Source organism: Aplidium turbinatum, chromosome 14 (assembly GCF_918807975.1).
Source record: "Aplidium turbinatum chromosome 14, kaAplTurb1.1, whole genome shotgun sequence".
Taxonomy (NCBI): Eukaryota; Metazoa; Chordata; class Ascidiacea; order Aplousobranchia; family Polyclinidae; genus Aplidium; species Aplidium turbinatum.
The window spans coordinates 7421741-7493829 of record NC_137485.1 but is presented as its reverse complement, the minus strand read 5'-3'; the positions used below and the strand labels follow the sequence as shown (position 1 = coordinate 7493829).

The 72089-nt window shown below is 38.5% G+C and overlaps 3 protein-coding genes across 3 annotated transcripts; 2 read left to right on the top strand and 1 right to left on the bottom strand.

The window, feature by feature from the left end:
* Positions 1-16852: 16852 nt before the first annotated feature.
* LOC145782855 (uncharacterized) lies at positions 16853-24566 on the top strand. Its single transcript, XM_082594620.1, has 8 exons — positions 16853-17991; positions 18424-18598; positions 19022-19187; positions 19728-19847; positions 20054-20198; positions 20631-21916; positions 22484-22526; positions 23469-24566. Exons 1-8 carry the CDS (start codon positions 16905-16907, stop codon positions 23612-23614), a joined length of 3168 nt encoding a protein of 1055 aa, XP_082450746.1. The 5' UTR covers positions 16853-16904; the 3' UTR covers positions 23615-24566.
* Positions 24567-25539: 973 nt separating this feature from the next.
* On the bottom strand, positions 25540-40727 carry LOC145783088 (proton channel OTOP1-like). The gene is made up of 11 exons (XM_082594862.1): positions 40585-40727; positions 39764-39947; positions 39362-39515; positions 37049-37253; positions 34348-34586; positions 32330-32536; positions 31573-31712; positions 30947-31198; positions 29223-29278; positions 28831-28921; positions 25540-26484 (listed from the first exon to the last, which is right to left on the bottom strand). The coding sequence occupies exons 1-11, from the start codon at positions 40713-40715 to the stop codon at positions 26023-26025; spliced, it is 2121 nt and encodes a 706-aa protein (XP_082450988.1). The 5' UTR covers positions 40716-40727; the 3' UTR covers positions 25540-26022.
* A 26853-nt stretch (positions 40728-67580) lies between these two features.
* Positions 67581-69488, top strand: LOC145783551 (dolichyl pyrophosphate Glc1Man9GlcNAc2 alpha-1,3-glucosyltransferase-like). Its single transcript, XM_082595450.1, has 2 exons — positions 67581-68107; positions 68585-69488. The coding sequence occupies exons 1-2, from the start codon at positions 67581-67583 to the stop codon at positions 69150-69152; spliced, it is 1095 nt and encodes a 364-aa protein (XP_082451576.1). The 3' UTR covers positions 69153-69488.
* Positions 69489-72089: the final 2601 nt, after the last annotated feature.

Here is a 72089-nt window from a genome sequence, read left to right as displayed (position 1 = left end):
GTATAAGACAAGCCCAGTGAATTCCAGCAGTGCAACACTGCAAAATACTTTTAGTCAGACACTTCAAAGTAATTTCCGATGAGGCAACACATTTAATTTGCATCATTCTGATAAAAAGAAAAGCTTCTCTAAATATGAGTGCGCTTTGACATTTGTTGTCAAGAATGCTTTTTATTATCGACTTTACAACCAGACGACATTTTATCACAAACTCTTTGTCACTGCTTTAAGTGTGTAAGAATTTTATTTTAGGTCAGGTCATTAAAGCGGAAGTGGTGCTGCTATCTCCATGCATGTGAAGTTAGAACCTAGCGAACTACAGGGACACATTAGAGCAGTGGTTTTCAACCTTGCTGGTGGAACGGAACCCAATGAAACATTCTAAAAGCTCGAGGAACCCCTGTTCAATAATTTAATTGCCTTATGCAAAAAACATCGTTTGATTAATAAAATTAAATTAAAATACTTATGTTCAGATTTATTTCTATACAATAAAAATACAAACTGTAAAAAATTACATTTATTCTCATAAAAAATTCAATGAGAAACTTGAGCCTGGTGTTTCGTGCACAAGTCTTTAATACTGGGTCGTGTGCTTGACAGACACACACGAAGTTCATCTTCCACAGATAGCAATTGTGCTCGCCTCTTGTGCTTGATGGTTGTTATTAGTAATAATAAAATAGACTCTCGGATTTGAATGTAAACTTGCGGAACCCCTAGACTTACTGGCGGAACCTTAGGGTTTCGTGGAACCCTGGTTGAAAACCACCGCATTAGAGAGAGCAATGATTAGAGTAAAAAGGATATTTTCGATCTGTCAACGTGATTTTGGTGTGTGACAACTTAAAATCGGCAGCAGTTTTGTTCGTTCGCTTAAATCACTCAGACGTTGGAAAAAACAACAGTTAAGCATCGAGTACAGGGAAGCAAACTCCCCTTGGAAAATGAAATATGAACGCTCCACTCCTCCTTCCATTGGGTGTTGTTTTGCCCAGTTTTGCTTATGAAATATAAGCATTTTTATCGAAATGCGTTCAGGAACATTTAGCTACTTTGCTGCATGTTCCTTCATGAAACCGACATCTAGTCTGGTAACTGGATGGGAAATAGTAAAACAATGTAAAAAAATAGCTGGCAAACCCTTGTTGTGGAAAGAAGAAAATTTGCATATTAGATAGTGACATCCTTTTTCTTCAAGTCTTATCAACAAAATTGCTTAAGTGGATAGACCCAACATAAAGCTTATTCGTCTTAGTTTGAAGTGTTGACTAATATTTTCGAGCTTAAATGCTGACTCTACTTTATTGGACGAAAACGATATTTTTAATCTGCTTATCATGCGGATTTACTCTTTGCAAAAATCTTCATTGGTTCAAGAGTATGTCAACACATCTTCAAAATAAGTCACTCGGCATAGGCTACCATGCTCGTTTCGTTGAATTTCAGCGGAAAATTGTTTAAGCGTCATTTTACGTAACTTTGACATCCAGTAGTGTTGTGTCAGTTGAAAAATCTCGCTGCTTTACCATAGACAGTTGTTTGTCTGCTTAGATTTTCCTCGGAACAAAACATCTCAACATCAGAGCCTGCTTACTGTAACCGACTGCAGATGTCAACAATCTTACGCAGAGTTCCCATTGGCCAGTGCACAGAAGCTAGTTTCACAGCGGCCTTGTTTGCAATTATAGCATGCGTGTTCTTGGCCTCATCCTATGTGATGCATATTTGGGCAATTTCGACAAAAGTTGGGCAACTTCGGCAATTTTTGTATTGCTCCCCCTGCCAAAAAAAGTGTTTTGGTCCTTTTCTAATCTTTTGGGTTGTGGATATGAACCTATTGATCTGACGCAAAGGAATAATAATACTGGGCCTACTTATTTTTGCATTTGTTTATAAAAGTGATATTACGAATACCCAGAGTTGGAACCAAACAGATCAAGTTGACACTGATTGTTTTTAACTCACTGTACGACTATACGTGTACGCATATTCGGGGTCAAAAAGGACAATTGTTGTGGCACTGAGTACGCCTGAAAACATCTCAGTTTGTGCACATTTCGACATGTCAGCAATTCTTTTTTAACCTCACCTGCTCAGAGCCCAAGTGCTTGTAGCTTTCGGCTCTAGTGCTGGTAGGTCTGAAATCGATTCCAGGTCGGGTCATACCGAAGACTTTAAAACGGTACCGAATGTGTTTTTTGTTGGATAAAGCAGTGAAGGTAAGTCGGGTAATCATGTGATGACATCCTAAATAGGATACAAAATTAAAAACGAGACCCGTGGCTAATAAACCTTAGTTGTCGTAGAGTAGAGCGACAATAAAAACCATAACATCATTGTTCTTATAATCTGCTGTTCTGTTGCCTGACAAGGCAAAATGTATCATTGAACAGAGTATCTTGTTTGCTGCAAAATGACTACACCTTCTGGTTCCCACCAACGAAATGCTTCTGTCTGCAGTAAAAAGTTCAGTAATTGTTTAAGTTGAACAATAATGCTCACACCGTCATGAAACACTGATTGCTTTATTTGGCATGCTTTTTAATTATTTTCATTGAGGGAGAGAAAATTACGTTTCTTTTTACAAAAGGCCATGGACTTATTATTATCGACATGAATTTCAAAAATCATTAGCTTTAAGCCTAACAGTTGATGGTTTTTAAGCTGAATCAGTAAAAGGTTGCATAATTAGTTTTACAAATAATCTTCGGTTTCACTCAAACAAACGTGAAGAGAAAGTAATTTACTGACTAAAATATGTTGTCGTTGCATTTTTTAGCGTATTAAAATTTACACAGAACATAACGAATGATGCTTCAACTCTACATTTGCCCATAACCTTTGCGAATGTGACTCAGAAATGTTGTGGTTAAGTTCTGCTGTTTCTGTGCAAAACAATTCAGGTCAGCAGAATCCGTCAATGTTACATTGATTCAACGTCTGCAGACGTTGCTGTCTGAGATGGTATTTAAAACTCTATCTTCATTTAAGCAAATTAAGTTAAAGAATGTTGGTTTATTGGATGGCCCAGACGCCCCAGTGAGTATAGGTAACTGATTTTCTATCAAGTCATCCTTAAATTTAAAACTCGGAAGTTAAACCCTAATTTCACCAATGGGCTTGGAACTGGAACATTTTTTGTCGTATCTAGGCTTTCACCTGGTGGTTAAAGATTTAGATTTAGTGAACGAAATGTAAGAAAGCCAATCTTTGTGTCCACCTTCAAGTATTCCTTTCAGTGTCTTGTCAAAGATGCAGTCACATGCTTGTGATCGGTGTCGAAGCGACGGCACTTTGGAGTGCTGTAGCTACCAGTGTGACCCTTATTATGCTAGGACCAAAATCCTGCAAACAAGTTTAAAATTTTTTTTCACCTTGCCACTTTGCAATCTGTTTCAATTTAGAAAGTTAGCATAGTCCGCACTTTTAAAGAGCCTGTTTTGCTAGCTGGGTCTCATCTGAAACGAGCCATAACCACATTCAACAAACACTTTCCAAAGTAACATTTTCAATCAAGCAATTCATTTGTTGTCTTCTTTTTGCTGAGATAATCATATTTTCTCAGAACGAAGACTTAGCTACGTGATAATGCTTGTGAAGCGTTGCTGAAAAAAAATCTGTGGAAAACTCACTTTTAAGGTTTAAATTATTGTATAAACTTTACAAGTCTTTAAACACTTTTTGAAAAAATTCGTAACAAACAGTTTCTTGTCAAACAAGTACCTATATAATTAAGAGATATGTCACGTTGGCCATTTGTGAAAGCTTTAATGTTTAATCAACGTGACAAGAATGTTATACTAGTCTTAAAGCATTTTTTGGGGAATGGGAAAGATAAAATTTTGGAGAGGTGATGGCTTCCCTTCGAGCTCCTCATGGCTACGTTCCTGGATAGTCTTACATCGTTAACCAACTTATCACAACTACTTAAAGCAATAAAGAATGCAATCGGTGTCTTTTTTAAAGTTTTCAGTGTGACCCGACCGAGATTTGAACCCTGGCTATTGGCTATGGTTTAGGCCTACTGTAAAGATACAACGGATTAACATAAAGCTGTAACGGCATCACTTATAAGGTTTTTAATACAAAGTTAACGAGAAGCCAAAGCAAAAAGCTGACCCAGGTTTTGCCAGAGATTCACCTCTACTCTCGTCCTACACCTTTGTAATAGTAAGACATCGCTTCTTTTTACCATTTGACCTCTTCCGTCATAATTAACTATTTTAAAGATATATTTTGCTGACGTCATCCATGACACACATGACCATTTTGCTTGGCAAGCTAACGCTGAACTAGTTGAGCACTCTCTTTTGATACAGCGATCTGGTTATTTTATTATGGATCTAGAGAAGATTAACTTCGGTTATTCTTTGAAAAACATTGCAATACCAAGTAAAGATCGGTACTTGAAGATAATGTCAGGTAAGACTGAAAATTTTATAATGTTTATTGTTTAATATTTTTTCAGGTACAGTATTACCGATTTATTGCTTTTGCATATTTTTCAGGATCTTCTGATGATTTCCCTTTTATGGTGACGTAGGCTGTAGAAGTTTTAGAAAGTAATAATAACTATATTTGATGTCATTTGCTCTGCTTGGCATTGAGCACTGTTTGTAGTGTAGTATGATTGCTTAGTTTGAACATCAATAAATCGCTGCTTAACTTTGTTAAGATCTGACATTTAATGATATACTTTATTTAGAAAGACCTTCAAAGTTGTCGAGTAATACTAAATGAGTAGGCTAAATGTACACTTAATTTCGAAGTCTTATGGTTTCCTTGGCAATTTTGCATGTGGATTGTATATACAGGACTAACTAAAGAGCATTATCATCAATGGATTGTGGTTAGCGATGACATGATCTGCTTTAAACGCGATATAGTTTACAAAGGTGAGCATCTCGTGTCAAATTGTCGCTCCTTTTGATTCATACGAGTGGGACGTCATAGTTATGTAACATTCTTTCGGTTCATGATGCGCTTTTTGACAGATTTTCTAGTTTTCTGTTTGATGTGAATAGAAAGAATTCATAGGTTTTCTTTAATTAGTGTAGCTGTGGTGGTTAGTACAGCTCGGTTATTAATTGCCTTTCTGAAAAACGTGGGTTAGGCTACCACACGACGGTGAAATGTAAAAATAATTTAAACCTACCCATTTATTTATCACATAATAAGTTTAATAACACAGAACGTACCCCAAGACAAAGCCTTCGAATGTGCGGTCAGAATTTAACCAAGATAACCGAAATTTACGCGATTAAATTCTAGCAACGGGTGCTGTTAATATTTTCAATACCTTCTTTGCGACGTAAATGATAGCCAAAGATATTAAGAATGTTGATTGCAATTGTGAACAGCACCAAGAGAGCCATGTTAGCATATCTAGAAAACAAGAACATTACAATGACTTCCCAATGGGATGTAATGTAAACTAACGCCACTGAATCAAGGGCGGTAGGCTTAGAAGGTTAATTGATTAATCAAATGGACCTAAATAACTTTCTTTAAAACTGGAATAAATGTCACAGGTATTGTTCTGAATGACAATGTCAACTGATAGTGATGTGGAAGATTACAATTTGTACCGGTGACCCCACTCGAAGTGAATATAAAACCGGAAAAAGAAGGTAAAGAAGAAGAAGACAGTGACATCAAACGATGCTAATAAAAACAAAATTCAGGAAGCATTTTTTAACGTCGATTGCATCTCTTGAGCTTGCTTTGTTATTGTGTCAAGCTGCATGGGTCACAAACAACTTGCAAACTTGCACAATGTTTGTGGAAACTTTACAAGCAGTGGCACTTGAGCATGTGTCATGGCAGTCGTGTTTGTTTATGGAGAATCAGAAGTTGAGTCATTTCTGTATGGAGTTTTTCCCTCAAAGGCAAAGGTCTTCAGACAAGGGAAACAAGAAAGTACCGGTATTCGATTATTTCCATTAAAGGAGTTACTCATCACATATTCAAATAAGTTATGAGCTGTGATGAAATCATATTAAAAAAATGACGATGTCCTTCAAAATAATACCTTTATGGAGCCCTTTTCATAGAACAAAGTTAAGACAAAATTTAAGCACGAAAGAATGTCGGATGCCATTGCTATTGCCATATTTGAAAAGACATTATTTGCTTAAAGCATTGCCCAATACACATGCGCAGAAACAAAAAGTTAAACTAATAATAACTAGTGAAGTTTCATTGCTTTAACTTAACCTAAAGACTAACCACTGAAACTGAGTTTACGTCTTTGAAGTAAGTTTCATCTATCACGGGATTATGTTAATTACCAAAGAAGAAAGTACAGGCTACACAATAAATGCACAAGATTTGGTGATGGAGGGGTTACGCTTCCAAACAAGAAAAAGAAGGCTGATAAGTTTGGGTATCAAGTAGGCCTAACTACTGTGGTTGGTTGTACAAAAGTTGTTTTTAAGCGATTGCGCATGGTTTGTTTCTTTGTTCAATATGTTAGACCTGTAGCGTACACAAAGCAAATACTGCATTAAATACTAAAGCACCACACAAATACCACAGTTTTCTTAAAAGAACAGGAAGCTTTTCAAAAGAAGGACATTTGAAATTGAAGATGAACAAGAAGATTGGTTTTCTTGCCCTCTTATCAACAGAATCCCAATCTCCACCATCGCCTGTAAGTCGATGCAACAATCAACAACCATGCATTCCCATTTTCGATAGAGATTACTCATGTTTGAAAAAACACATTTTTGCAGCTTCTTATCTTGACCAGGGCCGTTGAGAGGATATTTTGGGCCCGGCACCAATGAAATCCTTGGGTTACAAATTAAGAAACTTATAAAAAAAAAGTAGTTTATTCATGTTTCAGGGCCACTTAAAAAGGTACCGGGCCCTAAAAATATCTCGGGCCCGGGTCCAAAGGTACCCCCTGGACCTCTCAGTCAACGCTATTGATCTTGTTTATCGACAACCCGTCAGTGGCATGCAACGGATTGGCTAAAGGTGACTGACTACCTTTGAGTGTATCATCTTTCAAGTATATTGTGATGCAGAGATATGCTTAGATTTCGTCCCAATTAGATTGAGGGGGCTTACGCAACGCACCACAACGATTCAAGAGTGTGAGGTTTTTGTGGTTACGCCTACACAAATTACATAACAACGATAACAGCGGCTTCTGGTTTGCTTATGAGGTAGTTATAACAGGTCGTTAATATCAACATTGTGAAGTTTGCTTATGAGGTTTGATAAAAATATAAAAAAATATTTGCATGTAGACAGTGGTGGATTTCCAAAAAATTAGCTTCCGGAACGTTAGTTTTTTACTTTCCAAATGCGCTAGGTGCCGTAGAAGAGATTCAGAAATATGCCCTTATAAGACCAGTGATGGCCTTAAGGTTTTGTGAGCCCTGGGCAAGAAGTAATATGAGGGCCCCCTACAGCCTGGTATCGACAAATTAAAGTATGCAAACTCAAATAACTATAAATCACAATAACACAAAAAGGAATTAACATGATACAAAAAACAGCGATGGTAAGCGAGAAAGGTGTATTTCATGCTGTGACATCTTTACATCACTCTGATGCTATGTTGTAGGGGCCTACCACCACACCCAGTGCCCTCCGAGTCCTACACCACCCGTCTGCAGCATTTACACAAAACGCACCTTTCGAGCTTTTATTGCGGCAAACTCTTTAATAAGAAAAGCATTGTCCAATGTTTTGCCCACGTTGTGCATATTTTGGATAAGCACGGGCCCCATAAATTTGCGGGCCCTGGCGGTCGCCCAGTTTGCCCACCCCAAAGGCCACCACTGTATAATATAAGACTTCGAAACAAAACACTTGATGTACGTGTTTGAAACGTTGCTAAAGTAATTATAGTCTATGAAATAGATGATATAACGTTGTTCAATGCAAATATTCGTATTTTTGTGAAACTAAGTTATAACTAGGGCAACCAAATGTCAATAAAGTCAAAATTTTTCCGTCTTGTTCAAAGTTTATAAAACGTCCATAAACTAAATTTCAGCCTGACACGAAGAGAGGTTTCAGAGTTATTAAGTAAAAAAAAGTCAAATTTCATCGTTAGATCAAAATTTTCTTTTAAAATGTACGCCGTTGTACGGTAGTTTTTCTTCTCTCTATTGATATTTTATTAAAGCTACACAGATACTGATTTTTGTTATATACAGATTTTAGATACTGATACTTATTTTTTGTCTTCCGGAACGCCGTTCCGGACAAGTCAACTTTTTGATCGAGCTTCCGGAACGGCGTTCTGGACCGTTCCGGCTGAAATCCAGCCCTGCAAGTAGATTTTGTAACAAACAATTAATTGTTAAAATGTGCGGACAAAGTCCATTTGGCTACAACGTTTCAAAGCCCAGCACTCATTTGTTTCGCTTCGCACACACATTCAATTTTTTGTGCCATTGGCCATAAAATCTCGACGAAGATCGCCAGAAGTTTTTGGCTGAAACTTCTTGCTCTCTCCAGTATAGGTTAACTTGGCAGTGCAGTAGTAGGCTATGGAAACCAAAGGCACGCCAAATTAATCATGTAGACCAGGGTTTTTCAACCAATTTTGCACTACGGCCCCCTCAGAGCAATCAATGTTGCCTCGCGACCCCCAATAAAACTGTTTGTTTAATAAAAGCATATTTAATGCACAATTTAACCAAATTTGATTCATGCGGACGTTCAGTCTATGTCTTGTTTCGCAGTTTTAATGTAAACTTTTTAAACCAAAAACGTCTTTTCGTGATGTTGTTACTGCTTTTATTACATTTCCTCCAATTTATTATTTCCATTTCCTATCAAGCTTGGCTAGATTAGGAGTAAAATATTGAATAAGTGCTGTATTTTCAGAGGTTGAATTTATAGCAATCTTTAATTGATTTAATGGAATTACTTTCTGCAAGATGGTTAGTGCTGCATCTTTCAAACATGTCAATGCGTGGAACTATTGTTGAAAGAACTTTCATACGAAATACACGCTGAGGTTTTTCAATGTCATTGGAAACGATACTGATAAATCTGTAGTTGGCAAATGATTCCAAATAACTTCGTTTGTTTGCCATAGCATGATTTCTGGTTAACTGTATTCTACACAAACCAACATACAAGTAGGCTACTTTAAAAGAAAAAATGTCGAATGCTTTCCAATTGTTTAGCCTTGGAAAGTCTGAAAGCTTAAACAGTAGGATAACTCCAGGCCGAGGGATGGTCAGTTGCGAAAAAAAATACGGTTTTTATACATTTTTCAAAAAAAAAAAAGAATTGAAAGAGATAAGTAACTAACTGGATTTTCAGGAGTCTCGCAACTCTCCGAAAAAACGACTCACTACCCTTTCGGAGGTTGCAACCCCCAGGTTAAAAACCACTGATGTAGACACTGCAGGATTTAATAGAAAAACTAATTTATCTCAATGATCAGAGTTGTTAATTTGTTTACTGCCTGATTTGAAGTGCAAGAAATTACGACAAATCTTCATTTTGTGCTTAGTCACAGCATATGGCAAATTCGAAAAACTTCAGGTTCGTGTAGTTTTCTCAAAATTGTTTATCATTGTTGATGTTTTGCAACACAATGATATCTCCTTGTAAGCTCTCTTAATCACCGACGTAGTCACCATGATATTATTTTCTAATTAACTACCGTACTTTTGCAGAAAGAGCATTTGACAAAACAGTATTTGTTGTCACAACTGTCATAGATGGATAAAGTGATAATGATTAATGCCATGATCAGATATTGCTTATGAGACATGACAGGTTTAGAACTTGGGAGTCAACAAATTCTAATTCAGGTAACTTGGTCTATTTAAAAATGTCCATGTTGTAGGGCCTACCAATTCTATTTCAGCCGTAAGCTATTCCTACTCGATTTTATGGGATGGAAATAATAGGCAAGATCAACTTTCCAAAAAACTAAATTCGTTTTTAGTCAAATCATGACAAGATTGTCAGCTGCCTTACCACGTTGCAACAGCTCACCAGCCCATTACTGTATGCAGTGACGTAGCGAGAAAGGTAATTTCAGAGGAGCAAAAGCAACTGTTGGGGGGAGGAGAGGCAAGGGGCGAAATTTTTAATATTAAAATAAAGTTTTTGTTTGAAAAGTAGCCTATTGCTATTGAATGCAGCCAACCATTTATCAAACGTCATTCGACATGTAAAACAAAGCCATTAAAACTTTGTTATAGTATTAGAAATACAATTTTTTGGGGTCGCAAGATAGGCTACAATTTCTAGGGCCATCCTGCCAACTCTACCACGTGAGATCTCGATTAGTCTGTCACTACAACTGTCAGAACAATTAACTCTGACGTCTGACCTAAGCAAACATTCTTTTTAGGGGAGAGTGGGGCTAGTCGGAAAGATTTTTTTTTAAGTGAAATTTAAAACAATTGGTGTATAACCTGACAACGTGAAGTGGCTTAAATTATCATCTATGGTGTCCTCTATCTACAACCAAAAATAAGTATTGAGTCAATTCAGCTTTTAATGAAAATTTAAAATAAACAAACATACAATTGATTTTTCAACTAACCCCATGCCTGGGGTTAGTTGAAAAACGTCAGTTTAATACCCACTAATGAACTGGATAGCCTACTCTTTTTTTAACCAACAAATATTTACATGGGGTTGTAAGCAAATATGTTTACCTGCTTTAAAATCAAAATGCAATGAATTCTACACCTAATCATCGTAAAACTATTTTTTAATAAACGCATTGTTAAAACTTGTGATGCCGTATATATAACACTTTCCAAGTTATTCAAATTAAAATTTTACAATGTATGTCTGCTTAAAACAAATGCATTGAAGCTTATACTACTTATTATCATACCACGACGATATACTCGTATGGTAGGCTACTACATAGTCATACCGTTATCAAACCATTTTCCAACTAACCCCACCCACTATTTTCCAACTAGCCCCATTAGCATATGACAGCATATGATAGCATATGACATTGGGGAGGAAGACAAGTACCTTCACGTGGTCCCCCCCGTCAGTAACATACGAAATTATACAAAATACGTATGCGAAACGAAACTTGTCAAACAAGAGCTAATGAGACTGTTCAGTGCAGGGTGGGTAGGGAAATGCCCTTTTCAGGGCACGGCAGTGCTCGAACTGTCGAAAAGTACCGACGACCCACCGTACTGCAGCTGAACACCGAGGGCATCACGGCCAGCAAGCTCAACATCATCGAGCACCTGGCCACCAAGCATCAAGCCCTCATCATCCTCCTCCAGGAGACTCACTGTACATCTGTGGATAAGTTGGTAATAACCAACTTCACACTCGCAGGCGCAACCTGCAGCAGGAAACACGGCCTCGCCACGTTTGTCCATGACAGGCTGAGCTGGTCCTTGGTTGACCAATCCCAAGCTCAATCGGAGATCGAGTGGCTTTGTGTAGATGTAGCAGGCTACAACATCGTCAATGTCTACAAGCCTCCACCTTCGCGGATAACATCAACAGCCATCCCAGTGTTCCCCCACCCCAGCCTCTACGCTGGCGATTTTAACTGCCACCACACTGACTGGGGCTACAACTCCATCAACAACGACGGAGAAAGTCTGGCCGCTTGGGCAACCAACAACAACCTCGCCCTCTTATACGATCCTAAGGGCGTACCGAGCTTCCACTCCGGTCGTTGGAACACTGGCACGAACCCAGACCTGGCTTTCGCAAGTGATGACCCCGATGATCGCCAGCCGGACAGACGTGTGCTAGAGAAGTTCCCAAGGTCTCAACACCGACCCTCGCTAATCACGGCCCCCTTGCTTGCCACACCTATTCCGAGCAAGCCTGTCAAGCGATGGAACTTCAGAAAGGCCGATTGGGAATACTACAGCTTACTCACAAACGAAGCTACGCAGTACCTCCCATCCCCACACACCATCAAAGTGGATGAAGCCTACCAGGACTTCTGTGATGCAATCATATCTGCGGCAAAAGACTCCATCCCGCGAGGTCGACGGAAAAACTACATACCTTGCTGGGATGTGGAGTGCGACAGGCTCTACCGCGACTTCCTCCGTTCCCCCCAGGGCACCGCCACCACCAACTCAGCAACAGCCCTGCTGGCAAGATTGGATTCAAAGAGGAAGAAGCGCTGGACAGAAGCCATAGACTCAATCGACTTCACGCACTCCAGCCGCACAGCATGGAGTACACTCAACAACCTCACTGGCAGATCACGTGCCTCTCGTCGCCAATGCCCCATTTCAGCAAATGCCATCGCCTCACAACTTGTGAAAAATGGAGTGCACAGAACGAGAGACCGTGAATCAGACAAGTCCGTTCTCAAGGAAATGACGGACCTCTGGAAGGTCCCAACACCTGTCGAGGGCAACATCTCTGGTGAGTTTACCCCAGAAGAATTTGCCTCCGCCCTCCAGCACCTAAAGCCAGGCAAATCCCCGGGCCTTGACCACCTATGCCCGGAACTAATACTCCAAGCTGCCCCCTCTATGAGGTCCTGGTTAAAAGACTTCCTTTCCTGCTGCTTGCGTCACCTGCGCATCCCAAGAATCTGGAGAAGAGCCCTAGTGGTTGCAGTCCCAAAGCCGAAGAAGCCCCCAGGGGATCCGAAGAGCTACCGTCCCATCTCTCTGCTCTGTATCCCCTTCAAGATACTCGAAAGACTTATCTACGCCCGTGTCGAACCGATTATAGATCCTCAGCTCCCTCGGGAACAAGCCGGCTTTCGCCACGGTAGATCAACTGTAGACCAGGTCACTCTGATGACCCAAGACATCGAGGACAGCTTCTCGGCAAAAAAGAAGGCTGGCGCCGTGTTTGTCGATCTCACGGCTGCCTACGACACTGTATGGCACAGCGGCCTTACCTGCAAACTACTTCGTCTCCTTCCTGACAGGCACATGGTCCATATGATTATGGAACTTGTGCAAAACCGCAGCTTTACTCTTTCCACCGGTAGCGGCCGACGAAGTAGACTACGTCGACTCAGGAACGGCGTCCCACAGGGCTCTGTCCTGGCCCCCCTCCTCTATCTATGACCTGCCTGACACCATCTCCAGGAAGTATGCTTACGCAGACGATCTGGCTCTCCTGCATCCAGCCGGAGACTGGCAGTCAATGGAGAGGAACCTAAGCCAGGACATGTCAACTATATCAACATATCTCCAGAAATGGAAGCTACAGCTCAGCAAGGCAAAGACAGTGTCGGCGGCCTTCCATCTAAACAACAAGGAAGCAAAACGTGAGATCAACATTACCACCGATGACGAACACCTCCCCTACTGCGCCGAACCCACCTACCTCGGCGTAACCCTGGACAGGTCACTCACGTACCGACGACACCTGGAGTCACTGCGCAAAAAACTATCGGCGCGCGTTGCACTTTTGAGGCGGCTGGCGGGTTCCGGCTGGGGAGCTGATGCGAAAACCCTTCGCACAGCTACCTTGGCCCTCGTCCATTCTACCGCTGAGTACTGCGCACCAGTGTGGTGCCGCAGCTCTCACACCCGCCACATTGACACCGCCATCAATGACGCACTACGCACTGTGACTGGATGCCTGCGTCCCACTCCAACGGACTGCCTTCCCATCCTTGCAGGCATCCAACCTGCTGAGCTTCGCCGTAAAGGAGCCATGATTTCCCTTGCTCGTCGCGCACTGGACCCCGACCACCTCCTCCACAGTGCACTCCAGCGCCTACCTGGAGGACAGCAGCGACTGAAATCAAGACGCCCATTTGTGCCCGCCGCACAACAGCTTCTGAACAACGTTGAAGATCTTGGAATAAGTGCGGCACACTGGACGAACTACACATGGAACATAGAGTGGCAAAACAACACCTCCCGACTCCATGATTTCCTACCCGACGTCGATCCCCACCCTCCGGGAATGTCCCTCGCAAGACTTGCGTGGGTCCGGCTTAACCGCCTACGAACCGGCGTCGGTCGCTTTCGTTCAGACATGTGCAGATGGGGCCTGGCTCCCTCACCGGGATGCGAGTGTGGCGCCACAGACCAGACAGTAGATCATGTCGTCCATGACTGCCCAATCCATCAACCACCACATGGAACGCTTGGACTGAAGACCCTGGATGACGAGACTGTAGAGTGGCTGATGACATCATGCCCAAACATATAGTCCCGAAGAACAGCTCATACGACGAAGAAGAAGCATATAACAAACTATTTTCCTAAAATATTCAAGCATGGGACTAAAATTTGTTTATGTCTTAGTGTTGTTGAACACTTACAGCTGACACACACCAAAAAACTTCTGCCTATCTTCGATATCGACGCATAAGATGTTTTTTAATACGCCAAAAATTTTACTTAGAAAGTAAGAAAATTATCAGCCAAACAGGTAGCCTATAGGCTACCTTGACTCAACAAATCAAAACTAACATGGATTATGTGTTTTTATAAACTACTTCACATGTTGGCAGTAAATATTTAAAAAAGTTATCGAGAGTTAAAAAAATGATCATTTTTCAACTAACCCCGCCTTCCAACTAACCCCACTCTCCCCTAAAGCATATTTTGAATTTTAAAATTGTTTTTTTTTCAATTTTCCCACTCAAATTAAAGAATCGATCTTCGATCAAAAACTGATTAAAACGGATGCAGTGCATTTTAAGTTGAAATTGTTGTTACCGTAGGCCTATGCCGTATCTCACAAATAGCAGCAATGCAGCATAGTCAGCTCAATGGCGTAGCTAGGAGGGCGGACTGCTCCGGGCGGCACGTCTGGGGGCGGCACTTTCAGACTACGATTTTTGATTTTGATTATAATCTGATAAAAAAACGCATTTCATTTTCACATGCTTTTTCTTAAAGGGGCGGCAAAATCTGAATCCGCCCCGGGTGGCACATTTCGGCACATTCCCTAGCTACGCCACTGAGTCAGCTGCAAGCTTTTCGAAACAAAGCGAAAATTTGAAATAAATTGAGCTAAGGCTGGTATGGTTATGTTGATGTGCAAATGTGATACCAAAACAAACCTTTAGATGGTTCCAATCAAGTGGCGAAACTCATTTTGTTGCTCCACAGAGATAATAGTGATCACTGTGTTTCATAAAACTTATCACTAAGTGGCAGTAAAAGACCATTACATAAATTTCACGTTTCTGGGGTTTAGCCTACGTATCTTAAAAGTCGACTAATTGAAGATTGCTGGGAGCTAAAAATAAAAAGTGGGCTTAGATCCTAGTGGAAATGCGATCAAGAAGCAAACCTGGACCCCTTAAGCTACTCTAAGCTACTCTCCGTCCCGATAGCTCAGTTGGTTAGCGCGTGACTTCTGGAACGAAGAAGCTTCAAGATCAACTTGTGCTGGTTCGACTCTCGGGTTGTGCGCTTGAAAAACGCACGTTGAGGACTGCTCTTCATTCAGCGGCATCTAATGGATGGAATAATTCTCCAGCAACAAGACTTCAACAATCGGAAACTTCACTCTGTCAGTCTCGGTGACCGGGCCTGCGTCAGTGATTCAAAGCCTCTACAAGTAGCCTATGCGAAACTGCCAGGATTAAGCTCTGCAAGAAGCTTTCCCAGTCCGAGGATAAAGATTCAATCAATCAATCAATCATTAATCTTGTGTGGTTGGCTAGGTGATAGCCTACCAATAAATCTATGATACAAACAAGTGCATTTATGACAATTGGTGGTAAATTATTTCAAGCATTTATTACATGTACTGTGAAATAGTTACTTCTTAGCCTTGACGTAGTTTGTGGCTTACACAATTTTAAGCTACGGCCTCTTGTATCGTAGATATTTGTATGCACTTGAAACAATTGAAACCAAGCAACTCCTCATCCATAATATTTACTAGAAAGTTTGTGGAAACTCTTTGTCACTGTGTTAGTTTTTTGAATAGAATTAAAATTTATTTATTTAGATTAGGCTTAACTGCAGTCTGCAGACAGTGCTCGCCGTTTCGGCCTTCAGCCTCATAAGTGCAGCAGGTACACTTCAATCAAAAATTACTGCTGCGTTTGATATTTTGTCTCTGTTATTTGGCATATCGTTTTAACTCGACCTACATGCTCATGAGACAAAAATGTTCTATTACCGTAGGTGTTTTTGTAATGTATGACGGTCCGCAAAACTTACCGTATATTGTTATACAGTAGAATTCGCCTATAGTGACACCTGAAGGGACCGCGGAAAAAGTGTCACTATAAACAAAGTGTCACTATAGACGAATGATGACGTCGTTGATAACGTCACTTGTGCAGTATCTGCGCATGCGCATTCCATGTTGATTTAATTCAAACCCAGTCAGCAAATCAATCCTTTATGGTTCAACCTCTGCATATGTTAAATCAATGTAAAAAGATGGATTTGCTGGCTGGGAACTGGCGAATGCTGATAAGGACAAAATATGATTCCAACTTAAACTGGAAATACACCGTAAAGTGTCCTTATACGGAAATTTTTGAGCCCAAGGGACAGAAATGTGGTGTCACTATAAGCAAAGTGTTCTTATACACGAAGTCACTATAGGCGAAGTCATTTCTATGCAAAACATATGGTTTGCAAACGGGACTTTGCAACAGGTGGCACTATAGGTGAAGTGTCACTATAGCCAAAGTCACTATAGGCGAATTCTACTGTAGTCGTCAGAATTAGGAATTTTTTTGGAATAATAAACAACGAGTTTCATAGAAGATTGAAAAAATCCATGCATATAAAATACAGTAAATGTTTAGTTTGTAGCTAATCTACAAATTACATTTTTATTTACATTGTGCAATGTGCAGGTTATTGGTTACGAGTAGGTTACTACCGGTATCACTTTTCACATATCGTAGGCTAGGAATGAAAGAACTTATTGTATTCAATTTTTACATAGTGATATAAAATGAATTAAATTTATTAATAGTTTTCAACCATACTACAATGTAACTGACTGCAGCAATGTCTCAAAAAGTTAAAAAGTCTGGAAAGCGTATTAAAGCTCAGGTTGGTTTTCTGAAGCCTACAATTGCCTCCCAGCGTCGCTGTATCGGGTATACTGGTCAATCATTACCTCTTCCAAAACTAAAGAAAAAAAGCAGTCCAAAAAAAGGCTTCCAGTCCTCTCTGAGGAGCAGTTTGTCTTCGTCATTTGCAAAGCAGCATGACAACTACACTGACCCACAATCAGCTGTCCAAGTTTATGCATCCAAGCCAGGAAGTAAGAAAGACAGATTGAATGAAAGCAAAGACAATTCAGCTCTTTCTAAAGCTCCAGACAACAACTTTAGTGATCTAGCAGAAACGAAAAAGTTGTGTGAGGAATTAAAAGGACAAATTGATGAGCTGCGTTTGCATCAAGAATCGTATGAACTTCGAATGAAAAGCTTCAATTCTACAATTCCTCAACAATGCAGGCCATCTGAGTTTGGTGATACTTATGAAAGGTTGCCATCCCAAGATAAAAATAAACAACAAAATACATTTGGAACGTTGCCATTTTCTCTTCCACATGGTAATTCTGCCATCAAGGTTAATGTGGATAAGACTCCGATTCAGATACCATTTAAAGATACAAGTAATTTACCCGACCAGCTATCATACAATTGCTTGTATTACAATCAAGAAACTCCAGAATCAGTTATCAAAAAGTTGCATTCAGAACGAGATAGATACAAGCGGAAAGTGCAAAAGTTACAAAATGAGCTTAAAATTGCCAAAAGCAATAAGAAACCATTGTTAAGATCGCCTGAAATATGTGCTCAAGATTTAGTTTTTTATAACGCGGATTTGGTAGGCGAAGGGCGCTTGGCAATTGTGTATGAAGGAACATTATGCGGAAAACCTGTTGCAGTGAAAAAGCTTGTACGATCTGGAGTCATGACTTCTTCAGATCGCAGCTATTTAGCTGCTGAAGCTGGACTCTTGCTTCCTCTGGAGCATCAAAATATCGTAAGAGTTAAGGGAATATGCTCAACTCCTATGGAACCACTCATTATTACTGAGTTTGTCAATGGCAAATCTGTGTTGCAGTTACTCAGAAAGTCAGGTAATTTGTTCAATTATAATTGTTTCATGAATGAAGGCCATACTTTCCGTCTTTTTTCTAGCCAAATAGAACAACCTTCCAGTGACATGTTTTAAGAGTAATTGGTAATAAAGTACTGCACAACAGTTTTCTTTGAACATTTTGTTGCAGTTAATACTAAAACTGAAAGCAAAAGTGTTAATAAAATCTATGTTTTTGTGATAGATTAAAGTGAACACGCCGGTCTTTACCAAAGCTCTATCATTCACGTTTAAACAATTTATCAATAGGTACCATATACTGCTTTTAAATTTTTGCAACAAATATTTTACTCTCTTGTTGCTGTTAAAGCCTTGTAGCAACTTTGCTTGATCTTGGCGTTGGTTTGCAGAGCTGGATTTAAACTGACAAGAAGTTATGATTGCTAATGAGGTAAAATTATTCTTGCTTTAGGTGAAGGACTAGACTCAACTACTTTCTTTTCTGTTGCACGAGACACTTCGATTGGGATGGCTTATTTGCACAGCCAAAAGCCACCAGTTTTGCACCTTAATTTACGTCCATCAAATGTCCTTATTGATTCTTTTCTAAGGGCAAAAGTGGCTGACTTTGGATTTTCCAAAATCAGGTAATGTTTATTTATTTATTTATTTGTTTGGATTTTGTTTCAGACACAAGTAGAATTGGTCCATAGAATACACACACACAAAGAAAACGAAATACAACACCACACAGAGAACGAGTAGCAGCTATCGGTACTACACAAATATTAACCACAAGTTTCAGGCTGGAAAGCACAATCACGATGCTGGAAGAAAACAGATTGATAATAACACTCGGAATTCATCAAATGCTGAATCCACGTATTCGATGTGTTAAAGCAGCGATCAGTAAATTGATATATATACTTTTACGAAGGAGAGCATGAAACGTCGTAATTTTGTTAGTTACCATCACAGAGCTTATACTTATACGTCTCGGAAGATGAAATATAATTCATCAAAAGATTATCAAAATTATTTTCATATTAAAATGTTCCAATAACCCTCAGAATTGATGCTGGTGTTTCAAATGGCAGCAGCTTGGCTTACTTAGCTCCAGAATTGGTCAAGTTTCCGGCACAGATCACTGTCAAAACAGATGTCTTTGCATTCGCGGTGCTGATGTGGCAAATGACAACAGGACGGAACCCGATGGCTGGGAGAACAACATCACAGGTTGTGGGTTATTATTGGAGTTAGTTGTTTATTGGCGGCTTAGTGGTCACAATGTCCACCTGTGAATCAGTAGGTAGGTATGATATGTTGCTGGTCATATCAAAGACTTTTTAAATTGGTGCTGAATCTTATTCTTGCTTGGCATTCAGCAAAGGGATCAATTCAGAGTTAATAGTGTAGCCTACTCAGCCGCCCCTTTATATGGCTGCACTGACACTGTCTGCTCTTTTGAAAGCACTAAGAGCAACGCATATTGTATAATGTTATCTGTAATGGACACAGTGCTATATAGCACACTATTACTTAGTACTGTATTTGTGAATTAAAAATTTACTTACTTTGCATTGCAATTGCATTTTATCAGCTAAACAATTCAAAGACTCTGTTGAAAGTGATTTTTATCAGGTATAATAAGTTATTGGAAGGAGTTCAACCATTCTACTTCACCGGTAGTGCAAATAAAGGAAAATGCACCTCGCATGTCGGTACCAGGCTGAGCACTTGCAAGCACTTTGGTAATATCATGTTGTCGACTTGCAGGTACTGGACATGATGGACAAAAACCAAAGGCTGCATATTCACTCTGACCTTCCTCTTTCTGTCCAAAACCTTATTTCTTCTTGTTGGGATTCTTTGCCAGCACAGAGGCCTTCATTCAAGGTAACTTTCAATGAATTCCTGTTCCACTAGAATCTAGATTTACAAATTGAAAAGAACATTCAGCAACTAAATTTGGTTAGGTAGACAAGTTAACGTTTTGTGTTTTCCACAACCTACGCTTTTTATCTTGGGTTACAGGTCAAATTTTTCTATTTTTTGTCGCATTGCATCATTTTTTAGCTTACATATATTCTGTTTTTGCAAAGGAAATCATTCTTGAATTTGAAACCATGAGTTTGCCTGATGACTGGATTTCTAGGCTAAAAGAAATTGGTATCCCAAGGACTGACACCTCAGACATGGCGTCCACCATCCAAGACGCAAGTTCTGTTTCATCATCTGCGACATCAGGTAATTTTGCAAAACGTTAAATTTACTGAGCACTGTCATGTCTTGGTCTCAGTAACGTTACTTTTTGTCCCAAGCGTCATTGACTCTTTGTACCTTGCAAAATCTGTCATTTCCAAATGTATTCAACGATTTCAGACGTTGATTTAATGTGAAAAAACGTAATTTGCACGCTTCATGAAGCTAATCTTTATGAGTTCAATTGTAATTTGCATTGTTAGTCTGACGGCTACACTTTCAAATAATAACTTTTGTACAAAGTACTGTAGCAATATGCTGCTATTTAGTATCGTCAACAATCTACTCAATTATTTCGCATGCGACGTGTTGTTACTAGTGTCGTTTATTATTGTCCTGTCATGGGTGACGTTTCTACTTTGTCTGTGTGAAATGCATTAAACTGTTTTTTTTAATTCATTTTTGTAATTGTTGCAGCATCTCGCCACAAAGCAATCCATGCAAGCACACCAAACCTCCCAAGAGAGAGTGAGAACTATTTCAAAACGTCTTGTCATTCGCCCCGTACGTCATCGTATCTGTTGCCTGGCAACCGGTATGCGGCATCCAACGTGTATCCAACTGACTCGAAAACCAAATGGAATTTTGCAAACTCTTCCTTTGGTCATGGAGGTTCAAATCTCAACGGAAGCATTTCGTGGAGGAAAAGTTCAAAATTGCCTCATCGTCCTACTCCTTTGGAGGAGGTTTACTATGTTCCTCGAGATGATGAAAATATACCGGAAATTTTTGCCACTGATAAACGTATGCCGGAACCACATTCCGACGAAGACCTGTTGAAACCACATACAGTTGGCCAACATGTTTCTTCATCTTGTGTTGGTAAGCCTTCCCTCCATCCCACAAAGAAAGCCTGGCAGAATGAAGTCACTGGCCAACCGGGCACCAACGGTAACAGCGAAAGCCGATCATTGTTTGACAGCAAATTCCGAGACTTTGTCAGCGACGCTTGCCAAGCGGAGTCGAGTAGCAAAGTCAATGTTTCATCGTGCATCAGATGGCCGCGCTTGCAAGATGATCCCAATAGACCGAAAAACAAATCGTTAGTGTCTTCAGACAACATACGAGTGAGGAGTGTGAGCACTCCGTCCTGTTCCACTTCTGCAACTGCGAGTAAAAATAGCAGTATGGACACAGCTGTGTATGTACCCCATGCTGATAAAGGTCCTCTTGAGCAGACAGGGTCTCATGATCCTTCAACCACCATGGATGCTGATATAAAAGTCTCTCCTCTTCCTGTGGATAAAGAACAGGAAAGGTCTCATGGGAACTCGGTGGATGCTGAATTGCATTCTGATCTTCTGAAAGGGAAAGCGATTCTTAGCAATGCGAAGAGATTGCTCTCTACCAGCCCTTTGCGTCGTGGTTTAAATTCTTTACAATATTATTCTGCGCACCATCCCAGCAGCTATTTACCAAACTCGTTTCAAGAAGTCCAACCTCTTCCAGAGTACAGACCATCTCATACTCTTCCTAATCACAAATACTCCAAATCAGATCCTGTTCATTTACGATCAGAAAGTTCAAGTCAGGATGGGAGCCATGAGAGTTTTCTTCCTCTTCCTCCTCGGCTGCAAACTGCTCATTACGCCTTTCCCCTTCCTACACTGAAGAAACCAACAACACTGGAGCATGAAAAGACGAATGAAAGACCGAGGTTGTGTGACATGGACTCACCCATTGCAGCTAACGACAGTGCAGATGTGAGTTTGCTTTCTTCTTATACGTTCCTTGTGAGTTTAAAATAAGAGATGTGATAAGTTAGCCTATATAATAATTTAAGACGAATATGTTATTTTATGATCATTTAGATCAGGGGTTTCAAACTATTTTGCACTACGACCCCCCTAAGAGCAATCAATGTAGCCTCGCGAGTCGCAACTCCCAATAAAACTGTTCAATAAAATCATATTTAATGCAAAATTTAGGCAAATCTGATTTATGCCTACGTCCAGTCTATGTCTCGTTTCGCTGTTCTAATATAAAATTCTGAAATTAAAAACGTCCTTTCATGATGTTGTTACTGCTTTTATTACGTTTCCTCCAATGTATTTTTTCATTTTCTATCAAGTTTGGCTAGATTAGGAATAGAATATTGATTAAAAGTTGCATTTTCAGAGGTTGAATTTATAGCAATCTTTATTTTAATAGATTTAATGAAATTTTTTGCGGGCCAGGGAATGCCATTGGCACCGGACCCAATCTAGCTTCTCAACGGGCTTGAGCAAACATGTGATAATCTGTATTCTAATTTTTCTTTTCTTTCACAGCTTACCTTGGAATCGAACACCAGCGGCCCACCATCAGAGAGAGGTATGTTTACTGCTATTAAATTCATTGTATTTTTGACCATTGTCAAGTTCAACACAATTTACTTACTGAAGTAAGCACAGTTTGTAAACTAGATAGTCAACATTCATTCATTAGTAATGTAATAAAAAACTATTTTTAAGAAAGGTACGTACATATTCAGGCAGAAAATCAGTCCTATTTTTGCATTGATTCAACGTCTTGAGACGTTGAATTAATGCGAAAAAAAGACTGATTTGCTGACTGAGCAAGTGAGCATATCCCACGACATAGTAGCATCATAATAGCAACAAAGCATTGACTTGTTGATTTTAGTCAACAATGGTCACTACGGGCTTTGTTGTTGCTCGTGAAACGGTTGACTTTCAAAGCTGCGTGATTTGAAACTAAACATTATCGGTTCATTGATGATGTGACGAGCGTGGCTTGTCCACTATGTTGTGTCAATAGAAATCATTTGTTGTTAGAAATTTGACTCGAATGTTTACCCTTGTCATTATAGCAACGTAATTTTACGTCAAGTTTAATCCTGCTTAACTTTCAGTTGTTTAGTAGAGGGATTAATGATAAAGAAAAACTTTTTAATTTTTTTGTCAGTTTGACAGTTTACCACGTTAAATGCAGATAAAGCGCCGAATGGTATTTCCGTGCATTTCAGATGCCAGCTCGAAAAAATTGTCGTTTTTACATTTATTCAACATGTGCAATTTGTGCATACACCGTCTTTGTTCTTCGAAAATATATCATTTCCTAGCAGAAAGAATAGATCCCAAAATGTAGACACTGAACTCATGTTTAATTGTTCAGCTAACGTTTCGAAAACTATATTGTCTTTGTCTTCAGTGCTATAATTGTAAGCAATCCCTGATGCCGCTTAGTTTTAAATTACTTTTCCAAACGTTTGCTGAACATGAGTTGAATATCATTTCTTGTTCTTGCTTTCAGTTGTCAAATCCTACAAAAGCGACAGGATGAATCAAATACTGAACCGGACAGCTGATGATTTGGAGGGTGTCTCCAACTTGCTCCACACCACCTCTCAAAAGCTTAAAGGTAGAAATGCTGGAAGAAAGAGCTGTGGAAGTGTATAGAGTGGTCTTCTCTTCAGGGAGTTGTCTGTGGTTGGAGAAAGTAGGAAAAGATTTGGTTTTGATCCAACAGAATCTTACAAACGAGTCGTTTTCGCGAAAAGTACAAAATGCTTGATCAAATTTTCAAATAATTCATTTGAAAGCATTTACAATTTTTCCAACTGTACAATGTTAGTTGCAAGTAGGCTGCTGGTATGCAATTCCCATTTCTGTTTTTACTCAAAGCTGTACTAGTCACCCATCTCTTAGGTTTTCTTACGCCTGTGCTGCTAATACTTGACAAAGTTGTCGCACGAGACCCTCTGCTGTTTTGCGCACCAAGAGAGCTGAAATACAACGATGTTTGCTATTTGTAGAGGTTTATAAGTCTCATTTTAATGGTAGTTTCTTGTCAATGTCGAATTATAGCCGAGGTATAAAAGAGCCGCCATAAAGCTGTCGCAACTAACATGTTTGACAGCAATGACCTCATAAAAAACATTTCGGGGTGTTTTTACACACGATTTCAAGATGTCGAAGCATTGGTGCATGTTTTATTTCGTTTAAAGATTTATTATCGATTTTAAAAGATGCTATTAAAGAATACGTTTTGTTTAGATGATTTATTTGTACAATTTGCAACTTTCTGCTATGAAGCAGCTGTTTGCCACTGTGACCCCGGTAGCGCCCGCGCCTCCATCTTGTTCAATTAATCGACGTTTTTTCTGTTGACGCCTGCTATTGCTGAAATAATGTACAACGGATTATTCTGAGTTTTTAAGAGCATTTTTTTATTGCTTTCTGCAATACATGTCAACTTTCTGTAGATGTGCAATGTGCATTAACATTAAAATATTAGTGATGTACACAAAATATAGATTTTTGCATTTATAGCGTACATATTGTATCACCTAAACTTCTTAAATTTTTTGAAACATATTGTCTCAAACATTGTGATAATCAGAAACAATGATGAATGTCATAAAAGTGTGTTTTTGTTTGTCATCCTGCATCCAAGGATCAGCTCACAAGTGACAACTGTTGCAGATGTTGCGTACAACCAGGGTTGTTGGTATTCTACCCGACCCAAAAAAACCCGGGTGGGTTTTTTTAATAAAACCCACTTAAAAAAAACCAAAAAAACCCATAAAAAAACCCAGAGCATCATATTTGTCCAGTTTTTATTGGAAATTTAAAAAAATTTACAAAAACACAACAAGGCACTTACAACAAACTTTAAATTAGGACTTAAGGATGTGATTGTGAAGTAATTTCCAAGAATAAACTGAAAACGTAGTGGATATTGCACAGTACACAAAAATCAAGTAATGTCACTTTGTGTATATTACACTAAAACTCATTTATGCAAGAAGGCCTTATAGTTAAATTGGTGAAAGTACTACTCTACTGTAGTCTGTATATATGATGTGAAATGCAATTTAGGAGGCTATTTACCAATTACAGATTCTGGATTCTAACGCATGGCTGTTTCAGAGCATTTGCCTAATTGGCCACGCAATCGCTCAATTGCTCATCCATTACTATATATAATATATATATAAATGATAAAAAATATTTAAACATGATGGCATAAATGCTCCTTGCCTTCAAATCTAAACAAATGATGCAATAATGTGATTTCTACCACGGTAGCATCAACTTGGTATAGAAATCAGTGGATGATGCAACATCCAACTTGATCTTGAAACTAATGGATGATGCAACATTCAAGCAACAACAGCCCTAGTGCATTATTTTATTGAGTTATGCAAGCATGTACTGTGAGTGAAAGGCACTTCACTCGTAAAAAGTAGTTTTGAGGTGAAATAAGCATGAATCTACTTTTTTTGCATCTTTTTTAAAAAAAAACAAAAAACCCCGGTTTTTTTTAAAAAAACCCGGGCGGGTTGGGCTTTTTTAAAAAAACCCGGGTTTTTCTCAACCCTGCGTACAACGGGTGCAGATGGAAAGCCTCTGCCAGTGTGAACGTTTTGGTTTAGAAGTGGCTTTTTTATTGTCTAAATTCCAATTTTGTTAACATGGATGCCTGCGTTTTCCTTCGAAAAACCTGACTGTCATTCACTTGCAGAACGATGTTTGGTGCAGAAGTTTAAGGCCACACATTAACGTGTTAATGTGAAATTACGCCAAACAAATTCTGAATCACCAAAGCAATATTGTAAATTTTTTGTTTATTTTCGCACACCCATCACGTCATACAATATTTTAATGCAGGCCGGAGGATTAATTGAGCGCAAGCTATATACTGCGGAAGCATATCACTGATGTAACATGGAGTTCGGCTCATGTACATATAGCAAGAACAAACAAAGGAAAAACATATTTTTACAGTTTATCTCAGATCCACAACTTTGAAAGAAGGTAGGCTACACCTCAAATCCAATATTTTGCCACTCCTCCACAAAGATTCAAGAGTAAGACCAAATCTCGAAGTAACAAGCTGCAAAGTGAAGCTTCAAGAATATAGTCAGAGGTGCAGTCACCGACACCAAAGTTGTCCAGGCACTGTAACCAAAGTATTCAGACTGAAAGGGGTAAATTTTGAAAATAGTCCCGTTAAGTGACAAAAATATCCACAAGCAAGTGTTTGAAAGCACCAAAAACATGATAGTCTCTCGGAGAATTAGTCGAATGCTATTTGGGGGAAGTAGAGTCTTTCGTCTGTCTTTTGCAGAACAATTGTTGCACACCGTTGTTACCACAGATATTTGAGGCTCTATGCCGACACGTAGCGACTGTTCATTTTGTCCTTGCACTTCCGGTAGGCTTCTCTGAGCGTTAAACACGCTATCGTTGTCCGTGGTGTCAGAAAGTCGTGAATCATGGCGCCGGCCACCTTTTTGAAATTCATTATTTGAATATCGTTTCACCTGAAAAAAATTTAAACGTTATTTATTGACTTTTTCTACTGTAAAAAATATTGTTAAGCTATAGTTGAGAGGAAGTAATTTGGAAATACGAAGAAAATAGAGCTTGAAAGAAAAGATAAAAACAAAATCCCAGTCAACTGACATACCTATAGCGGCGCCATTTAGGCTACCTTAATACAATATTAATAAAGACATCAACAGTATCATAGCCGATGCGGCCTTTGATGAACTAGATGCTCAGTTCGTAAATTTTTCCAGTGTTCCCTTTGTCGCGCAGTGTCCCAAAGTGTTCTTGGTTGGCTGATTGATGTATTGAAATTGGATATAATAAATGTTGTTCTTTGTCTGCCACGAGCACGTTTCCCGAGAAGGCGGCCGCTTAGACAGAGATTTTCGAAATCTTCTTTTCTGATAATGTGACCGAGAAATTTGAGTTGCCTTTGAGTTATGTTGTTCAATAGTTCTTTATCTTGATGTACCTGGTTTAAAACTTCTGCATTTGTGATGTGATCAGTATATAAGTTATATGAAATCCTGAGCATTCTTCTGTAAAACCACATTTCAGCTGCTTCAATGTTACGCCTAGTTTCTGTGTTGAAGGTCCATGTTTCACAACCATACTGGAGAACAGACCACACTAACACTTTGAGAAGCCGCACCTTCAGAAGAATAGAAAGCTTGCGATCCAATAGAATAGGTCGTAGTCTATTAAAAGCGTCTTTAGCCAGGCCTATTCTTCTTCGTATCTCTTTCTTACATCGTGCGTCCGCTGTTAAGAGAGAACCAAGATAGTTGAAAGAAGACACTTGTTCAATTGTGTTGCCTCCCTGGTGAAGTACAAAGTGGGGTTCAGGACTATGTTTGGAGATAGTCATGCATTTTGTTTTTTTGTCATTAATTTCAATTCCATATTTTGCACTGATGTCTGAAGTTTTGTTAATTAGTGTTTGTAAACCTTGCGGGGATGTCGCTATGAGCACAGTGTCATCAGCATAGCGAATCTTCAGAAATCCTTTAAAATAAAGTAGCCTACCACTAGTAAGAGTAGGCTATCACAAAACTAGTAAGTCAATATCATCCACGGTTAAAAATTAAAAGCATGCTTATTTGATTGTGGGAATCTTTATCCTCAGGCCGAGAAAGCCGTGTTGAAAGGTGATTCCTTGCACTTTAGCATAGAGGAAATCAGGAACCAGTAGGAAAAAATAGCTTTTTTTAATAACTCAAATAATTTATGAACAATGTGTACTAAACCACATTTTCATAAAGTTCCACTTTTGACTCTCATCTTCAAAACATTTCAACAAAAAAATTTGATGCTTGTTTTCAAGTTTTAAATGCCGCACTAACGTATTGGTGCCTAACGGGAACAGTGGGGCACTTCAAAAATGCATTTAGTGCAACTAGAAACTAGCCTAGTTGCAAATAAAAAAACAGAGATTTTACATTGCAATCATGCGTGCATTTGTGTATTACAAGGCATTGTTGCGACACTTTACATCAAAGAAACATTGAAATAAATAGTTTTAATGAAATGACTCAACAAAACTCTCAACATTAAAATACACAATGGAGTTGTTTAAATGTCCCATGACTTTTTATGAAAAAGGAATTCGTCAACACCATCATATTGTGTTATGTATGTTGTACAGTAGATGCATACGTTTATAGCCTACTGCCCCACAGGTCCTTCCACAAAAAGTTCCACTGGTGCCTGAAACCCAATTCGAAATATTTTTGCCTCTCAGTCCAAAACTTGAAATAACTTTGCGGTTTTTCTTAATGGAATTACAAGTCATAAGGAATAACTCAACTTAAAAAACTACTTCCTACTAAGTCATTGTTAAATCAAAAACATATAAGAAATTTGACCACTCCTGTTTACTTCAATAATGAAAAAAAAAACTGTTTTTGATGTCATGATTGAACTACAAAAGATTTTGCCATCAAACTACGTTAAACGACATTGACCACTCAATGACCAGTATCTCGGTTCCACTCGCAAAATTCCAGTCGTTTACGTTCACCACGGTTCAAGAAAACGGTGGTGTCCCACTGGTCACCGATCTCTCCTACTTGAAAAGCTGCGATCAACTAACGCAGGCCCGATCACCCGTGTAGACAGTGTGAAGTTTCCTGTCGTTGGAGTGTTGTCTGTGAACTATTTCATCTACCAGGTTTCGCTAAAAAAGTCTTTTTCGTTTTTGCAAAGTCGAACGCTTATGTAACAGCTGCCAAGACGGAAACGGTTTGCCTACTTGAGAATAAGAACTTGTCCATACAATTTTAAACCTTAGTTATCTTGTTTTTGTAAAAGATTAAATTTAAAAAAGCCATTCTACTTACTTCTTGATTGGAAGTGTCAACTTGGTTTTCGAAGCCAACATTCTTTTCAGCAACTGACGCAATTCTCAAAGACAAATTCCTTGCATTAGTTCTGAAAGATGTATAAGCTGATTATGGATATACAACAACATAGCAAGTGCAGCGATAGTATCAATATCTAACTCATTGCAAACGCTTTATCAGCTTAATCTCAGGATGCTGCTGCAAGCTAATCCTTAAAACTAAGAAGGTAGCCTAAGTATACATGCTTAATTTTGCAAAAATGAAAAGTATGAAGATTCATGCATCTATAATATACCACCGGCATAGCTGCACACAAACAGATGCAAATAACTTTAGCTCAATAAACCGCAAAAGTGACTTTGAAGATTCGAAGCTATTTAATCTCTTACGGAGGGTTGTCGTCTGTAACTCTTTCGCGGTGTAATCCGTACACGATTAGTTGGACCTACAACAAACAACAAGTTATAAATTGAGTTGAAGCCGAGACAATTTCGAAACGAAAACGAATTGAAAAAAACCCATTTGCTAATAACAACCAGCTTTCCCTTTTGTTGGTGCTAAATTCGTGAGTTTACTTTGCCGTTTTCTACATGTTCGCGCCAGCAATGAAAAATAAATTGAATTGAAGTCATATGTTCCAAGATTTGCTTACCACGTTCAACTTGCATTGATGAGAATGTTTTAATTTGCAGCAAATTTTGGATAGATTTTGTATTGAAAACAAAAAAATGTGATGTAACACCTTTGACGTCGCATATAATGTTTTACGTAGACGACGTAGCTAGCTTACTCAACCCAATGAACCACGTGTATTGAGGGTAGACTACGTCTAATGGAGTACGCAGGATTTTCTTACTGGAGGAGGAGAGCGATTGATATACAGTAACTTAACTTTTTTTAGCCTAATGTGACTTTATAGTCTGACCAAAGTTTAAGGTAGCCGAGGCTATCTGTTGGTGAAATATAAACTCTTACGGTCTTTGCGTATGTCACTGTAGGGCAGGCCTACTTTTAGATCGAATTATTACATAAGTGAATATGAAAAGCATGATAGTAGGCCTAAACGGGTGAATAAAAACTGTAAGCCTAATAGTTCGATTAACAGCCAATGTATTCAGATTAAAGCATAAATCGAACCTCTTTGTGAAAGTTTAAATATCAAATGCAACTTATTTAGGTACAGGTACTGTACTTTAAACAAAAATTATCGTACTCTGAATATATATAACGATAAGGGAACTGTGTTCCAAAAGCTAATGCAATGGGCTATTACCACAGCGAACTTGCAGCATCATGCTGAAACAAGTCGTTAGTATCTACATTGTGAAGTAAGCAACAACCATGCTGCTAAAAGCGAAACTCAATCTATTGAAAAACAGCGCTACACAATCACAACAACGCTAAAAAAATCAACATTTTTGAAGGGGTGGGGAGAATGGCCCTGCGTACGCCACTGCCCATTCTAGAGTTTCTACATTAATTTTTACAGTTGTGAGCTAAATTAAATTTTAGTAGGCTACTAAGTTAATGGTGGCAATTGCCTTGTGGACCATTGGTGGTTTCATTGTCTTATTGTGGTTTCTTATTGTGTGTGTCTTATTGTGGTTTCATTGTGGTTTCATTGTCTCCCAATCGGAGACGCTGAGACTGATACCATACACAAAACAATTAACTTTTCTTTAGACCTAGTTGTTACATTACATTGGAATGCCACTCTTTCTGCGTCTTTGATAAATCAATTAGGTTAAAATCAATAATTTTGATAACAACAGTAGGCCTAATCTATTCTTTATACTGGCAGAAAAGGTTGATCGAAACGCTAGCATAAAAATAAAAGGAGATATACAGTATTTTAGTATGCTTGAATACGGTGCTTGGAGAACTTCACCAAGCAGTTGAATTTATAACTTAGTCATCTTGAGAATTTAAAAATCTTTGTTATAATCGTTTCATAAAAAAATCAAGATGCCGCAGATTTGCATGCTTAGCCTACATTCACACAACGTTGTCTATAATAGGAAAACTCAAGAAGAACTTGGCTGAAATTAGATGATGTAGTGATTGCTGTGATGTAGATTAAAGTAGACTACGTCACGTTATGGTCACCAATCACCTGCACGAGGCTCACAACAATATCCATGATTGAAACCATAATCGACAAGGGCCAGCTGGAAGCCTTTGCGTCAGTTTCTCCGGCAGAAAGAGACAAGATCGAAGATAGGCCAACCATGAGAGGCCCAACCAGACAAATGAAGAGGAGAACACCGTCCAAGCCGACCGACGAATTGGTTCTTTTTATGTCGGACACCGAATATACGTAGAATGAAAATATGCAGGCGAGCAAGATGGCAATGTTGCAGGACAGCTGAAAAATACAATTGAGAATATGAGAATTAAATCTATTGAAATTTAAATAAAAATAGTAGGCCTGTTCAAACAACAGGAACCATTGCTATGGGAAGAAATAGTTTTATTTGATTTTTTTGTAGACTGTAGAGTTTACACATCATCCGATTTGGAGTGCCGAAACGTTCTTTTTTTCTGCTTTCAAACTACCTTTCGATAAACTGTCCTTCCACCAACTATCGTGGTATCTGGAGCTGCAATATCTACATTAGGTGAGGTTGTGGCACGAAGCAGCTAAATCCGTTTTCGGGATTTCGTTTCAGTTCGGTACCACAATATCAAGTGGTCTTTCGAGTACGCTACAACTAGTCATGTACGTTATCCAGTACTTACTAGAAAGCCTTCATATACTTGAAGATACCGAATTTCTGTGTAGTATGACTTGTCCACTGAAGACGTTCCCGAATCCAACGTTCCCAATAAAGTTATGACAATAATTGTCGCTACTAACACCAGCCCACCAAGCATTACTCCTGCAAATTTATAGATAAAATTACTTTTTGTTGTCTAACTCTATGAAATGTGTAGTTTCTTTAACGCTAACCATTTTAAGTAATTGCAATGTTATTGATAATACGTTGACGCTCAAGATTGCCCTCTTCATCAACTCATCTTACCAACACCAAATAGGCTCATCAAGGCTTAACCGCCTGGTCACTGGTGTAGGGCGCTTTGGACGTTTGGTGTAGACATGGTGCGTGGAGACTTGAAAGAGAGCGTTACCTGAGAGTATGATGAGATGCAGGCAGCAACCCATATAATCAAAGACTGCCTACTGCAGGCTACAGATCTCCCCATGGTGTGGGGACCTAGTTTCCATTGACGATGACACAAGACGGCGGCTAACCGAAGTTTGCCCTGATATTTTGAGACAAGAAGAGAGAAGAATTATTAGACTACCACACCGGCGGAAAGTGGTGGGTTTTATGAAAATACCGAACACAAACATTGCTGCGGTCGTTTTCATTTGCTGGTTCTTCAGAAAAGAATCTCTATGAAATCGAAAAGTATGAAGTATGCAAATAATATGTTACGCTATGATAGTCGGCAATAAGCATGAAACTGAACTGAAATTGTATGAATATTAAACCTTTATATGACTTGTAGAACTTGTGGCTCGGCTTGGCAACGTCTTTGTGGTGAAGTGTTTCCTTTCCAACGTGATTCCATATGCAATAAAGCAAGCAACTTGACACCAAGCAGAACTCAATGAGCAGAGGAGACAGGAATCTATCAGCACGAGCAATGACGTTGCATACGGGGGTGTAGCATGCGCAAGAGCCGCTAAATAAACCACCTGTAATTAGCACAAAGATCTTGTTAAAATGGTTCGAACACGTTGCTAAACCTTTTCAAAAAATGTAAAACCTATTTGGTGGCTACAGGTTATTATTGCGTAATACCATTTAGGCCAGTGGCGTACGCAGGATTTTCTCAAGGGGGTAGCATTCAATCTTTTTTTTTTAATCGAAACGAAAACAAATAGAAAAAACGCCCGTTTGCTAATAATAACCAGTAAGTCATATTGTGTAGGATTTGGATTAGCTTACCATATTCACTACTCAGCTTGCATTGACGATTACTTTTTTGTTTGAAGCAACTGGTTTGCTCATTTAGATAGATTTTGTATTGAAAACAAAAGATGTGATATAACACTCTTGACTTAAACAAATCATTACATATGAGATCAGCAATACAAAACAGATGGATGCATCCTAAACTACGAAATTTGAGTTTTCGTAGCAGTATTGTCACATTTTTATCGACGAATAACGCTGTACTAACTAAATTTAAATATAGGTGGGCCCCTAAACAGAGATGTTGGCCCACTTACCGGGGTTTTGAAAGCGGTTAATAGGGCCTTACGTAATTTAAGCTATCGAGCTTCTGTAGCAATATTTAGCTTACATTGTTTTTTATTTCAAATAGCCTAAAAAACATTAAACTAACTGAAATGAGTGGGCCTCTAAACAGTGTGACCCCTCTTCACCGAAGGTACCAGGGACGGTTATTACGGCCTTGCTACCCAAGACCACTCTTGAACAATAACATGTTTGCACTAACTTACACTATCACAACAACGCTAAAAAATCAACATTTTTGAAGAAGGGGAAGGGGCCTTGGCCCAATGTGCCCTCCTGCGTACGCCAATGATTTAGCCTATTGACTGTGAGGTGCAGTTTCAAAACGATTTCACTGTAGGCTACGTTTGTTACATGCTCTCTCATCATGCTGTGTCAAACTTGAAGACAAGTTGTTTTAAAAAATGTTACAAAATTCATTTCCAAGCCTTGCAGATGCATAAGCAAGCCACAAAAGCAAAACACAATTCACTACATCTTCATCCACATTATGTACAGGGACATACCCACGAGGGAAAGGGGTTTGGGGGACGCTTTGCCTACTTAACCAAAAATATGTTTTAATACTACGTATTATAACGTTTTAATGCCATTGTAGTTCACGTTGAATGACGTTTACGTTACTTTTTCCCCTTAAAATTTTCTTTGTAGCTACGTCAGTGGTTAAATCGCTTGACGTGCTTGGCTTCAGGCAACACACGTTTGGTCAGTGATTCGAGTATGACGTTCTTACGATGGGTTTGATATTTTCATGTGAATCTACTTTATACTATTGACGTCGTAAGGGTGAAGGTATAGTTAAGATGACAGCTTTACAAGCACAGCATTTGAAGCTTGGTGGTTTAATAACGTGCCACAAAAAAGCGATAGAACCACATTTTCTTTGAGTAGAATGTGGTCAAACTTACTTGATTTATAATCTTTTGTCAAATATTCTAGAAAAAGAGAAATGTTGGTAAATCACAAATGGAAATCTACCATTCTTCATAAACGCAGCATTGTATCCGTACTATGGTCTGCTAATAATTTAGCCTACAGTATAATGCAGCACAAGCCTTTGAAAAAAAGAAGAAAATTTTTTACAAAAATATAAATCTTTGGGATGAGATGAATTTTTTCTCGTTTACAACCAATTCATGAGCAATATGCGTTTGCAGAGCCATTAAGAAGATAACGTGTATAAATGTATTGTAATTCTGCTCTTTAAAATATGTGAATTTTACATCTTGTAAGAAACATCTCTCACGGGATTGCGAAGTCAATGAAGCGGTACTTGTCCCCTCCAAATTCAAGAAACTGTTCAACTGTGACGAGTTGTCGCAGTACATTTTGATTGTGTCCACAATCTTGCTAACGTTGTATCCTTGTAATGTTGCAATTGCATCATGATTGGTTGCATCTGTCTTGATGGCGTAGCTTGTCTCGTCCGCAATGACTCCAATCCACACAGCCAAGTTAGTGGCCATAGCATGCATGACTCCAAACCTAAAACAACGGAAAATTTTATTTTGCTCAAGGCTATAAATGTGGCTGATGAGTTTGGCCTTGAAACTTTGTTGGCATTTTAAACCAGGTGTTTTTGCACAAACATCGATCAATTAAAACGATATACTCAAATTTGTATATCGTTTATATACTCGATGGCTCAATAGGTTAAGCCCCCGATTTTTCAAACAAAAAACGGCAAGGTTAAGTGGTTCTGGTTCGACTCTCGGGGTGTGCGCTTGAGCAATCTAATTCAAGAACCCGTTTCTATTCAGCGGCACCTAGTGGTAATAATTTGCGACAATTAATATATAAATTTGCGATTGAATAATTTATAGTATTTTGCCATCACATTTCAACAAGCGGAAACTTCACTCTGTCAAGCTCCGTAACCAAGTCAAGGCCTCTACAAGTATGCGATACCGCCAGGATCACTCCGAGGGTGAAGAATTCCTCCATCAGTCCACACAAATCCAGTAGGCTACAAAGATTTCTAGTTTTGTTGGATCGTAGTGGAAAATGTAACATTTTCTTTCGCGCCAACACAAGCCATGCATCGGAAGTATCGTAATACAACCAAATGTATTTTAATCAAAAATTACGAATTTTGTTTATGCCTGACTCTGACTGTGCACGTTCAAACCAAGGTCGCCATAGTTCAAACTAAACAGACAAAAAAGAGCATGACATTAAATGTATTGTCAATACACATCCGCATTTTCCAAATTTTGAAACGATATTTTTTAACGGCTGCATCAGTTGCTGCCAAGTGCCAATATCCAGTAAAGTCACTAAAGCTACACCGGTTGAAGACGAATACAAAGATATGCATTGCTTGTTTAGTTTATCTACAGCTTTCATTTTTACCCCCAGGCATAAACCTGTAATGGCTTGAAAACCTTGCAATATTTAAGCAGCAATGTGTTATTTTAATCAAATTTCAGTAAGTGTTGGTATGGTGTTTCTCGGCAGTCGATTGTACAGTAGCAAAATTGACACCGATAGACATGTGTTTTGCCCATGAGGTAAGGCTCATCTGTATCCCATCACTAATTCATGCCGCAGACTCTCGACTGCCGACAGGCTATGCGAATAGCAATTGCTCGCTGTTCTACTGAGTCGGCTACTCAGCCTTATACTGACTGCCAGGAAGAACGCTCCTGTCTGTATAATGTTAACATGATTGTTAGGCTACTTGTTATGCTTACCAATGGCATACGGTAACCATTGTTTTTAGGTGTTCACTTTTGTTTGGAAAGTTTCAAACTCACGCTTGATTTGCATAGTCACTCTTTATACCACATCAGTTTATTTTGATACCAGCGAAACCAAAACTGTGGCGGCAGCTTTCCACCTACACAATCGGGAAGCTGATCGTGAGTTACATGTCAACAACAACGGAAAACCTCTGTCCTTCTGCCCCGAGCCAACGTATCTTAGGGTGACACAAGACAGATCGCTCACATACCGCCACCATTTGGTGTTACTGCGCAAGAAACTGACATCCCGCGCTGCACTACTGAAGCGCCTAGCAGGCTCTAGCTGGGGGGCGAGGGCTGACACTTTGCAAATAGCAGCCTTAGCCCTTGTTTACTCTTCTGCAGAGTACTGTGCACCTGTCTGGTGCCGCAGTGCTTACTGCCACAACATCGACACTGCCATAAACAGCGCCCTGCGCACAGTGACCGGATGCCTGCGTCCCACACCATTGGACAATCTCTCCATTCTCGCTGGCATCCAACCTGCTGAGCTTCGTCGCGAAGAAGCCACTCCGTCCCTCAGTCGACGGGCACTGGAGCCTAGCCATCTTCTCCACCACAAGATCTCTGCCTTCCCAAACGGACACCCCCGCCGACTGAAATCAAGACACCCATTCGTGCCAGCCGCTCGGCTTCTGATCAACGAAGCTGATGAACAAGACATCTGTGCGGCTACTTGGGCGGACCATAAATGGAATTCTGAATGGAGGTCAAGCACCTCCAGACTCCATTCATTCATCTCCGACGCCGACACACGCCCCATCGGCCTGACACTACAGAGACAGGCATGGGTGCGCCTTAACCGTCTCCGTACGGGCGTCGGGCTTTTCCGCTCAACCATGCACCAATGGGGAATGGCTTCTTCCTCCTCCTGTGAATGTGGTGCCGAGGAACAGACCGCATCATCAATGACTGTACCACCTTCAAGCCACCTAACGGAGTGGAAGGTCTGCGAGTCATGGATGATGAAACTAAAGACTGGCTGCTCTCTAGCAACCTTCCAGTGTAGTCCGGGAACATCGTGAATCTGGGGTGGTAAAAGGATAGACCCTCGGCCCCAGAAGCTCAGACGACTACGACGACTTTATTTTGATGCGATCTGGACAGTCATTGAGCAAACTGCAATCTAGTATGTTTGAAGCCTTCTGAGAAAAGTGAACACCCAAAAAACGGTCACTGTACGCCATTGGTTGCTACTCTTACCTGGAGCAGATTTTAAACTCATGAATGTGGATTTTTGCGTAAAAGAATAGGAAGATGACTTGACCAAGAACAAACACAGCGTGCAGGATGAATTTGAACAGATAGAGAAGCTTGTCCTTGCACATGGGATCGTCTATCTCCAAAACACCAATAACTTCCAAGCAGTCTTTTATCACAATTGCGAATCCGAAAAGAGCTATCACTCCTAAAGTAATAAGATTATTGGTTAAGAATAATCAAATGATGAAGGCACAAAAGAATGAAAAGTGATGATAGAATTATGATGGTACAATTTTACACCATACTCTTTCGTGTCATTTTTCATTTATTTCGCGTTTGGTTGTTAGTCTTTTCTTTTCCATCAATTCTCGTAGCGAGAGTAAAACGTATTTCATTCTTTCGCACCTTCATCATTTGATTTTTTGTGCTGTTTGCTTTCAATTAACTGAAGATGATCTAGGTGCTTGCTGATCGAAATCGATTTTTAGCTGTTTGTAATTGAACTGAATTGTGTAAAAATAAATTCGTTTGTATTAAAATAATGTATTGCAGATTCTCCTAAAAAGCAAGTCGACATTCTTGTGGCTGTCCTGTTCGTAGTATCGGTTTTTAAAGAAAAACATGGTTCACAATAAATTTGATAGACGCTTGGATGTACAACAAAATAAATTAATTTCAAAATTTAAAAATATTTGAACAGTATTGTAAATGGCATTTTAAGTAGTAATTGTCCAGTAATGTTTCGAAGTCACGTTTCCAACAATAGATGCAGTTTTCATCTGATAAGGGAAGAAATAAATGCAGAAAATGCTGCTGTGATAGCTTCCCGACGTTCCATGCACAATGAGAATTGCTATCCTCAGAGACTGTCATTGAAAACGACGTAGAAAATAAACAGCCGGAAGCCTGAGCTTAGTAGATTAAAAAAACAAAAAAGGCTACTTAACACAAATTTATTAAATTTTTGATGATGATGTTGTTTCAAATCAAAGACTTTTTGTGTCGAGCTTAGGGATTGTGCAGTGCAAATAAAATGCATAGCTACGTGATTAACGCACGTGAGAAAGTTTTAACTTCGCAAAATTAGACACTGTTTGTCACAAACAGCCTGATGCATCATTTGTTTATATTGCTTTGTTTGACATGTTTATATAAACATCTGTGCGGTTTTCCTGTTCTACAATTTGCATGGTTTGTCGTTCTAAACGTGACATCACATTTTTCTTCTTACGACCAATTAAAACTACTTGCACAATTATTGACAAATGGAATTGGGGCTTCCACGTTTGTCCACTTCTGCGCAAGCAAACTACATTCGCTACCCAGACAGCAAACAATCATTTTTTATATTGATTCAACGTCTGCAAATGTTGAATCAATATAAAAAACGATTGGTTTGTCGTCTGGGTAGGAGGTTTACAAAAGTGAAACAAACGACTTAGGTTGCAAAAATTTGAAGCTGATTTTCTGGTTTCACAAAGCCATAAACAATGTACTTCATAGTTGTTTTTTTGTGACTATTTTGCTTACATAAGTATAATCATACTGTGAAATTAATTTGTCTGGACGTTTACACGTCTATAGCTAGACGACGTTGTCAAGAAACTTTTAAAAATTAGCTTAGTGGTTCAAGATCACGCGGCGCTGGTTCGACTCTCGGGGTTTGTGCTTGAGCAACGCATATTCAGGAGTGCTCTCCATTCAGCAGCACCTAATGTATGGAACAATTTCCCGGCAACAACAGTTCAACAATCGAAAAGCTTCACTCTGCCAATCTCGGTAACTGGCTCCGCGTCAAGAGCCTCTACAAGTATGCAAAACTACCAGGAATAACCAATCCAGGTTTTGTCAGTCAATTAATCATCAATCATTTTATTTTTCGTCATTAACGCGTCCGGGACGAAAAAGATACTAACTACAAAAATCGATATAAACCTACCAGCACGTTAACGAACGAGAAAAGGTGGCAAAACCTTAACAGGTTTAAAACGTGCCGGAATGAAAAATTATGTAGTAGGCTATACATCAGTAGTTAGCACGGCCACAAAACCCAAAAAACAAATAGCAAAAAATAAAACAAAAACAGAGAGATGCACACATGTAGTAATGAATGACAGCTTAATGAAAAGTGTTGTCCGAGGATAAAGCTTCGAAACCAACCAACCAGTATTTATTGAAAATAAAACCAAAAATGTTCGTTCGACTTATATGGTTTACGTCATCTGCATCACGTCAATGATAAATAAATTCACCATAAACAATGGTTACAAAGAATCAAATTCTTTAAAGCGAAGTTTCATGAACGTCCAATACCTTTCAGCCATCTATTCGAGGCATGAGGGCTTCTTGAGAATTCTGATCTGCCAAGAACTCGTTGATGCCAAAAGGTGTACATCTTGAAACCAATCAGCCACACAATTGCAACAGAGAATAGCACACACTGATATTGTTTGGATGCTAATTGTTTCTGAAAATGCATGAAAAAGTAAGAGGTTACATTCATTTCTTGAAATCATTATGGAGAAAGAGGCGATCCTCCTAATCTGTTCAAAATCGTCCCGACTGCTCTCCTGGATCCGTCACTGATTAAGTTGCTGAAGAACAGATACATTTAGTGCATCATTTTTGTCGTCGTGTCCAGGTGAAAATTTAGATTAAAGAAACGAAAAGGCAAGAAAGTCATGAATTTGAAGGAGGATACTATTTAGCACTAACCTGCTCTGTGATGCTTTCCGTGACTTTGAAAACGATCGCCAGTATGACTACTGTGATGCCATAAAGGATTGATAGCGCCATGGTGACTTCATCTGTAGTGGTGATTTTACCCGCACTTTGGAAGTTGCTCGTCGTCTCTTGCATCTCACCTCGCTGCTGTTTGTTGTTGTTTGTCACAATGCTGCTGCGATTTTTACAAAACGTAATGAGATTTATCGTATTGTGAAAGTTGCTTATTTGATAGTCTACTACTTTAGTTTTAAAGAACGTCTACCTGGGACGTAACCTTTTTGTTATAGGGTTAGTTTCCTGAAGAACTTTACTAAAGCTTAGCATAACAAACAAAACATAACAAGCAGAGAACATTAAAAAAAAGATAACCCCAAGACAACTGTTTTAGTAACTGATAAAAATCATAATGTAGTGTATTTATTGTCGCTGGACAACAGCTAAGGTCATTCAGCGAAAACATCCTTTCTCAATTTGTATCATCTTTACGAAGCAAGCTATTTCTCGGAATGAAATGAACAAGGAAGAAATACAATATTATTACGGTGCATTATATTATTGAAGATTTAGCTGTCAGGGGTACAGCTCTTACTCTTGCTTATAGTTTGAAGCACGAAATCTTAAACCTTTGATATGTTTTTTTCGTCAAGTTAAAAGATTTTCTGACTACTGAGGAGGAGAAATAGACAGTCATTTTTTTAGGATTAGTATTCGTTATGTCAGCATGAATTTCGTAATTTGATCATGAAAAAATTCCAGTGTGGTTTACTATAACTTAATGTAAACCAACTGTGTAATATTATTTTGTTTACCCAGAGTTCGAGGTGATTACTGATGAGTTCATTTCTCTGTCGTCATCGTTGACCAGTCCATGAGCATTTCTTAGCACGTAGGCGTCCGTAGAGTTACGTAGTACAATCGAAGAGTTACTCTCTGCAGTCATCGCACACTAATAATTTTTCTCAAATCTGTTTTCGGTGAAATGATATGAAAGGTCATCAAAGTGATCTTACAAATCGTTGTTATTTTTCTGGATATGGCTGTGGTTTATATTGAGAAAAGAAAAAAATTATATAGCTTGAGCTAACTGCAAACGTTTCAAAAGTAGGCTATGTAGGCTACTTAAAATAATATAGGCTAAAGTAAAAATAGGCTTTACAAAACACTTTTTGAAAGGTAAGCCTACTTTTTTCAACTACACTCAACAATACCAATACGAGCAACTTGAATCAACTAGTAATAAATTTCAATCACCACTCTCGCTCATTAGCCTGCTACCATTGCTCTTGCGAAAGCTGTTTTTATGACAATACAGTCAACCCTCGATTTAACGGACAAATGCGGACCAGCAGCAGTCCGTTGCTGGAAAAAGTCCGTTAATTGAAAATACCGTACTCCCACTACTGTACAGTGTGCACTGTACAGTCAAGTACTCTGCTATAGCGTAGACCATCTGTCACCGCTTAATAAAGCAAATACTGTACAGTACAACACAGTAGCAGTTTTAAGACACATGAAATGCGTTCCTTGTTTGTATTTTGTATAGCCTGCGCGACTACAGTACACAGGTACATTTACAGTACACAACTTAAATGTAGATTTATCTGTGTCAGAGATGATTATCAACTCATCATGTCCATCCTCCTGAACATCAACCTCAGGGATGGCGGGACGATGACTGCAGCATGGGGCATCATTGTTCAGATTTTCAGGGGCAGGTGGGATGCGTATGAGAGATGGAGACGACACAGATGGGTTGGCTGGAGCACCATGTTGAACAGGGCGGCTAGGGGCAAAGAAGCTGTTGATTTTTGTCTGGCGACCCCCTATATGCTGTTCTTTGATGATATGCTCCCTGATCATCCTGAGCTTCCCATATTGGTGCGCCATCTCAGGTAGTTGGCTGTAGGCGGAGTAATCAATGAGGGCATCGATATAACTCCGTAGAGTTGACAACTTCACCTTGGGGACTTCAATCGCCTCTTTCTCGTCACTGCTTTCCTCTTCTCCACCATCCACCACAGATGCCACTATGTCGGCCTCAGACATGAACTGATACCCTGGGTCCAGATCTAATTCGTCCAGCCAGTCTGTTATATCATCGATGGAGGTGGATGACTCCCCACCACGCTGCAACATTTGGAGAAAATCTCCTGCCTCTATTCCTTCAAAGTTGGCCTTTGAATCTTTGTCCTCTAAGATTTTCTTCCATGAATTTGCGAGGACAGACACCTTAATGTCTTGCCACGCTGCTGCAAAGTTATAAATGGCCGAACAAATATTGTAATTTTTTATGTTGCTTAAGGTTCGCTGGCCCCTGGCGTCGACCTCAGCATCTGTTTCGTCCTCTACAATGACCAGGACCTCATCCAAGTAACGTCGGATGTAGCACCTCTTCTAGGCGCTAATAACCCCCTGGTCCATTGGCTGTATAACCGATGTTGTATTAGGGGGTAGATAAAGGACCCTTATCTTGCCGTCTGCGCTTACAAGCTTCTCTTCACTAGGGTGCGCTGGGGCATTGTCGAGTATTAGAATCGCTCGTACATCATCAGGAGAAATCTTCAGCACTTCTTCTTGATATTACCGAGTCGCAGGCACAAAATGCGAGAAAAACCAATCAGTTAATATTGCAGAGTTAAACCGAGCTTTCTTAGAGTTGTAGTAAACTACTGGCAGGTCACGCTCGACGTTTAATCCCTTAAATGCCCGTGGTTTCTTCGATTTGCCCACCACGGCTAGCTTCAGTCGGTGAGTACCGGTGGCATTGGACCAGACCAGGACCGACAGCCTTTCCTTGCTTGTCTTCTTCCCCTTGGTCTTATCCTCACCCTGACGGACTTGAGAATTCTTCGGGAGAGAACGCCAAAAAATTCCCGTCTCATCTGCGTTATATACTTGAGATAGGGTGAGGCCTGCGTCACTAATCAACTTTGTTAATTTTTCGCGAAAGGGGGCCACACTTGCCGTATCTGCATCACCAGCCTCGCCATGCAGAACCTCGTTAAATAATCCGTGGCGATTCCGGAATCGCCAAAGCCACCCATCACTGCCCTTAAAATCGGTTAAGCCAAGACTGGTAGCAAGTTTAGCAGCAGCTGCGATTAACTCTGTTCCACGCACATTCACTCCACTGGACTGTTGTTGAACGTACCACTTCATAACTGCTGCGTCCAAAGATTGTTCCTTACCCATCTTCATATGTTTTCTGTTGCTCACTTTACCACCCTTGGAAGACGCCGCATCAACACAATAAGACGTAGCGTATTTCAACAGCTTGTCCTTGCTCTTCTTAATGTCTGAGACTGTTTGTTTTTTGACACCATACTGATCGCAAACACTCGCAACGCTGGCCCCTTTTTCAAGCTTTTTGATCAGTTCTAGTTTCTGCATCACGGACAAGTTCACACGTTTACGTTTTTCATTTGGCTTAGACATAATGCACCGTACTAAACACAGGCAGGTTCTAACTGATTCTAAGGTGCACCGAATAAAGGCTCTTGCTAACAGAGTACGGTACAGAGTACGCTGACAGAGTACGCTGACAGAGTACGCTGATAGATCACAATACGTATTGTGACGTTGTGAGAGACAGCTTTCTAATCTGGTGAATTCCAAAACAATAAAAACCGTTCTTTTGGTACATTCTTTTACTCATAGATCTGCGCATATTGAGTCCGTTAAACCCGAAGTCCGTTAAATCGAAGTCCGTTAAATCGAGGGTTGACTGTACCTCTATAGACATTTTCGAAAGTAACTTACACCAATTTACTATCTAGTAAATTTTATAAGTTTATTTTCTATTTCCAAAGAGCAGCAAATATCATCAAAAAGTTAATTAACTTGCCATGCCACCAATCATCTCTGATGCCACTATCCAGTGACGCGAACTTAATTTTCAGAAATCTGAAGCCACTCCATGCGTGGCCTTAGTCAGGTATTCTGTAGCAAGTCGTCACTGGAGGAAGCGCTTCAATCTTTTAAATACTGCCTGGTCAGTGCAATTAAAACAGCTACCATCAGCTTTTTTGGTAGCCGCACGTGATCTGATAACATCATGGCTGTTCCATTGTTTTATTTCCGCATTCTTTACGCTTTCATCTGCATTTTACAAACACGGAGAAAGTGCATTGTTTATAGAACACGTTAGAGTAAAATCAACTCTTTTGTTGCAAACAAGACACAGAAGTCTTTGATGTGAATTTAGATCCACAATAGCGTTTTCTTGAAATCCTGTCTTTTGTTTTTTTTGATCAACCTCTTTGTTACAATTAAATTTGCAAATATAGTAGAGTAATCTGTTTAATCTCTTACGTTGAATAAAAACTTTCTGGAAATACACTGAACTATCTATCTGTAGCCTACTCTCTTCGCTTAACTGAGAATGCCACGAAAATACCAGTAACTTATTTTGTATGAATACGACTTGTATTCTGATGGCATCAAAACCGGAATGTTATGTTTCTACTTCATAATAAAAATCAACGGGGTTCCTAAAGCGAAGCGTAGCAAAAATAGTTTCAGAAAGCAACGTCGAGAAAAAGGTAAAACGTAGTCAATGCCATCAATGACGTGCAATGATAACTCACACAGTAATCTCTACAAACGTGAAAATATTCATCAGCTGAAAGCGTGGCAGGTGTCAGCTATCAAAAACAATTTTTCGTCAGCCATCAGCTTTCTATCCTCGAAATACAAACAGCAGGTTGCACATCCTATGTCAAGAGACGTAGGAAATATGCTGCTCTTCTCACATGTAAAACAAATTATACAAAATATCGTTCGTGAACTCTGATTGAACCTGACTGCCTGCTCCTGCTTAGCTAGCATGCTGTCTGAGGATTTTACGGCTCTCGTTCATATTCTTCCGACATGGTTAGCGAAACGCAAATAATAATAATCGTTGTATGGTTGAGTGCTTAGCTTTGTTCGGCAGGCAAGAACGTTATTTTTCCTCAAAAAGTAAAGATGCTTTCGCTTGTAAGTGTAATCATGACCACTTATAGTTTGAAACAAAACTAAGGTGATTAATTGGACACCCATAAAACGTTTTTGCTTCATTTTGCTGCAAGATGATTCCAGCTGGTGGGGCAGCCCTTCTGTATTTCTCGTAAGCAACTTAGCATAGAATAGCCCAGGCCCTAAAAAATAAACTACGCATGACGATTCAGAGAAGAAATTGCGTCCACGAAGTTCACTGTTAAAATAACTTATGAAAAGCGTTGAGAGAGTTTTGAATACAAAAACTGAAAAAAGTCTAAACTCTGCATTTTTTCGTTTGAAAACACCGGCTTAAAACTACGTTTTGAGGAGATTAAGCGTTGAAATTATTTCTCTTCTAGTCATTGATTCATGAGATTTGCGTAAAAGTGGTTCCATTTTAGCAGATTAAAAAGCAGCTTTGGTATTTCAATATTGCTGCAAAAGTTGAAAACAAAACTTCAGTGCATTCAACAACGGCAAATTTTGTTTTACAATTTTGGAAGCAGAACCAAATTTAATTTCCGACCTTTGCAAAGTCAATGATTCTTTCAGTTGAATATTTATACAATTTAGGGTAAGGATTTCCAACCTGGGGGCCATGGCCCCCTAGTGGGCCATGAGCTTTCTTCAAGGGGGGCATTGAAAAATTGTAAGTTTTTTTAATTTATCATCTCTAAGTCCACTCCACCACTATAATAACAAAAGAAATAAATTAAAATTTAATAATTATGAGTAATTGAATAATTATGATAGTGTGTTGTATTTATATCATTTTATCATTCTAACTACCGGTTACTGTATAAACAAGTTTTTTTTTATTAAAATGACGTTTCTTAATTTCTTCATAAGGTTGAAAAAAATAGGGGGGCCATTGATTTTTCAGAATTTTCAAACGGGGCCACGGTGTAAAAAAGGAACCCCTGATTTAAAGCATCATGGTTCTGTCAAGATAGGCTAGTCTAAATTTCTAAGAGAAGACAGCTGATGTAAACGAGGTGCTGATCAAGGGATTGAGCACCTGAAATTTTAATAAACGGTGTTGTTTTTTATTTATTCCAGCAACGCTTCTTATTTTTCAAGCTGCACACTTTAAGAAAAGCAGACTTTTTAGCGTAGTCGCTGATGTTTTTTGTCGAGCTCCCGTCAACATGTTCTATGTTTTGAGCAGTTTCACAGCCCACAAAAGAGTCTCAGAGCTCTAGCAACGATAGGCTATTTTTTTACTGTTTGTTTGTTTGTTTTATTATCTTTATCCTGCACTCTACTTATGACTTAAATTTGATACTACCCATTACTCGAAATCGATCACTGGGTAGAGGCAATTATCGTAAAGTTTCTTGCCCAGAGAAACAACAGCAAGTGGGGGTGGCTGGAGTCGAACATGCAGGCTTTCGACTGCGAGCCCAACGCGCATCAGACCATTTGGCATGCAACAACTCAGCAAGTGCTTCAACTCAGCAAGTAGCCTACATATCAGCTAGCCTATAAACTTAAACGACAATTGTTATGAAAAATTTACGGACAGTAGCCTACAGTTGTAAGCCTAAGTAGCCTACAGTTGTAGGCTAGTAGGCTACAACGGTCCCCAATCTTTTTTCTCTCACTGATCGGTTTTAAAATGAAAATATAGTCTTGTGTACCACCAACTGGAAAACCAAAGTATGACATCTAGGCTATTTATCGGATTATTGTTTATATTACTTTAAACATACTTTAAGGTTACTGTAAACCGGGGCTACTTTGAACGCCAGGGTAACTTTGAACATTTTTTTTATTTTGTTTGTTCATTGTATGTTTACCTAAAAACGTATCTTTGCTTATTTTATTTTTCTGTTTAGCAGTCAGTTTGTAAATAGTGTTTGGTAAACTATTTCTGAAAACCCTTTCTGTTCGAAAAAAAAGAAGATTGCTGCTTTGAGACTATTCTGCTTTCAACCTCGATTTTGAGGGAAATAATCAGTTTTGGCAAGGTAAGAATACTTCAGTGTGTGTCTGAGTGGTTTATCGCTTTTGGGCAAGACCTTCTTATCATTGCAGGGTAAGTCATAAGCAAGTTATATCAATATGCACATCGAGTTTTTTTTTAATAGTTTTGGAAAGCTTGGGGCATATGCTAGATAGGGTTACTTTGAACATTATTCTGGGGTTACCGTACTTTGAACGGCAAAAGTGGATTTCGAAAATACGGTATTCATCCTTTCGATCCGCAAAAAGTGTTGGAACAGCTTCCAGACTATGATTTGACAGTGGCGTATATTCAGGGTGTTCAAGGTAAGCACTGCACACCACAAGAAATCCAGAAAAAAATAAAATTTCCATCGGTTGTCGATGTTCTTTAGTTTCATGATATTCTAACATCTTGCTGCATGCTGATTGCTTTCTTTTCAATTGCAAAACTCGTCCCCTTCTATTTTTAATACTCCAACGTTTGAGGTCATTGCCTTTAATTTTTTTCGGTCATTACCTTTAAGCTGGGTGTGCACTGACAGGGTAGGCACTTTAACATGCAGATATCCAATCCAGTACGAACCAATCAGAAGCTACGCTTTTCATGACGTCATCAAGATTGCGTTTGGGAAGAATAAAGGAAAAACGCAAATTCTAGCTAAATTAAATCATCGCTTTGCCATCGGTTGGCTTGGCGCATTGGGTTAGGGCGGTAGTAGTCATTACAATGACGTGGGTTTGATTCCCACCTCTGCTATAGCTCTTTTTTCTTCTGTAATTACCAAACAAAGTTCAAAGTAATTATTAATTCTCTGGCTGAATGCTGGAATGGTCACAATAGCAGATAACGTAGATAACGTACAGATAACGTAGCATCTCATTGGTTCGTGGTTGGATTGGATACGCGCGTGGATTATTACAAATCTGCTTGTTAAAGTGCCTACCCACTGACAGGGTAGGCACTTTAACAAGCAGATTTGTAATAATCCACGCGCGTATCCAATCCAACCACAAACCAATGAGATGCTACGTTATCTGCTATTGTGACCATTCCAGCATTCAGCCAGAGAATTAATAATTACTTTGAACTTTGTTTGGTAATTACAGAAGAAAAAAAAGAGCTATAGCAGAGGTGGGAATCAAACCCACGTCATTGTAATGACTACTACTGCCCTAACCCAATGCGCCAAGCCAGCCGATGGCAAAGCGATGATTTAATTTAGCTAGAATTTGCGTTTTTCCTTTATTCTTCCCAAACGCAATCTTGATGACGTCATGAAAAGCGTAGCTTCTGATTGGTTCGTGCTGGATTGGATATCTGCATGTTAAAGTGCCTACCCACTGACAGCTTGGCAAATGCTATTTAAAATAAACAATTAAAAAAAATGACGTCACAAGGCAGCGAAAACAGCAATGGTTTTAGGTCAGCCAGGCTGTGCACTCGCTGATCTGCACACCTTGGCGCGTCATTGGGGGAATCCCAGGCAATAGCAAGTTTTAGCTTGTTGGATTAGAGTTTGAGGTGATCAGCGTTGAAAACAACTTTTGCTAGAACTGAAGCAAAAGCAAGCTTTCTACGACGATGTAATTCAAAAATTTATTGCACAAACAAGAAGAATCGAATTATGCTATAGATGAATTTTTCTTCTGTAATCGAGGTGTTAAACATTTTCGTTTTTACTAAGTAGGCTAGTACGGCGGATAAACGTACAGCCGACCAACATAGCAACCGACTTTCTTTTCTTGTTTATTATCGAGTTGCTTTGCTATTGTTTTTTGTTTTAACTTTCACTTGTTTGTTTTTAATTCGCTTGTACATTTCTCAAGGTGTTGTGACCGTGCTTAATCCTTGCATGAAGTAAATCATTTCCATCTTGAGCACGCTTTAACTTTCGCGTTTTTTCAGACCCCTGCTGTGTTATGGCGAGTAATATTGTTCGTTTTGATGGTCGGAAATAAAAACTGAACTGAAGTATGTGACTTTAGAAATGCAACTTAATGTTTGATATTATTAAGTCTTTCATTCAATGCGCTGTCAAATAAATATCTATTTTGTATTCTTCTCCATTCCGACAACATTATTTTTGTCAGTTCTGTTCATGTTCAGAATTTGTGCTGAAAATGCTCTCTGAACGCACCAAGTTCAATGTTAATTTTAAAAATTTTCTGGAGGAGGCCCCCCAGACCCCCGCTGTTGCTTTGCCGTCACTGAACACCCTGTCAAAGTGGTCACGGTACGCCACTGGATTTGAATGAAAATGGCGATGCCAGTACTGGTACCGACACAGCTCGCAGAGTGTCAGATGCGGTTCTTGGAGTGCTCAGAATGATGTGGTGTTGATGAAGACAGACCAAAGAAGAGAGGAAAGAAGATCAATGTCATTCCAGGGAAAAGCATCACATGTGATGAGATAGAAGAAGCAAGTGAGCACCACAGCACATACCGGTAACCATTATTTTATTTCTAGAACCCTCTGCTTTTTTTGTTTTATTGCAGAGGTTAAATAACTTAATTTTATGTAGCCTACCAGTTATGGTATTGGTGTCTAACATATTTCTGCTATGAAAGCACATCATTAACAACTTCATTACCATTTGCAAAAAGCTACGATTTCGTTACACTACTGTTCTGAATAAATATTTTTGGTAGCACATCTAAAAGTGCAACTGCTGTTACCGGTACAGACGGTGAAGATGAATCGGAAAGCGATGAGTCGTATGAGGAGTGAGGACGAAAGCATAGAAGATGGTGCTTCATCAGAGGATGATACGGTTTCTGATGGTGATATTGAAGAAACTGAAGCAGAAATAGCTAACAAAAAAGATATTGCAACTGGAGAGTACATAATTGTTGAATACGAAGGGCAACAGTTTCCCGGTAAAGTGACAAGTGTTGAGAGCGAAGGAACGGTGGTATCCGCATTGACAAAGTGCAATCGAAACGGATGGAGATGGCCTCAAACCAAATATGAGATGCTCTATGAGTGGGATGATATTGTCAAAGTATACAGCCCAAAGCTATTCCTCTCAATAACAGAAATATTCTTCGATTTCCTGACTTAGAATACATGTGGAGAAATCACGAGATGTCACGATTTCTTTCTATCTCTTACCAGGAAAAAGACTTGGAAAGGTTCAATGACGTAGTTTAATGGGTCAAACCGAAAAGCAGTCAATTAAATGTCGAATAATTCTACTAGTGAAATGATAATCTGACTTCTTGAAGAACTTTAACGAACGGCTTCTCAAATACTCTAATTTCGAACACAATTTATATCAGCACCAATTCTCATCTACTTGTATTCAATTACTTCAAGTCTCAATCACCAATAATTTCTGCATCAACTACCAATCCACAACTCATAGCACAACTCTCATAATCAACTCATAATAATAATCATCATAATAAACATTACACAAACTACACCACTATTTATAGTTGGTTGTTCAGTCCAGTAACTTCCAGAAGGTTACGTAAGGTTACATCATAAAGAACCATTGTTCTATCAAGCAGCATTTAAATGTAAACAACAGAAGTCTCTAGAAAGTCACGTAAGGAAAATGATTCCAGAAAACACATTTTACATAATACAGATTTCGTAATCAGAGATTACTTCAGGTCATAACCGATAATAACATATCGCACCAGAATTCTACAACCAAAACAACACGCTCGTTGAAGATACAAAGCAAGCCATAGCGAGGCATTGCACCTTGATTGTGACATACGCCCCCCCTTAGAATATCGTTGCAAACAATATAACAACACAATCAATACAAAACATATTACAAAACAATTAATTACTCAATAAAACAGTTCTCATTAGTCCATCGTTGCACGCTCTACCAACGACAGCGTTTCTCTAAACAATAGTCACGTTTACTGCGAAAGTTTCCAACGTCCTCAATATCTTCAGTGCACCGGCGAGCGAGATGACCCATCTTCCTACATCGGAAACACCTCCTCTCCGGACAGTCCTTGGCGAGATGACCTTCTTTATGACAGTTGTAGCATATCTTTCAAATCTTAACAAATAACTATCCAACTCATCTTTTTCTTCAACAAATGATGGCAAATCTGGACGTCTAACTTGCGCCACAATAACATCTCGAACATTATCATTAGTAGAATTAGATCGCTCACCAATGTCCAGCTTTTGTCTTTCTAATTCAAGTTTTAACTTTTCCAATTCATATTGCGCTCTTCTTTCTTCTGCTTCGCGTTGCGCCCGATTCTCTTCGGCTTCTGCTTCGCGTTGCGCCCGTTTTTCTTCAGCTTCGCGCTGCGCCCGCTTCTCTTCTGCTTCAGCTTCACGCTGTGCTCGTTTTTCTTCAGCTTCAAGTTGTGCTCGCTTCTCTTCAGCTTCAAGTTGTGCTCGCTTTTCTTCAGCTTCAAGTTCTGCTTTCCTTAATTCACGAGCAGCTCTCTTTCGTCAGCTTCTCGCTGAGCTTTTTGGTCCATTATCTTGTGATACTCTTCCATCACAAACTGAGACTTTTCATTGTCACTCAGCCCCATTCGTTCAGCCATGCGCCGTAAGTCTTCAATCATCTCATATTTGACCGTGTCCGCCATCTTGACAGCTTGTTGTTAATTTATTATTCTTTTAATAAATCCTTCGGTATTCTTCGGTTTTTCGGTTAAATTTTTTTCGGTTTATTCTGGACGAGCCCCCAGAATGTCACGTAGGAGTAGAGGACTGTTACATCATAAAGAGCCATTGTTCTATCAAGCAGCATTTAAATGTAAACAGCAGAAGTCTCTAGAATGTCACGTAAGGAAAATGATTCCAGAAAACACATTTTACATAATACAGATTTCGTAATCAGAGGTTACTTCAGGTCATAACCGATAATAACATATCGCACCAAAATTCTACAACCAAAACAACACGCTCGTTGAAGATACAAAGCAAGCCATAGCGAGGCATTGCACCTTGATTGTGACAGTAGCCTAGTTGCAAAACCGATGCTAATATGAACTGTTTTGAGCCATATTCTATTGCCAATTCGTGTACCAGTTTGTGTAAATATCTTCTCTTCACTGAAATATGTTGCTTATTGACTGTCAATATACTACGGTACCGATATCAAAAAGTTTTTTTTTAAACTTTCAATGTGTTTAAACTTTAAAGTAACCTCATGGACCTTTTACAGCCAAATTTGAACAAACGTAAACAATTCACGTCTGTTCAAAGTAATCCCGATTACGGGGTTACTTTGAACACCGACAATTTTCTAAAAAAAAACGGTTAAGATAGAGATTAAAACTGGATGTTGTTTGTGCTATTTAAAGATCTAGTTGGTCCCCCTAACATATTGCAATTTAGTGCGGATAGGTTAAGAAACCGCTGATGATGCATTTCATTTTGAGGTCAAAAAGCGTTCAATGTAGACCCAGTTTACGGTACTTGATATGATGTAGCCTAATGGTAATCGCCACCCGCAAAATGTTGTTTGTTGGGCTAACCAGTTAGCCTACTGTAGCCTACTATCGGCTTGTTTTGTTATTATTGTGTTTAACACTTTTATACATATGATCAATGGCTATAGGCTATTCTATAAAACGCCGTATTATTTTATTCCAATATTTGAATGAAAGTGGAGGTTCTTGCGTCACTACATCGTGTTGTTTTGCCTTCTTACTGACTCGCCTCGTTAACTTGACGAATGCTTTGAAATTTCATAATGACTTGTTGCTATGAATTCTTTGTTAATATGTTTGCATTATTCAGTAGCTTATATTGGCATGTATTCTTACAATGTAGCCTATCATAGCTATAGCCTATTTATAGGCTTCTTTTCATGGAGAGGCCGTTTTAATTGAACTTCGGATTGGTATTGAGGGCTTTGCCAGTGATCTTCAAGTACCGTATCGTAGGCTACAAGTTTCACTCAGTCAAATTTTGCTTGAATTAATTTTATGTTAGTCAGCTTGCTTAAAGTGATCACTGGTGTATTTCTGCCTCCAAGTTTGTTTCTTTTTTTGTTCAGAACGTCTTTCTGTTATTGCTTATTTTGTTTTTCTCTCTGCAGTTATAACGACGGCTCACTCTAAGTTTAGCATCAAAATAAGTTGTCTTTTATTGTTTTGTTTTTTTATGGGAGTAACTGTTCTTGTGCTTTGCATTTTAACTTTTAAGTCCTAAATAAGTAGCCTAGGTTTGGTGGCTGTGTGTTAATGTTATGGTTTTTATTTATTGTCGCTCTACAACAGCTAAGGTCTTTTAGCGACAGGGCTCATTTTTAATTTATTTCAGGTTTACGATGTTATCACATTATTACCCGACTCACTCTCACTGCGCTATGCAGGATAGAACACAATCGGTACCGTTTTTAAAGTCTTCGGTTTGACCCGACCTGGAATCGATCTCAGATCTACCAGCACCAGAGCCGAAGGCGAAACCACTCGGCCACTGAACTGGTCTTGTGGCTGTGTGTTATAGTCGTCATTTTATTTACGTTGATTTTATGTAACTTGTGACCTGCCTCACTGCATAATAACATTCAGCGTTTTCTGGTAGCCTACAGACGCTGGAATTGATTACCACCGCACAACGCGTGTAATCAATTAAACGTTGTGCACCACGTTTCTTGGTTGATTGTTTTGCGTTTCTTTCATACTATATATTGCGTTGCTTTGATACAGTGAGTCAGTAAGTAAAAGAGGTGCTGTAAATCAGGGGTGTGCAACGTGCGGCCCGCGGGCCAAATGCGGCCCGCGAAGAAAAACTGTGCGGCCCGCGCAGATGTGCCAACTTTGAATTGTGTCCGGCCCGCTAAACGTGTTTATAATTTAGTTTAGTCTGGTCACGGCGTGGTCTGGTACGTGTGAACAATTCATTGTGGAGCGGATTATTGTAGATTTCGCACCTTTTGTTAACCATTTTGGAAATCTCCTACCGTCCACCGCTAATCCATTGTATTTAATTATTTGGAACGTTAAAATGTATGGTCACATAAAAGGCATTATGAACAATTTACGACTTTGGAAAGCTCACGTACAGACAGGAAATCTTTTTCACTTTCCAACTTTGAGAGACTATGGAATGCATCCTGAGAAGAAAACTGAATTTGCAGACCAACTTGAAAAATTGTTGTATGAATTTTTGGCTCGTTTCAAGGACTTCAAACCTCATGGACACTTGTTTGGTAGCCTACGTTCTCTTCGCCATTCAATAGAGATTGACAAAGCACCAGCAGATATAACTTGAGCTTATTGACCTTCAAGAGAAAAACGCATTTGAAAGCGAAGTATTTAAAAATGAATCTTGGCGATTTTTACCGAAAACATCTCAACTAAGATGACTTTCCACTTTTGAAAAAATCCATGGCTTCAAAAATGGCTCTTTTTGGCTCAAAGTATTTGTGCGAACGATTCGGGCGGCATGGCATCTCCCTATCGATCGGTTCTGACAGACGAATACTTGAAAAATGGACTTCGAATTGCGAGCACTTCCATTGAAGTAAATTTGGAAAAAAGCCGTTGGGAAAAGAAGCCAGCTGCAAACTTCTCACTGAACTCGTTCAAAGACAATAAATTTGAATAGGCGAGCACTTTTTTTCAGAAATTTATGCGTCTTAACTTGGTTGGTTTGGTTGGCTTTGAATCTTTATCCTCGGACAGACAAAGCCTTGATAGGTTATTCCTGGTAGTTTCGCATACTTGTAGAGCAGTGGTTCTCAACCTTTTTGTCTTGGTGGACCCCTTTTGGTGTCTTCGAAGCGGTCGCGGACCCCAAAAATTTCAATTTGAAATTTTGGTATATCGCGTTTCCTTATGGAATCATGTTACATAAGTTTCAAAGCAACACACTTAAAAGAATTTGCTGAATTCGCAACGCACTTGACGATTGATGAGATTGACGAAATTATGTTATGACTTATGAGCTATATGTTGGCACACAGGATCAAACATCGGTAAGCTATACGCTCATTTGATGTTTTTCTATAACTTTTATCAAAAGTTAATAGAATAGTTGCGACTGTTACAAAGAATTTCTCCCTTTTTTCATTTGAAATCAATATTAATTCGTTATAATCACAGTCTTTGCAAAACTGTGAGTGGTGATAGACTGCTGACTAACGTTTGTATTTCTAAATTAATCATTGATCATCAATCTGTTGTCTTAAAAGAATTTAGTTGAACATAGCCTTATTAAAAGGTTTAAGTAATTTATATGATATTTTAGTTAAGAAACCAAACCTTTGTGCAATGTCCTTTGCAATTTCAAACGACGCACCAGTGCGTTGCGACTTACAGTTTAAGAATCACTGTAGGCTAATACATAAACCAAGCACAAACAATTTTTAAATTTCTTAATTGATCCGTCATGTTGAAAACTCGGAAACTTTCGCGGACCCCCGGAAATCGCTTCACGGACCCCTTGGGGTCCGCGGACCCCCGGTTGAGAACCACTGTTGTAGAGGCTCCTGACACAGGGCCGGTTACCGAAATTGGCAGAGTGAAGTTTCCGATTGTTGGAAGTGTTGTTGCTGGGGAATTATTCCATTCACTATGTGCCGTTGAATGGAGAGTATAGTCCTGAAATGCGTTAACAAAAATCTACATTTTTGTGCATGCAACTAACCTACTAGAAATCATATGTTAAATAAACGTGCGGCCCGCGGTGTCGCCCAGTTATTTATATCTGGCCCTCTTGCAATAAAGGTTGCACACCCCTGCTGTAAATGGTTTTCTCACTTGGTTGGCTATCGCTACAATTATTATTGTTTATTTTATATTAAACGTCTGGAAATACAACAGACATTTAACTGGCGTCGTCGGCAGGATTCGAACCTACGCGGGCAGATTAAAAATATTAGTTTCCAAATACTGTTTTAGCGATGCACATTTAAACCGTTTGGTTTTGCCATCTTTTCCCTTTGTTAGTGCCATATTCGTGCGTTTACTTTATCGCTCTTTTCATTTTTGCCACAGCAATAAAAAATAAAATTGAATTGAAAAATTGTAGAGGCACGGTTATGAGCTGTTTGTGGAATGTGTTTTTGTATTTTTACGGCAATTGAGGATCTTCATCAGGCAGCGTCTGGCAGTGCTACGTTAGCTTATAGGTAACTAGTAGCAGGTTTACCGATTAGTCAATTCAGGGTCGTTTTGGACAAAATTTGAAATCGGAAAACAAATTCTTGCTTCGAAAAAAAAGGAACGGGCTGTAAGACCTCAATTAAAGCAGGCGAAAACCTATGTTCATCTTTTAGAAATTACGATCAGCTTCCCAGCTTGGTAAAACCAGAAGTTTAGGAAAATTGGTAGGGACAAGATGTTGCATTTAGGAGTTTGAACGGCGTCCGTGGGAAATTTATCCACCAAAGTCTGGCAACGCTGATCTAGCTCCAGCAAGCAGCAAAACAATCAACCATCATAAAAAAGATCACTGTGCACCAATGGCGCCACCGCCACAGTTTGTGTTTTAGGCTTTTAAGCACGAGATCTTGTGTTTTTACTTTTGATCTTGTGCTTTCTGATCAATTTTTGGCTAAATCTTGTGTTTTTTGAACAAAACCAGGAGCTGGTATACAAGTCCCCCCCCCCCCCTTTGGTAACTCATGACAAAGACAGGACTCAACCAAACATATGGTGAAACTATGGTGAAACTACTTTACATTTGCTTTACTGTTCACACACTTCAATCCACATGTTTTGGTCAATTCCTCTTTGTCATGAGTTGCCAAATGCCAAGGGGGGGGGACTTGTATACCAGCTCCCAAAACCAAATTAATCGTTGTTACCAGTGAGAGTTTGGTAGATAATTAAGGACTCGTTTTGACTGTAAGGTTTTGGACTATCTACGTTTCTGGTACCAGTTCGGTACTTAGACATATTGACCAATTTTAAACATTGAGTTATAAAGCCTATGATTAGCTAAAAACTTGATTTGAAGAGAGTACGGTATGTGCTCGTCGTCAGACTCAGGGGCTGTGTTGCTAGATAACAAAAGCAGCGAAAAGAATACATCAGCATCAAATAATGACAATCATTCACCAAGTCCTTGTACTGAAAACAGCCTTTTAATCGTCAATGGTTGAAGACAAAACTGATCAATATGTATTATGTAGCCTTTTAATAAAGTGTAAATCTTTTTAATTGGTAGAATTAATAATTGTATTTAGCCTACTATTACTTCTTCGTCTACTTATTACTCAAATAAATAGATAATCGTGTTTAAAAAGAAAACAGTGATTAGTAAGCATTTCCCTTCTCTAAACTGTTGATTTCAGAGTCATGTTATTCTTCAAGTTGGCGCAAGATGGGTCGCAAAGGTTAAATTTTGCAATCTTGTGCTTTTGTATCCAAATCTTGTGCTTTTTCTGAATTTGCTGTGGCAGCATTGCAGTGCACATCATATGAAAAATAATGAAAAGTCAGCCATAATGAAAAAAAGAAAACATTTATATGTTTTCAAATATCGTAGCTAGTAAATCACAGGAGGTCGTTTAGTTTGCTGCTGTAGCCTAGTGATAATAATGGGTGCAAGTATAGAATCCGCCACCCCGGTCAACATGACGTCACAAAACGGACGCAACTATTATTGCGAGGGTGAAAAAAAGGAAGGTAAAAAGCGGCGGAATGGAGGTGATAAGGCGGAATGGATATGGATTTTTTGACAATTTTACTGTGTTTTTACAATAAAAACATTAAACCAACGTCGAGTGTTGAATATAACTACCTAGAATTCAAACGCAGCCGCTGGGCGACATTTTTTTCCAATGTATTGTAAATGCGAATCGATCCTTATTCAGACTAAGCCACCATTGTTTGCTGTGATCGGTAAATAGTGCTTCCACTAAACTTGCTGTAGTTTTCTCGTTTCTACTCGGATTTTAACAATTTTGCCATCGTTGGAAAGCACGATCATACATCTAAACGAATCAATTAAACAGTAGCACAAAATAAGTACTAGCTTTATCTTGTGATAACTTAAACTTCACCAACTTGTAACGATTCTCAGCAACTTAATTTTTACAACTAAATCATTAAATTTTTGCAAACTAAAAGAGTATGTCTTGCTTTATGCACCTGGAAAGTTTCAGGTTTATATCTTATCTATAAAACGGGCAACCGTCGTTCAAACGTAGCCGCTCGGCGACACTTTTTTCCAATGCATTGTAAAGGCGAATCGATCCTTATTCAGTATACGCCACCCCCTGTTTGCAGTGATCGGTAAATAGTGCTTCCACTAAACTTGCTGTAGTTTTCTCGTTTCTGCTCAGATTTTAACAATTTTGCCATCGTTGGAAAGCACGATTATATATCTACACGAATCAATTAAATGCAAGCACAAAGTAAGTACTAGATTTATCTTGTGATAACTTAAACTTCACCAATTTGTACCGATTCTCAGCAATTTAATTTTTACAAAAAAATCATTAATCCTTTATAAATTGAAAGAGTATGTCTTGCTTTATGAACATGAAAAGTTTCAGGTTTATATCTTATCTACAATACTGACAATCGTCGTTCAAACGTAGCCGCTCGGCGACACTTTTTTCCAATGCATTGTAAAGGCGAATCGATCCTTATTCAGTATACGCCACCCCATGTTTGCAGTGATCGGTAAATAGTGCTTCTACTAAACTTGCTGCAGTTTTCTCGTTTCTGCTCGGATTTTAACAATTTTGCCATCGTTGGAAAGCAAGATCATACATCTACACGAATCAATTGGCTACAAATCCAAAACAAGTACCATCTTTTTCTTGTGATAACTTAAACTTCACCAACTTGTACAGATTCTCAGCAATTTAGTTTATACAATAAACTGATTAAATTTCTGCATATTGAAAGAGTATGTTTTGCTTTATGCACCTGGAAAGTTTCAGGTTTATATCTCATCTACCAAACGAGCAATCGTCGTTTAAACTTAAGCCCAGCGAAGCTTTTTTCCAATGCATTGTAAAGGCGAATCGATCCTTATTCAGTATACGCCACTCCGGTTTGCTGTGATCGGTAAATAGTCCTTCCACTGCAAGTGCTGTAGCTTTCTCATTTCTGCTTGGATTTTAACAATTTTGCCATCGTTGGAAAGCACGATCATACATCTACACGAATCAATTAAACGGTAGCACAAAATAGGTACTAGCTTTTTCTTGTGATAACTTAAACTTCACCAACTTGTAACGATTCTCAGCAACTTAATTTTTACAACTAAATCATTAAATTTTTGCAAACTAAAAGAATATGTCTTGCTTTATGCACCTGGAAAGTTTCAGGTTTATATCTTATCTGTAAAACGGGCAACCGTCGTTCAAACGTAGCCGCTCGGCGACACTTTTTTCCAATGCATTGTAAAGGCGAATCGATCCTTATTCAGTATACGCCACCCCATGTTTGCAGTGATCGGTAAATAGTGCTTCCACTAAACTTGCTGTAGTTTTCTCGTTTCTGCTCGGATTTTAACAATTTTACCATCGTTGGAAAGTACGATTATATATCTACCCGAATCAATTAAATGCAAGCACAAAGTAAGTACTAGATTTATCTTGTGATAACTTAAACTTCACCAATTTGTACCGATTCTCAGCAATTTAATTTATTCAAAAAAATCATTAATTCTTTACAAATTGAAAGAGTATGTCTTGGTTTATTCACCTGAAAAGTTTCAGGTTTATATCTTATCTACCAAACGAGCAATCGTCGTTTAAACTTAACCGCTCAGCGAAGCTTTTTTTCAATGCATTGTAAAGGCGAATCGATCCTTATTCAGTAGGCACGCCACCCCATGTTTGCAGTGATCGGTAAATAGTGCTTCCACTAAACTTGCTGTAGTTTTCTCGTTTCTGCTCGGATTTTAACAATTTTGCCATCGTTGGAAAGTACGATTATATATCTACCCGAATCAATTAAATGCAAGCACAAAGTAAGTACTAGATTTATCTTGTGATAACTTAAACTTCACCAATTTGTACCGATTCTCAGCAATTTAATTTTTACAAAAGAATCATTAATCCTTTACAAATTAAAAGAGTATGTCTTGCTTTATGAACATGAAAAGTTTCAGTTTTATATCTTATCTACAATACTGACAATCGTCGTTCAAACGTAGCCGCTCGGCGACACTTTTTTCCAAAGCATTGTAAAGGCGAATCGATCCTTATTCAGTATACGCCACCCCATGTTTGCTGTGATCGGTAAATAGTGCTTTCACTAAACTTGCTGTAGTTTTCTCGTTTCTACTCGAATTTTAACAATTTTGCCATCGTTGGAAAGCACGATCATACATCTACACGAATCAATTAAACAGTAGCACAAAATAAGTACTAGCTTTATCTTGTGATAACTTAAACTTCACCAACTTGTAACGATTCTCAACAACTTATATTTTACAACAAAATCATTAAATTTTTGCAAACTAAAGAATATGTCTTGCTTTATGCACCTGGAAAGTTTCAGGTTTATATCTTATCTATAAAACGGGCAATCGTCGTTCAAACGTAATACCAATCCAATCGTCGTATCACAAGATAAAGCTTGTAGGCTACTTATTTTGTGCTACTGTTTAATTGAATCGTGTAGATATATGATCGTGCTTTCCAACGATGGCAAAATTGTTAAAATCCGAGCAGAAACGAGAAAACTACAGCAAGTTTAGTGGAAGCACTATTCACCGATCACTGCAAACAGGGGGTGGCGTATACTGAATAAGGATCGATTCGCCTTTACAATGCATTGGAAAAAAGTGTCGCCGAGCGGCTACGTTTGAACGACGATTGCCTGTTTTATAGATAAGATATAAACCTGAAACTTTATAGGTGTATAAAGCAAGACATACTATTTCAATTTGTAAAGAATTAATGATTTATTGTAAAAATTAAGTTGCTGAGAATCGTTACAAGTTGGTGAAGTTTAAGTTATCACAAGACAAAGCTAGTACTTATTTTGTGCTACTGTTTAATTGATTCGTGTAGATGTATGATCGTGCTTTCCAACGATGGCAAAATTGTTAAAATCCAAGCAGAAACGAGAAAACTACAGCAAGTTTAGTGGAAGCACTATTTACCGATCACTGCAAACATGGGGTGGCGTATACTGAATAAGGATCGATTCGCCTTTACAATGCATTGAAAAAAAGCTTCGCTGAGCGGTTAAGTTTGAACGACGATTGCTCGTTTGGTAGATGAGATATAAACCTGAAACTTTTCAGGTGAATAAAGCAAGACATACTCTTTCAATTTGTATAGGATTAATGATTTTTTTGTAAAAATTAAATTGCTAAGAATCGGTACAAATTGGTGAAGTTTAAGTTATCACAAGATAAATCTAGTACTTACTTTGTGCTTGCATTTAATTGATTCGGGTAGATATATAATCGTGCTTTCCAACGATGGCAAAATTGTTAAAATCCGAGTAGAAACGAGAAAACTGCAGCAAGTTTAGTAGAAGCACTATTTACCGATCACAGCAAACATGGGGTGGCGTAGCCTATACTGAATAAGGATCGATTCGCCTTTACAATGCATTGAAAAAAAGCTTCGCTGGGCTGTTAAGTTTGAACGACGATTGCTCGTTTGGTAGATAAGATACAAACCTGAAACTTTCCAGGTGCATAAAACAAGACATATTCTTTTATTTTGCAAAAGTTTAATGATTTAGTTGTAAAAATTAAGTTGCTGAGAATCGTTACAAGTTGGTAAAGTTTAAGTTATCACAAGATAAAGCTAGTACTTATTTTGTGCTACTGTTTAATTGATTCGTGTAGATGTATGATCGTGCTTTCCAACGATGGCAAAATTGTTAACATCCGAGTAGAAACGAGAAAACTACAGCAAGTTTAGTTGAAGCACTATTTAGCGATCACTGCAAACATGGGGTGGCTTATACTGAATAAGGATCGATTCGCCTTTACAATGCATTGGAAAAAAGTGTCGCCGAGCGGCTACGTTTGAAGGACGATTCTCAGTTTTGTAGATAAGATATAAACCTGAAACTTACCAGGTGCATAAAGCAAGACATATTCTTTTAGTTTGCAAAAATTTAATGATTTAGTTGTAAAAATTAAGTTGCTGAGAATCGTTACATGTTGGTAAAGTTTAAGTTATCACAAGATAAAGCTAGTACTTATTTTGTGCTACTGTTTAATTGATTCGTGTAGATGTATGATCGTGCTTTCCAACGATGGCAAAATTGTTAAAATCCGAGTAGAAACGAGAAAACTACAGCAAGTTTAGTGGAAGCACTATTTACCGATCACTGCAAACAGGGGGTGGCTTATACTGAATAAGGATCGATTCGCCTTTACAATGCATTGGAAAAAAGTGTCGCCGAGCGGCTACGTTTGAAGGACGATTCTCAGTTTTGTAGATAAGATATAAACCTGAAACTTTTCAGGTGCATAAAGCAAGACATATTCTTTTAGTTTGCAAAAATTTAATGATTTTATTGCAAAGATTAATTTGCTGAGAATCGTTACAAGTTGGTGAAGTTTAAGTTATCACAAGATAAAGCTAGCACTTACTTTGAGCTTGCATTTAATTGATTCGTGTAGATATATAATCGTACTTTCCAACGATGGCAAAATTGTTAAAATCCGAGCAGAAACGAGAAAACTGCAGCAAGTTTAGTGGAAGCACTATTTACCGATCACTGCAAACATGGGGTGGCGTATAGGGGAAGGTCGGGGCCTATGATCCCCCTTTTTGATTTAGCCCCATAACTTTTTTATTTCTGAATATTTTCACCTCATATTTCATGCTAGCATAACTTGTGATATAACCTGCTGAATCACCAAAGAGAAAATTCGTATCTTTTCAGATTTTTAATGTGGAGCAAAAAATGTAAATTTGTTGAAGTGGCTCATAGGATCCAACGCGTGGGGTCCTATGAGCCACCAGTACAATCAAAATAATAAACGTATTTACATGAATACATTGATAAATACATTTACATGAATACACAACAACACATTTACAAGATAATGGGACGTGATATGTTGAAAATAGAGGCTTATAAGTGATCATGAAACTGGAAGATTTCCACAATTTTTAAATAAAAAGATAATAATTTCTAACAATCACATTAGGCCTACATTTTTTTTTATAAGTGACAGATCATATAGGCCTAGAAGGCTAGAAAATATGAAACAAATTAAGCATGCTACAATCGTGCCATCATTTTGATGATCACAAGCTTACAAAACCGATCCATCAAATATAGGCTACTAACAGGCTATTTACACAAGGTCAAAAGCAGAAAAGTTAATCGAAATTTTTCTCCTTCACTCTTTTTGTTGACCCAGTAGTGATGGGTGGACTACAGATGAACTGGAACAGCGATTTACCACGATGAGTTTTTTTAGCAATTGTTCGAGGCATTATAGTCAGTTTTGTGAACTAATTTTTGAAATTGCTTATGTACAGATATAGCCTACAAACGTACCTTAAACTGTTAAACAAAAATTGAAAAATACACATAAACAATTTACTATAATCTTAACTAGCTTAAATATAAAAAATAAATAAACAACTTTCTAACAGTAACTAATTGTGATCTGAATTTCCACCAAGTAGGATCCTATGAGCCGGCCTCATAGGATCAGCACACAAGGTGGCTCATAGGTTCCAACTCTCCATATTGACAAGTTCACATGTATTGACTCTAAACTATTAACATTAATACTGCACTTCTTTCATTATTCCTTTAAAAATGACACTACTTGTCAACAAATTAAACCATTTGAATATCTGTTGAAAAACTAAGAAGTTATAGTAAAGTTTCCGAACCCCTCAAAATTTACTTTTTCAACATAAAAACAAAGAAACTCTTCTTTCGCTTCGAATTCTCACAGAAGATTGTCCTGGGAATTGTAAGAAATGCATTCAAGCGTGAAGAAAAGATCTCGACTGCAACGGAGTGGAAAACATTTTTATTTAAAAAAATAAAGGGATGGATCATAGGACCCTATATGCTCATAGGCCCCGACCTTCCCCTACTGAATAAGGATCGATTCGCCTTTACAATGCATTGGAAAAAAGTGTCGACGAGCGGCTACGTTTGAACGACGGTTGCCCGTTTTATAGATAAGATATAAACCTAAAACTTTCCAGGTGCATAAAGCAAGACATATTCTTTTAGTTTGCAAAAATTTAATGATTTAGTTGTAAAAATTAAGTTGCTGAGAATCGTTACAAGTTGGTGAAGTTTAAGTTATCACAAGATAAAACTAGTACTTACTTTGTGCTACTGTTTAATTGATTCGTTTAGATGTATGATCGTGCTTTCCAACGATGGCAAAATTGTTAAAATCCGAGTAGAAACGAGAAAACTACAGCAAGTTTAGTGGAAGCACTATTTACCGATCACAGCAAACAATGGTGGCTTATTCTGAATAAAGATCGATTTGCCTTTACAATACATTGGAAAAAAATGTCGCCCAGCGGCTGCGTTTGAATTCTAGGTAGTTATATTCAACACTCGACGTTGGTTTAATGTTTTTATTGTAAAAACACAGTAAAATTGTCAAAAAATCCATATCCATTCCGCCTTATCACCTCCATTCCGCCGCTTTTTACCTTCCTTTTTTTCACCCTCGCAATAATAGTTGCGTCCGTTTTGTGACGTCATGTTGACCGGGGTGGCGGATTCTATACTTGCACCTAATAATGTTGATAAACTATTTGCAATTGGCACTACTACTAGGCACAAAAAATGGGTCCACGTCTTTTAGGCGCTGACAGTTAGGCGCTGGTCTAATAGGCGCGCACACTGTGGCGTCTGGATATTTAGGTGCGGAGCACTGTGGCGCCCGTTCATTTAGGTGCTATTCCTAGTAAAGTCTGTAGATTGTATCAGCTTAGCAGGTAGGGGCGTAGGGCAATGCTTTTCACACAAAATATTATATTGAACAGGAAAATATATTGTTTTGTTAATGCGTGTGCGTTGTTGGTCATGGCTTCAGTGAGTGAAGTTGCTTAAACCGCCAATGCTTTTTCACACAAAATGTTATATTCAACAGAAAAAAATATATGGGTGAAGCTGCTTAAACCGGCAATGATTTTCACACAAATCGTTATATTGAAGAGAAAAATATGTCATGGCTTCAGTGAGTGAAGCTGCTTAAACCGGCAATGATTTTCACACAAAATGTTATATTGAACAGAAAAATATGTTATGGCTTCCGTGAGTGAAGCTGCTTAAACCGACAATGATTTTCACGTAAAATGTTATATTGAACAGAAAAATATGTTGTTTTTTTAATGCGCGTGTTCAGCATTTATTTCTTGTTAGTCCAGGTTTGCGTCGGCGAAAGCTTTATCAATAAATTATTCAAGTTTCCGAACATGTATGAGTTCACTTTTAGTTATGTCAAATAATAACTACACTAAACATCAGTAAAAAATGTACCGTAGCCTGTATTCAACCGGGCGGTAGGCTTAAGTGAAGAGTAACTTAGTTTTCCGTCAAAACCCCGACTAGGTTTAATAACGAGCGAAGTCCCACCATTATGCTTGCAACTTGTAGCCAAGGTGTAGCTTATATGCCCTGTAGAAATGTATTCATGTGAACAGTAGTAGAGCGTCTTACGCGTTCTCGTCACATGGCCAATCCATCCCGAACAGAAGTAATTGCGAAAGATAACAGATTAAGTAAAGTTCCATCTGGCTGCAACTTGTGTTCAGGATGCATTGCAAATGTCCTGTAGAAATGTGCTAATATCAAGAGTAGTAGAGCGTTTTCACGCACCTCAACTCCACACGATCTATCCGTCTCAAGTAGAAGTAATTATTAAAGGTAACAGATTGCACAAAGCTGCGCCTTTAAACCGGCAACTTCTACTCCAGAAGTACGTGTCCTGTGGAGATCAGGTGGTCTGCTGGTCTAATTGCCCTGCATATAAGCCGATGTTGGATCTGAGCACTTCATTTGCACCGAAAAGTTTGGTAAGTTTGCCACATCATAAAGCAAAGATTGATATGGCAGCTTCGACTATTTCAACTTCACGTAATCGTGAAAAAATTGCTGCTGATGGCTTTATGTGTACGTTGCAGTGTTTGATTGCGCATTTTTCGTATTTATTATTTGTTTAATAAAAATCTTCATCCTTCCACCTCGTGTAGCCTACCTTCTCAAACAAAGAGCTTGCTGTGGGTTCTTTGCTGTAGCCTAGGCTACTTGCAAAGTCAGGCACTGCACACCAAAATTTTAACCACCCGCTTCAATATAGGCTAAGGTATGATTTTTTTACTGATGTTTAGTGTAGTTATTATTTGACTTAACTCTTTCGCAACCACCGAGGTCAAGACGTTTAATCTAAATAACCAGACATTTTTCACACAAATCTGTTGTATTTACGCCGTAAAAACATCTCATGTGATCGACGTAGACGCACAATCTTGACATCAAATGAAAGCATACATCTTCAGCTATCCAAAGATGCAAAGCTTTGCAATAAAATTTAAAACATTTAATCTTAGACTAGCAACTTTCCATACGGTGTTTTTTCTAATTTCTAAAAAAATTAAAAATTGGCAGAAAAGTGTACTTCATTATAATCTTTACTACCCAAGCATGATAAAATAATTTGAAAATATATGTAGTTTAATCGAATGCCAAAACAATTCTGCACATGAGAAAAATTTTACTTCGTTTCTGCGCGCAATGCTTTAGGAGGTACAGCAGAATGATTATGGAGAAAATTTTAAGCAAAAAGTTTACGTAATTTAGCCTACAGTCTTTTTGATCGAGAAACATTTTGTGTGAAAAGCATTGCCGGTTTAAGCAGCTTCACTCACGGAAGCCATGATATAATTTTCTGGCAAGCTGCCATGCTGATACAATCTACATACTTTACTAGGAATAGCACCTAAATGACCGGGCGCCACAGTGCTCCGCACCTAAATATCCAGACGCCACAGTGTGCGCGCCTATTAGACCAGCGCCTAACTGTCAGCGCCTAAAAGACTTGCTCCCCAAAAAATGTCAACAATTTGAAAGAAACCAAGAATTCAATTTGATTTTATTGGATACATATGATTACCACAAACATTAGTAAAACAAATATAATTTCTGCAGCAAGGATGGCAGCAAAAAAATTGCTAAAGTCAGCTGTCACCCAAGCATAATAAGGTTAGGCCCTCCCACCTGTATATATCGAGTGTGGGCTTTTATACCATTAATTAAGATACTGCATCAGTTAGATATCATTAAATGACACACCCTTAGAAGAGATCAATTTTGAATAGCTTCTGTTTGTTTTTAAAGTATTAGTTTTAGTGTAGTAAAATATATTCTTTGTCAGTTTTTTTTTTCTTCAGCTATAGTTGAATTGTTTTTATTAATAACGAGAATTTTTAGCACTGTCATAATTTATATCTGTCATACTGTTTTAAATATTCTTTATTTAGGTCACAGTTAGCTTAGTCAATTGATATGAATGCCCATTGCCCAGTGGGTTGGTGACACTAAATAAAGGATTGTTAACTGCTAAAATATGATGCTAATTAATCTATAGTGAGAGTTTGCAAATTTAGTTAGCAATTAAATAGGCTAGCTATGGTAAAATGAAATTGTAGTTTTGGAGACAACAAAGTTAGGTATTATTTCCCTGTTGGGCTTATTCTACTTGCAAATGGTCTGCACAGTGCACAATGGTGCACATACAGTATATGTATGGAAAAAATTGAATCAGACTATTGTATATTAAGTTATTAACTTATTTTACTTTCTATCAAGTGTTTTCTGAACTGCTTTTATTATGTATTTGCTGTTGCTTTAATTAGCTTTCAGTAATATAAATTTTAAGCTTAACATTTTTGTTGATCAAATAGATTTGTGGCTGTGTCACAAAGTTTTACCTTATACACCTATTTTTAGTGGCAGCAAACTTTAAACAGTTTTAAAGAATAGACTAGACAATTTGATAACATGGAGGAAGCTTTTAAAATAATACTGCTAATATGTCTGTCTGTATCTGTAAAAGTGTTGCTGATTCCTTGTTATACTTCAACTGACTTTGAAGTGCATAGAAACTGGCTAGCTTTAACTCACACTCTCCCTCATAAAGAATGGTACTTCGAAAAGACGTCAGAGTGGACTTTAGATTACCCACCACTTTTTGCATGGTTTGAATGCTGTTTGTCTTACATAGCAACATTTTTCGATCCTGCAATGCTTAAAATAAGTAATCTTAACTACAAGAGCAATGAGACTTTGTATTTCCAGCGGGGAAGTGTAATAGTGACTGAATTGTTACTTATATTTGCTGGATATAAATGCATTCATGAAATTTCATCTATCAAGAGGAACAATGATAAGAAATGGGAATTTATAGTGTTGTTGGCTTTCAATTGTGGCCTGTTAATTGTTGATCACATTCATTTTCAATACAATGGTTTTCTTTTTGGAATTTTATTTTTATCTTTTGCCAGTCTCATTAAAGGAAGTATTTTATGGAGTGCATTTTGGTTTTCTGTGCTGCTAAACTTTAAGCATATTTTCTTGTATATTGCGCCTGCTTATGGAATATTTTTCATTAGAACATTTTGTATGGACAGAACAAAAAGTTTTCTAAATGCCGTGCATCTATTTAAAGTATCCAAATTGTTTACACTAGCAGCAATTGTTATTAGTGTTTTTGTAATATCATTCGGGCCTTTTATCAACGATGTTATACAAGTTTTTTCAAGATTGTTTCCATTCAAACGTGGACTGACTCACACTTATTGGGCTCCAAACTTCTGGGCTTTGTACAATGCTGCTGACAAAATTCTAAATGTCATTGGTAAACGATTTGGTTTTCTTTCAAATGATAGTGCAAGTTTGTCCAGTAGTGGGTTGGTGCAATCTGTAGAGCATACCGTTTTACCATCAATCTCTCCATTGTTAACATTTTTGCTGACATTTATTTCGATGGTGCCATGTTTGTTGGATGTTTTCTTCAGGCCCAAGTCATCTCATCTGGACAGTGTAAACCAATTTCTTCGTGCAGTGATTCTGTGCTCATTGTGTTCATACATGTTCGGCTGGCATGTCCACGAAAAGGCAATTCTCATGGCAATATTGCCTTTAACTTTACTAAGCTTTAGTGGCTCTCAAAAAGATACTGAGATCTTTCTTTTTCTTCAAACTGTTGGACATTATTCGCTGTTTCCTCTTCTTTTCACTTCATTTGAAACCCCGATAAAATTATGCATTCTTCTGCTATACTCAATTTTTGCATTTACAACATTCAACTTGAAATCCTCAGCAAAATCTAAAATTTTTCCTTGCGTCAGCACTTTAGAATCAATATATCTTTGCGGTTTGATAGTAAATGAAATATTTTGCAGTGCAATTTTTCCGATTTTGTCCATGTCTAAGCGCTTTGAATTTTTACCATTAATGTTGACTTCTACGTATTCTGCTATTGGTGTTACCTGGAGCTGGTTGTGTTTATATCACCACGTCATCACTGCCAGCACAACGTCAGCCCCTGACCGAAAGCGAAAGAAAAACTAAAGTTGACTTCAATAACGTCTCAAAGCCCCTAGCTTAAAGAGTAAACCTGTCATCATTTTGCGCAATTATGAACTTGACTATCGAACGCTGCAATCTCTACTCTTGTACTGTCATAATCCTAAGATAGAATAGCGTATTACATTTGCATGCATGTTTAAATATTTTAGTTAACATTGTCTATTAGGGTGGAGTGAAAAAAGAAAATGTTGCTTTTTGCTCTGTAATAGCAATTAAAAGTTGTAGTGTGGCTTGACTAATTAGCTTTGCAAATTTCAGCGTTTTAAAATAAAGTTTACGTCTGCCGCAAGCTAGTTCAAGATTACAATGGACCAGCAGATTAAATATCACGATCTGCTTCAGAATTTTTCCCCACAGCAAAACTATCGCATGTGACGTCATAGAAGATATTTGTTACGATTCAATTAGTCCATTTAAGCAACATAATCGTGAATATGCAAAGAACCATCAAAAACCAAAGAAAAGGCCATTGCAGCGGTTTGTAGCTATCATTGTATGTCTGTTGCATTTTAATGATTTAGCCTATCACTGAGGCACTTAATGCATTATCTTGATGGAGTTACATCTGGTCCACAAAGTTTTTCTGGCTCCATTGGTGAAAAACTTGAAGACTGTGACAGTGTACCAGTCGTTAAGTTTGAGGCTGTTGATATTCGACTGCCTTCACCAGCAATACTTGTATGACATCTGTAAAGCAATGAGCTCATGGCGTTGTGATGCCAAGCTTGCCTATCGTAATCCAGGAAAGATGAATCACTCCAGATGGCTGACAACAGCCAATCGCATTTTGAAGCTTTAAGTTTCACAAAAGAATCCCTGTGAAAATCTGAGAGCGTTGGTGGAGTACATTGCCAAGGTATATGCTCCAACTTGGTTTGCAGTAAAAACGCAACCTTCCTGTACTAAAGGAGCTAAACATCTGTTTCACGTAGTTAAAAAGTCGGCGCTGAACTAAAAGCAATAATTGAACCTGTTATCAACCGAAATGCCTTCGATTTGCTCACCAAGAGAACTTATTGTTGTACATGTTGGTAAATGAACGTCTGCATATCAGAAAATTGGCACTGCGAAGGATACTTGCTGCTAGAAAACAAAGTCATGGAGATTTCATTTGTCTCTTCAAAGTTCCACTCTTGAACTTTGAAGCAAACGAATACTTTGAATTGCTTTGAACTGATCGATTGGCAGCATACAGAGAGATATGAACTACCGCTAACTCGAGACATACCGAATAGTCTGTTAATGTCCTTCATTGACGATGCTGCAGGTCCAGAGTTTGAATTTCCTAGCTATTCGTGTCACACGCAAGCCGTGGAAGGGGCTGTGCGCCTCGTTACTGAAGCAGCATCTGCGGTGTGTGTGCAGAAACAACGGGACGGATTCATTCGAAGTAGACTGCAGTCAAGATTAGAAATGCCTGTATTCAATACAAAATGGGAATTTTTGGCAAATGGAGTGCTTAATGAGATTTGAACTCATGGAAGTCGGCAGAAAGGGCACATGTCTCCCTGGCTTTGGGTCTTATAAACGTTTCTTTTCTTATGAAAACGATAGTTCAAAAATATTTCTTACCTTCGGGCGATAATGTCTTTTTCATCTAATTTTCTTCGAAGTAAACTAACATTTTTCCAGAACAATTTTTTCGCTCTTTCGGCCCGAAATTATCTCTAAGTAGGCTATGCCTTGAAAATATCTTTAATTGCAACGTTTTCGCTCGTGCGGCCCAAATTTACCTTACTTTTCATAAATATACTTAGCTACGTTGCACTCGTTGCAGCTCACAAGATTAAATTTGGCTTGAAAAATGCTTGCCCCCCCTGCAAATTTAAACTGATTTTACAATATATGTATGGGATCAAAAGTAAACAGGCAAACGAAATCTCACCATTGTTATATTAAGAAAAACACTTTTCTACTGTAGTTTGCTTTACCTTCATTGCACATAATATACTTGCTTAAACTGTGCTTATGAACTTGTGATAGGAACTGAAATTTGAAGAAAATATCTTAAAATCTGTGTTTTTTTTTGTCAGTTGATAATATACATGCAACAAGCGTTCTACAAGACGTATTTTCCACTGCGTTGCAACGATTTATGTGTAAATTATAACTCTGATATTGTTAGATAGAAGTTCCGAAGGTAAAAGTGAGATAAAAGTGACGATCTGCGAATTTTGATGACGTCATAGCTCTAAAATACCAGTGAAAACTTCAATCGACTTGCGGCAGACCTAAACGTTGATCAAAATCGGAAATATTTCAGCATGTGAATACATTTGTCACATCACAAGTTTTAGTAACTATTACAGATTAATTCTATCAACTTAAATTTTTTACCCCATGTTTCACTCCACCCTATTGTCTATGTTTAATTATGTAAAACACATAAAGTTTCAGATTTTAACGTTATTCAAAGAATATTTTTTCATTAATGTCAATTCCTTTTGTAGTTTCGCTTTTATCCCACCCAATGACCCAACAAAGCTTGTCTTTTTACGTTGGTTCAACTTCTTACGATGTTGACATGCGGAAAAATGACAAGTTTTGCCACATGAAATTTATTCACTTTGTTGGAATTAGGTCAAATTAGTGCATTTTTTATCCTCGGAAAAGTGTTTGTTTCTTTTAAGCTGTGGTTGGTTTTGAATTTTTGAGACTTATATTAATATAACAACGGTACAATTGTTTTGAGAAAGTTATACAGTAGAATTCGCCTATAACTGCACCTTTAGGGGATTGCAAAAATTGACGTTATAGACGAACTACCGCAAACTATTCCGAAACTGTCTTTTGATTAAAGAAAGAGGTGTATAATCCAGTCAGGTTTACTGTGTACTACCAAACTGACAAAAGTCACGCAGAAAATACAGCAAACAAAGAAATTGTTTAAAAAAAAAATAACTTACAGCGAAAGGTACC

What these genes read in the sequence shown, in the direction of transcription:
- LOC145782855 (XM_082594620.1), top strand. Translation starts at nt 16,905, where the DNA reads ATGTCTCAAAAAGTTAAAAAGTCTGGAAAGCGTATTAAAGCTCAGGTT. An exon ending in CAGCTAACGACAGTGCAGAT is followed by an intron (nt 21,917 to 22,483) that starts GTGAGTTTGCTT and finishes TTTCTTTCACAG; the next exon opens with CTTACCTTGGAATCGAACAC. An exon ending in CGGCCCACCATCAGAGAGAG is followed by an intron (nt 22,527 to 23,468) that starts GTATGTTTACTG and finishes TCTTGCTTTCAG; the next exon opens with TTGTCAAATCCTACAAAAGC.
- LOC145783088 (XM_082594862.1), bottom strand. Translation starts at nt 40,715, where the DNA reads ATGACTGCAGAGAGTAACTCTTCGATTGTACTACGTAACTCTACGGAC. An exon ending in GTTCTACAAGTCATATAAAG is followed by an intron (nt 31,713 to 32,329) that starts GTTTAATATTCA and finishes ATAAATTTGCAG; the next exon opens with GAGTAATGCTTGGTGGGCTG. An exon ending in AAGTATATGAAGGCTTTCTA is followed by an intron (nt 31,199 to 31,572) that starts GTAAGTACTGGA and finishes TGTATTTTTCAG; the next exon opens with CTGTCCTGCAACATTGCCAT.
- LOC145783551 (XM_082595450.1), top strand. Translation starts at nt 67,581, where the DNA reads ATGGAGGAAGCTTTTAAAATAATACTGCTAATATGTCTGTCTGTATCT. An exon ending in ATTAAAGGAAGTATTTTATG is followed by an intron (nt 68,108 to 68,584) that starts GAGTGCATTTTG and finishes ATGTTTGTTGGA; the next exon opens with TGTTTTCTTCAGGCCCAAGT.